Below are 72,089 nucleotides of genomic sequence, written 5' to 3' on the forward strand. Positions count from 1 at the left end.
AAAGGTGAAAAACTAACCAAATATTTAGAGATAGTCAAAGAATTGGCACTCTCCTTTGTTTCCTTCAGTTTGACACAGGTACCAAGGGAGGAAAATACAGAAGCTGATGCATTGGCCAATCTAGGATCATCTTTGAAGATCCCAGAGGATATAAGTATCCCCATCATCCATATCCTGGCTCCTGCTATTGAAACTCAGGTGGCCATGGAAATAGAAGAGGATACTGCAATGATCCCTAGTGAGGATACTCAATCTTATTCAGGATCATGGATCTCACCAATCATGAGATACTTACAACACGGGGAGATTCCTATGGGAGAAAAACCTAGGGCTTTCAGGATTAAGGTATCTCAATTCACAATCTTAAATAATGTGCTATATAAGCGATCTCTTGCAGGACCATATTTAAGATGTATCGAGGATCCTGAAGTTCAAGAAGTGTTAAAAGACTTCCATGAAGGAGATTGTGGAAACCACACTGGGGGCAGGGCATTGTTCTCAAGGATCTTAAGGACAGGATACTACTGGCCAACTATGAAAAGGGATGCTGTGGAGTATGCTAAGAAGTGTGATCCTTGTCAAAGACACAGCAATATCCTTCATCAGCCGGCTGAATTTCTACATCCTATACCATCCTCTTGGCCATTCATGAGATGGGGGATGGATATAGTTGGCAAGCTCCCTAAGGCACCTGGTGGAAAAGTATTCATGCTTGCTATGACTGACTACTTCTCCAAGTGGATAGAGGCTGAAGCTTTTGCCCAAGTCAGAGAAAGGAAGTTATATCCTTTATTAAGAGAAACATTATAACTAGATTTGGCATTCCTTCTGAAATTGTATGTGATAATGGTTCCCAATTTATTGGGAGCAGGACTACTAACTTTTGTGACAGTTGGGGGATTAAGATGATAACATCAACACCAGTCCACCCACAAGCCAATGGTCAAGCAGAATCATCCAACAAGATCATCATCAACAATCTGAAGAAGAAACTTGGATCCAAGAAGGGGAAATGGGCAGAGAAATTGCCTTATGTGCTTTGGGCTGATAGGACAACTCCCAAGAATGCTACTGGTCAAACACCCTTCTCTTTGGTGTTTGGGGCAGAATCAGTGATCCCAACAGAAATGGTGGTTCCAACTGCTAGAACAAGTACCCGTGATCCTGAGGAGAATGATGCAAACCTAGCTCAAGACTTGGATACTATTGAAGAAATCAGGGATCTGGCTAGGATAAGGATGGCTAGCTGCCAACAAAGAATGGCTGGTGCTTACAACAAAAATGTCAGGATAAGGAAATTCCAAGTTGGGGATATGGTATTGAGAAAAGCATTCCAAAATACCATCAATCCTGCTGATGGGAAATTGGCACCAAAATGGGAAGGCCCTTACTTGATTGAAGCCGAAGCAGGAAAGGGGGTATATAGATTGCTAACCATGGAAGGAAATTTGTTACCAAGAGCCTGGAATGCTGTTCACTTAAAGAAATATTTCATGTGAAGCAGGATCCTTCTGGCATGAGTGATCCTTACATTGGAAGTATCCTTCAAGGATCCCTGAAGGATCAATGATCCTTACTCTGGTAATGTCCTAAGCTCGAACTCTTATTTACATATCTTCTTATTTAAGGATAAGGATCATGTATCCTTCATCCTTCTCTCACGAGATTTTGAGTTCTGATAAGTCCAGGTAACCTTAGCATAATGTCAACAATCTTCAGAAGCAACTCAGATCCTTGGGCTTGTCCCCAGTTATCCTTGGGCTTGTCCCCAGTTTTCGCCTGTAGCGCACGATGATCCTGGTATAGTTCACGTCTTTGGGACCAGTACTCGCTTTAGGGGCTGATAACCTCATCGTACTGGCTATACCTAGGATCCTACATATAATGGTAGACGTACCATACATCCGTTCCTAAGGTTTCTAACGTTTTCACGTTAGCTAAGGTTTTGGCATTTTCATGTCACTAAGTTTGGATAGTCGCCAGTGAGGGCCATACTCCAGTTTACATACGATCCTTGGGCTTGTCCCCAGTTATCCTTCGGGCTTGTCCCCAGTGATCCTTTGGGCTTGTCCCCAGTTATCCTTCGGGCTTGTCCCCAGTGATCCTTTGGGCTTGTCCCCAGTTATCCTTTGGGCTTGTCCCCAGTTACTAACTTATCTTTTATATTGGCTTAGTCCCAAGTTACGTTCTACTTTTCAGGTTTTCAAAGTTAAACAATTAAGGATCTTTAATCCTTATTATCCATTAAAGTTTCACTTATGGTTATCCTGATTAAAGGTTAGGATCCTAACTTGGATCCTCGGGTATGATCCTCAACTATTTTCAATTTCATTCATTAATTGTTTGAATAACCCTTAGACTTTGACAACTGAACCTATGATCCTTAAAATAAACTACTTTGAAAATTTTCGATTATAGGATATTTGATCCAGGATCATATCCTAAATTTCTTAAACATAATTTGCTTAACCTTTCTCACTCAGGCAAATATATATCAAAACAATTGGAAATTAAAAGGATAACAACACAAGATAAGCCAAAAAGATTAGAGTTATTTTATTAACAAAGGTTTAAAACCCTTCATAAGTTGTCAAAATTGCCAACCCACGTTTCTACCAGCAAAACGTGGCCCGTCCACATGGGTTGGCAAAGGGTGTCCATTGTTTGTGCGGTCATAGCATGCAGGAAATTAAAAGGCGGCAGGATCACAATGGCTTCATCCCCCAAACAGAGGATCCCTCCACCATGTGTAATCCTACCTATTGTCTGAAGGATCCTGGATCCTCAACCCTAAACCTATTGTTCGAAGTTACAGACCATAATTGTTTAAAAAACATCAACAAACACAAAAAAAAAATTGGGCTCCGGCTATGTCTAGAAGTTTCCTTCATCGCCCAATCCTGCAGCTCAAGCCTTCGCTGCACCATCACCACCAGCTCCACTTGCCTCTCCACCCTGATCCTTGCCAACATCACCACCCTCAAGCATCGGGACCTCCTCAGCCTCTTCATCATCCTCCAACTCTGCCAGCCTCGCCTTCCAGCCCTCAACGTCCCATGTGCTCTTGTCGAAGGCAGGATCCTGAGCCTCCGCAGCCATCTGCAGCTGGATCTTATACATGGTTATCGCAGCAGAGACCTTGGCATCCTGGGTGATCTCATGCCTCTCATAATCAAAATTGATCAGCATCCTGGCAGCTTTATCCTTGGTGGCCCGGAGCTCCTTCTCAAGATCAGCTATCTTAAGATCCTTCAGCACACCCATCTGTTGGAGGTCAGCAATTTGGCGGTCTTGATCCTCGACGTGGCCAACATAAGTCTCTATCTCAGCAAATTTCTGCAAGGAAAACAAGGCATAACGTCAGAAACAAGTGATCCTCAAAACTGTCAGGATAACAAACAGGGGCAGTGATCCTTACCTCGTTGAAGTAGTCCAGAAACTGTTGGCGGAGCAGGGGCAGACCTTGTAGATCCTCAGGGGCCTTTCTCTTCTTTCCTTTACCCCTAATAGGTGCTTTAGGGGCTGAAGCAGTTGGGCTAGCAGCAGGAGTCTTCTTCCTTGCAGACTTGACATTAGCAAGATCATCAATACCGAACTTTGAAGCAGACTTAGAGGATTTTCCAGCACCTACACAACCAAAATAAGATAAGTATTCTAATTAAACTTGAAAATCCTACATAGAATTACTTTTTAAATGAGGATACTTACTTGACATTGTGACAGAGGCAGAGGATACTTCTTGAGAATCCTGGGTAGCAACCTGGAAAGTTCTTGTCTCCGGATCAAGCTTCTTAAAGGCCAAAAGTCTCTCTTTTGCAGCAGGTGTCAACTTCAGATGAGAGATGGAGATAGCTGCACAAAAAATAACAGAACATCAGTAATCCTTATGCTAAAAGATAGGTCCTATGGTGATCCTTCCAGGATCCTCTATCCTACCATGAGTAGCCCACTCCTTGGGCAAATCCTTCCCATCAGGGATGGTATCTCTCCTAACAAAAAAGAACCGTCGCTTCCAGTTCGTGTCGTTCTTGGTCACTTTGAAGACAGGATAATCCTCTCCAGCTTTATGCTTAAATAAGTATCGGTGGGATCCGAAAGTGGTAAGATCATACATCTCAGCCAACTCCGCCATGCCAAGGTCAATACCCTCTTGCCCAATGATCCTTTCAAGGGTGTATAACACCCTCCAGATCATCGGCATAGCCTGGATATAGCTGATGCCGGTAAGGGAGAAGAAAGATTGGGTGAATTGGGGAAAAGGATACGAATATCCTATCAAGAAAGGAGTGACCGGGAAAGCTACCCAAGTCTCAGAAATATAATCGCTCAGAGCGGTAGGGTCAAAAGATTTAAAGAGGGTGTTCGCCGGAAAACAATGACGGATTTTGTCAATGTAAGGATCAGTAAAACAACACCTCTTAGTGGGAGAATCCTTGATGATCCCTTGACTCTTCAAGGGACTGTTCTTCTTAGGATCCTTGTGTGGGGAGTTCCGGAGCAACATTTTTTCAAGACGATGGAAAGAAAAAGAAAAAAGAGCAAGCAAGATAGAAGGAGAAGGGGAATACCTGTTCAATCCTCTGATCGCGGTTATAAAGGGAAGAGTTCTCGAATTTAAATGCAAACGATCCTATCCCTATTTCTATTTATAATGATGATTTGTGCAGGGCTGTCATCTCCATGACGTCAGATCGCAACGGATAGTTCATTCTTAACGGCTATATATCCGTTGAGTTAGTTAGAGATAAGATTCAGCAAAATATAACTCGTTTATATTACATAAATACTCCTTATATTTTGGGGGCAATTGTTAGGGCTGGATTTTTATGACCTATGATCCTTACATGTGATCCTAACAAGTGATCCTTACTTCTTTGTCAGATAGTGATCCTCAGAGGAGCTCCAGGATCAGGATCACAGATCATCCTAAGGATCCTCACACTAACGATTGTTCTCTTTGGATTAAATGTTGTTTTGCAGGAATTACTAGTTGGACTTGGTCTTAGCAACTTAAACAAAGAATCTATCACGCTAATTTTGCACATGCATAATCAAAGATGGACGTCATGAAGAATATGGAAACTCAGCACAATTCAAGGGCGATTATTTAGGCTAAATTTACTTCTATTTCTAAAGGGGTAACGAGCTAGTAGTTAGGTGATTTGCCTAAAAGAGAACCACACACACTTGTATAAAAGGCACTCTTGAACATTCGGAAGACACGACACATTTCTCACACGCTTTAGCATACGATACTATAGTGATCCTTGTACTTAGTTCTTTACCATCCAAAGTTGTAACCATTATTTGTGATATTGAAGTTTGGTGATCGGTAGTTTCCATCACCCGAGGTTTTTTATGCCGGAGATCATTGATCAAGGGCTTTTTCCTCGTATAAATCCTTGTGTCACTTGTGCATTTTACATTTGAGTGATCCTTCACTTTGTTCATCATACCAAGCATCATTCCCCGTTTACATAAAGTTTGGTTGCATTATCTTTAAGTGATTTTTGACCAAAACACCTATCCCCACCAACAGTGGAAAATCTTCATCTATAATTTCAACTGTCTTTTTAGCTTTATTTTTCTTTGAACGACTGCGTTGCACTGCTGGCTTTTGAGCGTCCTCGTCCTTCTTTTGGCTTTTGCCTTTTGCTTCGGACCGGGTATCTTTACGTCTCGCAACCTCCTCCTTCTTTTTTTGTTGTGCTTTAGAGGTTGGGCGCCCCCGAGTATCTTGTTGTACCTCAGGCGGTTGAGGGTCAGTCATACTTGGATTCACCACCTCCTTTATCTTCGACAACGTACTTTTTAACACTATCGGTGGTTGCGCCTTCAGTTGTTGCATGACTCTGTCCATTTCCTCCCGAAGATTATTATCGTCTTCCTTAAGTTCTTCAGCATTGAAATCTAGTTTTGTCCAGAATTTGTCTACGGCGGCAAGAGGAATTTTGCAATCTGTATTTTAAAAACAATAGTTAGAAATGAGGGCGGGGGGTGGGTATTCATATGAAGTAGAATAAGCGGTTGAAGCCTGTTTTTATTACTTGTATTTTCCCACCACTCCATCCGACAAGCACATGGCAACCCACAACTCGTAAAAAGCACATGACCACAAGTCCCCCCTGCTGCGAGCAACGTACATATCTTTTTCTTCTCCACAAGCAACAAATCTAGTGCTTTCAGGGAAACATTACCACGTAGGTTATCAAAGAATGATATCATGTGGTCCCCCATTTTCAAGGACCGGCTATCCTGAAAAGTGAGGTTTATTTGTATGCGTTGTGACTCTACAACTTTGTCAACAAGCCACACAAGTCTATGGAGCGAGCTGTTTGGCCCCTTAAGGTATCTCTTAAACTTAGCATGTTGGCTTTCAACTCTGTTGGTTGTATGTTGACCAAAGTTAGGGCTTGTGTTAGTCCAGGCTGTAACAAACTTTTCTTTATAGGGTAGTAGCCAGACAGTATACAAATAGTCCAAAACTCCTGAAAAAAAAAACAGAATATAACGATTTGTAATATTTGTATTGTAACACCCCAACCAAAGGCCGAAACAAAATTTTTCTGATAAATTAACTATTTTTAAATAATTAATTAAACAAATACAACTATGTAATTATTGGATTAAATTGGTTAAAAATCGAATTTTGGGAAAAATATCAATTTTATATTTTCGAACATCATTCTGATGTTAAAATAATTATATAAAAATTTTCAGGTTTTATAAAATTAGTTTACTATTTTTATTGAATTTAATAAGATTAAAACTAACTTAATTCATAATAATTAGATAAAACCGGAAATAATTATAGTTTATATTTTTAGTAAAACAGGTTTGATGTATATGAGTTTATAAAAATGTTAGTTTTTATAAAAGCGATAAAAAACGTACAAAATAAAATAAAAGGTGTGTGCCCGGTTGGATTTTAAGAAGTGTATAAAATAACTAATGTTAGGGTATATATCAGCTCCTGGACAGGAGGATAAACTGGTAAAGAAGGGGTGCTTTTACACGAGTAGTCCGGGTTCGATCCTTGCTAAGGGGCGGGTTATACAAGAACCCCCCCCCCTTTTGTTATTCTAATTAACGTTGTTAACTAAGTTAACTTCTTTTTTAAAGTATAAAACAACTAATGTTAGGGTATATATCAGCTCCTGGACAGGAGGATAAACTGGTAAAGAAGGGGTGCTTTTACACGAGTGGTCCGGGTTCGATCCTTGCTAAGGGGCGGGTTATACAAGAAACCCCCTTTTTTTGTTATTCTAACTAACATAGTTAACTAAGTTAATTTTTTTAAAGGATTTCTTATTCAACATTTAACTTGGTTAATATTTTAGAGTTAAAATAAGTTTCAAACAAGGCAATTTCAACCCTTATACTATAGATTTCAATAATTACATTTTATGCCCAAATACTTTGTAGTTTTAAATAATGTCAAAATAACCCCTAGACTATAACTTTCAATAAATGACAGTTTAGTCCCTGGACTTGGTTTTAACCATTTTTGTTATTCTAATTAACATAGTTAACTAAGTTAATTTTTTTTAAGGATTTCTTATTCAACATTTAACTTGGTTAAGATTTTAGAGTTAAAATAAGTTTCAAACAAGGCTATTTCAACCCTTTTACTTTAGATTTCAATAATTACATTTTATGCCCAATACTTTGTACTTTTAAATAATGTCAAAATAACCCCGAGACTATAACTTTCAATAAATGACAGTTTAGTCCTTGGACTTGGTTTTAACCATTTTTTAAGCAAGTTTCAAACAATGACAAACAAGTCCCTCAACTTATAGTTTCATAAAATGTCAAAATAGGCCCCTATAGTTTGTAATATAATACGTACCTGATCTATGGTCGTCAGTCAGTCGCGTAAATAGCCGCCCAAAGTTATAATTGTATAGCATCTCAGTGGGAGAATTACACAATCGAGACCAAGAAAGCTTGAATATTTTCCATTCTTCAGCCGTTGCAAATTTTGCCTTGGTGTGTTTTAGAATATTTTGTGAGATGTGCCACCGACATAGCAATTTGGATGCTTTTGGGAATAGTTTATCGCAAGCATTCATCAAAGCTTTATCACAATCTGTTACTATCACGCGCGGTTCCATACCCTCTTCCAACAATCCTTTGAGGTTCTGTAGGACCCACAAGAAGTTATCCTGTTTTTCTTTAGAGATAAAAGCATGAGCGACACAAAACGATTTGTATGTCGATGTCACACCCACAATTTGAACAAACGGAAGTCTATACTCATTAGTTTTGTAAGTGGTATCAATCATCAACACATGTGGGAAAGCACGCCACATATCGTACGAGTACCGATGAACAAAAAAAACCTCCTCGGCCGCATTTGTTTCGGGATTCACCCGGGTGTGGTAAACATACCTTCCTTCATGCAACATTTGCTCCAATATCTGCATTGGAGTCCGATCACCGTACATTTTGACTTTAATCTTTTTTATCACGTTTTGTATGTCTCGTAGAATGCACACGCTCTGTGGGTTTTGTTTTCTTATGGTTAAATGTATGTTCGTAGGCTCCATGTTTTGAATATAAAGTCTCTCTACCAATAATTCTTCGTCTGGGGTCAACCTTCTTGCAAACGCGTGACCCTCGAGAAATACCGCAGGCTCATGGTTATGATCCTTTTGCTTCACCACTAAGCTCCAATTGCCACTACTTGCGTCTAGTTTCCCTATCATTTTAAAAGGACACCCAATCTTCTTGCTACCAGAACGCCGAACTGTTGCTTTACTTTTGCATGTGCCTCCACGGTCGCATTGCAACCATATCTTCACTGTCCTTGCTGACGAATCTTCACCTTTTGTTACCGTTCGTTGGGTCACAATGACGTAACCTTTCGCAATTTCTGTTTTGTAAGCCCAATTCTTTAACTCGTGAAGTGTCACAAATACCTGAAACAATGGTAATTTAAAACTATGTTTAAAACTATATTTGTTTAAAATCTAATAAACCTTATACAGAACGAATAACACGTAAACAAAATCAACTTTTTCTAAATTCTAATAGGCACCCTTCTAATAAACCTATACATAACGAATAACACGTATACAAAATCAAAATTGTCTAAAATTTAATAAACATTATACATAACGAATAACACGTAAGTGACGGTAATGTTATACCTTTCCTTGTTTTTTCGGGTCATTAGCATCATCGTCCTTTTCACCACCATCGTCCCCGCCACCACCACCACCATCGTCCCAGCCACCACCATCGTCCCAACCACCACCATCTTCCTCGTCTTGATCACTTTCCTCGAAGTGTGTAACACCTTTCTCGATTTCGTTCTCGTCTTCCTCGATGTCAAAAGCACCTTCCTCGGACTTTTTCAGCTTGCGTTGTTTTTCCTGATGGGAATGGTAAGTCCCGTATGCATGTTTTTCCTGTTGCGGATAGCTTTGAGCCACGTAAGATGGTCCCGCCTCCTCTACGACCTGAAACAACTTAATGGTTATACTAAAATAACCAAAACGACAATATGAATTTTTTACCTGGTTCAAATCAGGCACCACGGACCGCACACTCCCTTCCTGATGCGAATGGTAAGTTCCGGCGTGTTGCGGACGCACGGAAACCACCTCCTCCTCACCTCGATCAACGCCGGGTAACCAAACGCTTTCGGAGACATATGACTCATTCGAAATTTCACCAAAAAAAATCCAAAGTCCCAATTTGACATCGTGATTCGAATCTAATTTAACAAGACTGTTTATTTGAAAATTTTTATCATTTTCATCACTTTTTTGGGATTTTTGAACATTTGTATTACATAAATCCCGTAAGCTTGGGGTAAAAGGAAAAAATTCGAAACAATACGCAGCGTATAGGGCCATGAGCGCGTATATGCGGATCACCTTTTCAGCCTTTTCAGTCTGAACTCAGCTGTCTTGTCAGCAATATACCTTAAATTCAGAGATTATAGTACCAATGAGCAGTGTATAATGCAATGAGAGGCGTATAAGGTTTAATGCTCCAACTACCACTTTTCTAATACAGCGCTCATAGGGCAATGAGGGTCGTATAACTTTACTTTTTCTGACATAATTAATGCACTCAAACCCTATACAACCCTCATTGCCTTATACGGGGCTGCTGGGGGGGTGTCATTACTTTTGGGGGATGTACCAATACCCTCACCCTTCTTTATTTCTGTTACCCTGGGGGGTGGGGGGGTGTCATTACTTTTGGGGGATGTACCAATACCCTCACCCTTCTTTATTTCTGTTACCCTGCACTAGCTTGATTTTATACAACATGCTTGTGATTCTTCTTGTTTCATACTTCAATTGTTTAATTCATGCTTTGTTAAGTTGTGTTGCTGGTTGTTTAAGGTGTAATTTCACTTATCTTCTGATGTTGTCATTTACATTTAGAAAAAGTGTAATGTAAGATGGTTTTAGTATGCTTTGCAACCAGTGCCTAATTAACAATAAAGTGAAAGTATGCTTTTACTATTACTATTTTCCCTAATTTTTATGGATGTTAAATGAGGATTTACTAAACATCTTTTGCATCATGTCTTCGTGAAGTGGCAATAATTAATGCACCAGAACCGCTTTGTACGAATGAAATTACGAAGCTATTTCTTTTTAACAAAAGATTCAATTGGTTATGAGTATTGTTCTTGTATGTAATTGTGGTGTATTTTTGTTGGGTTTCTAGCTTCTTGCTAGATACCATTGTTATATGAATAAGATCAATTCATCGTTAAAAACCAAAACAACTCATCGTGACAAAAACTTGCTGATACATCACTAAATTTAATTTTCTTTGTACGAATAATGTTTATGTTTAGAATGCAAAGAAAGAAATGTTATGTCATAATAACATTAAAATGTCCTTCTACTAGACGGGTGTAATACTAATTTAATTTGTTTTTGTGTAGGTTATGATTTACGTAGATTAACATGTTTAAAATAGTTTACTATTCACACAATATCTTTTTGCATCTATGTAGGTTTATGATTTATAAGAGTAGGTTTTTTAATGTTAATAGTCTAAGCGTGGCTTCATAAATTATGTATAGTCACAATTTTATTAACTGTACGTCTATGTTTGTAGTTTTTGTACAAATTCAGAAACTATCTGTTAGTTTGACTTATTACGAAGGATTTGAAAATACAACTTTTTTAATCATTGTAGTTTGAATGAATATTCGCCTATTTTAGAACATTATGATTTTTGCATAGGTTACAACATAACGTAAAAGTGAAGATACAATAGAAAGTTTATTTGGCTAAGAAGGCTACACTACGCTAAAAAAGGCTTACGGCCACACAAAAAAAGAGTGACCATACGCCTTTTGTCACACTTTTTTTTTTTCAACTCAAGTGTGACCAAAGGTCCAGTCATCATAGGTATCATACGGCCACATTCACGTTTAGTGGCCGTAGCAACTTTAAAGTGTGGCTAAAGGGTACCACTATCTCTTGCTGGAAATCAGACATTATGTACAATAAGTGTGGCTAAAGGGTAACAACAGCCACATGAATTTATTGTAAATGTGGTTGTTTCTATTATAAAGTCACTTAAAAGTTTGTTTTAGCCACATCAATTAAAAAAAAATGTGGCAAAAAGAGTTGTTGTAATTAAGCATTCCATTTATTAAGTAAGACTAAATGTTTGGAACGGCCACATAAACTCACTGTAAGTGTGACCGTTTTATTATTTAGTCACATATGTTTACTATAACTGTGGCTAAAAAATATTTCTAGACACTAAAAACAACTTTGTAATTTTATATGTGACTATTGTCTAACCTTTAGTCACACATAAAATTTTGTAATTTTAAGTGTGACTATTGTTTAACCTTTGGTCACACATTTTTTTTTTCACATGACATATGTTATTATTCCGTCAAACAAAAGTAATAAAGTGATGATAGCGTGGCTAATGTTTATGTAAAGCTACATGAAGTTTTGTGGTTTTAAGTGTGGCAATGGCTAATATTTGGTCACTTATAATTTACTTTCTCATGACATTTGCTATCATTTCGTCACATAAAGTAAGGATAATGTGGCTAATGATTATGTAAAGCCACATAAAACTTTATGATTTTATGTGTGGCTATCATCTAACCTTTGGCCACACAAATTCATTTTGTGCATTATAGATGCTATCATTCTGTCACAATAAAAAATCAAAATAAGAATGGTGTGGCTAAAAGTTATGTAAAGCCACATGAATTTTTTTTTCTTTCTAAATGTGGCTATTGTGTAATCTTTAGTCACACATAATATTTTTTACCCATGGCGTTTGCTAATATTTCGTCACACCAAAATAAACACAATGGCGATGGTGTGACTAATGATCAAGTAAAGCCACATGAAATTTTGTAATTTTAAATGTGACTATTGTCTAACCTTTGGTCACACATAATCTTTTTTACCCATGACAATTGCTAACATTTCGTCACGGCAAAATAAACAAAGTGACGATGATGTGACTAGTAATTATATAAAGCCACATGAAAATTTGTAATTTTACTATGTGGCTATTGTTTAATCTTTGGTCACACATAATTTGTTTTTACATAACGTTTACTATGATTTTGTGACACTAAAAGATAAAATGACAATGGTGTGGCTAATGTTTATGTAAAGCCACATGAACTTTTGTGCTTTTAAGTGTGGCTTATGGCTAACCTTTAGCCACACATGTATATCCAAATAATAAAAAACAATAATAAACATGAGAAAACCTAAAACCAAATAATATTAAAATTAATAAACCAAAATATGTGCACGATAATACCAAAAACTAAACTTCTAATAAAAAACTATCTACAAATGTTGCAAAAGGAAATGATTGTAAACATAAAATAAGTACTAGTTTAAAGTGTTTTTCTTGTTCTTCTTGCTCCCTGTTTTTTGATGTCATCTAGCGTTGTAAAACACATCTTTTGCTTTTTAGCGACTTGAGTTGTAGTGTTTTGTGTTTGAATGCTTGATAGATTTGGTATCTGAAACAAAAAACATGAAAACAAATATCAATAGCTAGAGTAATTAATCATATATTAATAAAGAACAAACCTTTTGGCTAGTTTTGACAAGGTATTTTGGCCAAGCAACAAAAGTATTTAGTGCATCCCCAACTGTTTTGACCTCACATGATTCTACCGGTAGAAATGCTGCTTCTTTTACAACTTTATCAATAGAAACTCTATAGCAATTATCTTGTAGTGAAACTCCATGAATGCTTTGTTTTCCCGTTGACAAATGAATTGTACCATAAGCCACACAGTTGTTCATATTTATAGTATATAGAGTACACTTGATCTACAAAAAAAAAAAATATTTTATATTAACATCTTAAGGTTAAAATCAATATAAATATGTATCTCGTAACACATACCTCTAGAACATTTGTTGAATGTGTATTATGTATATTTTCTTGTGATTCCAACTGCGATGATGTCCCAAGAAGTGAAGTCTCTTGCGTAGACAAAACACCTTTTTTTCTAGTTTTCACATTTTCCTAAAAATATTGAATTAATTAAGTTATAGAAAATCAACAATCACACATAAAAACTATAAAAAATACGAAATTGTCAAACACTTACCGTTATCATTTCTTTTTGCACCATTTTAGAAGTGTTAGCATGAGAAGTGACTTCTGTTTGCACTACTTTACTTGATATGTTAGATGTGGTAACATTAGTATTGTCCTTTGATCCAGTACTATTGTTCATAGATTTTACCTACAATTCAAATAAATGTGTTATGAAATATCAATAATTACATGGAAAATTATAAAAAAAAATAATGAAATTATCATACTTACCGTTGGTGCCATTTCTTTTTGCACTATTTTAGATGCGGTAGCATTGGCCTTATGCTTTGATCTGTCATGTTTATCCAAAGAATTTACCTACAAAATGTAACAAGGAAGCAATACAGATAATACGATTCGATAAAACAGGGAAAATTTCTAAAATTGTAATGCACATGGTAAATTTATATAAATAGGTTGCTATTTATGGTAGCTAACAATGGTTAACATTTGAAAACTATTAAGGTATTAATTTGCTAATAAAATAAGTCACTTACTTGTGTTTGTGACATTTTGTCTGCAGATAATGAACATATTTGTAATGTTTGTCCTTGTGCAGCCAGATGAGCTAAAACTTGATTAAGTGTGTTATTTGTTTCTGCCATCTGCATCGAAAGGGTCTTAATTTGTTCATCTTTTTTCCCACGCTCAAGTCTCTCGTTATGTAGTTGAAACTCCAGTTGTGCAATTCGTTCTTTTGATGATCCTTTTGTTCGAGGACTCTGCCAATATCTACTAGAAGTCACTCCATAACCAACACCTTTTAAATACCCACCTTTTTCTTTGCCAAATACTAATGTGAGTGCATCCGTGCCCGGATCAAGGTTCACGGATCCATCTTTAATTTGCGTTTCAGTGTCAATCTGTAGAAATTGTTAACAAATAAACATGTATTATAGTAATTAAAAATAAACCAAAAAAGTTTAAAGTTGAACTTACTATTTTATCAGCTATGTCTTTTACATCAACATTCTTGTATTCTCCATTTTTGTTTTCCCTTGCTTTCCTCCACATTAAAGCACGAGAGGGGATCTCATCAACTGAAAGTTCGTTATTTTGTACCTTGTAATATATACAACAAAAATAACGGACACACACATCAGACATACAAACAAAAAATCATTATAAGCACAAAAAAAAAACAAACTTTAATTGAAGAAATGAAGTTACCAGTTTTTCTCTTAGATAAGCATACCCTCCTCGTCCCAAGTGATGATCATAAACGTATTTTGATCGTGCTGTTTTTCTCTTATTTGACACATCCTTACAACAAATTTGTAATTATTTCATTAGAGTTTAAAATTATATTTAAAATAAAATAATGATGAACATTAGAATAAAAGATTAAAACCTTAAACTCGTCTGATTGTGTATATGTTACAAACTTGTCCCAGTCTGTTTGCTCCACCATTGAACGATACCTCTTAGGAATTCGTGCAAGTTTCTTTGGTTTACCTAAGTTAGGTACTATGTATCCCGCATATACTTTTCTTCTAAAATTTCGAAGCAGGTCACCAAGCCGAGTCATTACAAAACGCCTACGACATGCATCAATGTCATAAAAACGCTGCAATATATAATACAAGTTGTATGTTAGTCACAAGAAAATGTAAAAATACATTTATAATTAAGAGAAAAGAATTAACCGTTATTTCCTCCCACAGTTTATCCTTTACTTCTGTTGGCACTGTTTTCCATGCTAAAAACCTAAATCCGACATGTTCTCTTACTAGGTCTCCCAAAAAACTTGAAAATTCTGATCTGTATTCCCCAGAAAACTTCTGCAATTCATCAAATGTAACTTTGTGTTTTTTTCCACCCGAGTTTGTAAATGCTGTTCGCATTTTTGGTAACCTGGTCAACCCCCTCTTTGGTGTTTTTGTTTTGTGTGCTGTCAAATCCATATCCGAGAAATCGCTTTCAGATTCACCTGTCAAATCCCTATCCGAGAAATCGCTTTCTTCTTCAACTTCCATGATGCTAGAAATGAGTTTGACAAAAGTTGTTATTATATACAATAAAGAGAATGAATAAATTTTCCAGAAATGAGAACTGGAACCGGACCATTTAAAACTGGTTTGGAACCGGGTTAAATGATTCTTGTTAGAACGGGTTCTCAACTAAATCTCAAATTAACTAATTTACACCCCTTTGATTAGAACTAGCTACCATGCGGAAAAATCAAAGAAAATGGCATACTAGAACAAAACAGTAGAACTCCTTTGAGCCATGAAATAACTTGGGCACAAAACTAAGATGTTGCTAGAAATAAGTACAACCATTACCAGAAAATAAAACTTAATCGCCAGCAAATGGGATTGTGCATAGAAGCTACGGTTTGATGTCAAAACTAATGCAAGCAATTTTGAATTTATTATCAAAGACCACTAGAACTACATTTTACATGGGGGGTAATGTTCTATGAAACATAAAAAAATAAGTATTGTGTGTCCAAATGACATGATAATGAAATAACATAAATGTTTTCTATACATCTAGGGGTGTGCAAAAAACCGAATTAACCGACCCATAACCGAAATAACCGAAAAAACCGAACCGAATGGAAAACCGACAGTTTTTAATTTTTTGAAAACCGATAATCATGGGTCGGTTATGGTTTTGTACGTTTCTATAACCGCCATAACCGAACCGACCCACTAGTTAGTAAAGTCATGGTTAACCGACCCATATACATAACCGATCCAATCTTATATGTTGGAGCCTGAAAGAATACCAAAGGACCACATTGAATTAAACCAATAAAATAATTTGGTTCTCGTTTACATATTGTTTCTGATTTTGTTTACGTTTATGTATAATTTCTGACTTTGTTCTCGTTTACGTATTGTCTTCCATCGTATCGATTACGTATTGTTTCTGATTTTATTCTCGTTTGCACCTTTAACTGATTTTGTTCTCGTTTGTTTATCGGCTGCATAATAAACTGATGTTTGTGGTGTTATTTCCTGATAATAAACTGCTGTTTGTTTATCGACTGCATAATTAACTGATAAAGTAAAAGGAGTACATATTTCCTGGTTTCTTTTTCCATATTAAGGTTTGTGGATTTGTACTTTAATTCATCATCTTTGGTCACGTATAATCCTCTATTTTTATATAAATAAATCATGATAAAATCGACATTTATTCAAAATAATTAAATTCCATCACTTTATTCTATATAGGGGTGCAAACGAGCCGAGCCGAGCCCGAGCTCGACCAGGCTCGAGCTCGAGCTCGTTTAACATATGAAAGCTCGAGCTCGAGCTCGGCTCGATTCGAGCTTTATTTCTGAAGCTCGAGCTCGGCTCGTTTAATTCCCATCAGCGATTTCCACTGAAAGTATATCAGAAACCGTAAAGTGGATTTCACATGGAGCACACAGCAACGTATTAAAATACGATGTATATGAAATCAATGGATATACATTTCGTACAAAAGCTCGTGACGGTGGAGTTTACCAAAACAGTGGGGTTGGTGTAGAGGCAACTGACATGCACATTTCTAAAGAAGTAGTAACCTACAGAAAAAACTTCTATTATGGGGTATTACGAGAGATCTGGGTACTAGATTATCATATTAAAAGAATTCCTCTTTTCTTGTGCGACTGGGTTGAAAATAGAAACGGGGTCAAACAAGATAGTCTTGGTTACACGTTGGTTGAACTTAACAGATTAGGCCACAAGGATGATCCGTTCATTTTGGCCTCACAAGCACGACAGGTGTTTTATGTTAAAGACCAGCTGGATAAAAAAATGTCTATTGTCTTTATGACACCTCCCAAAAACTATAGAGATTCGTATGACGACGTTGATGAGGAATTTAGTACTGTAATTTTTCCTCACAATGATAATATATTGCCACGTGTAGATCCACTTGACATGGGTAATGAATCCCGCGATGATTATTACAGAACCGACTGTAACGGTATAGTTTTACGTAATGCCGATTGAAGCATGTCATTGTTATCATTACATTAGTCATTTTCTTTGTTTCTTATTTAGTGAATAATATGTAAAAATGCTGAATTTTAATGTTTTGAATGATAATATTAGAACCTTTGCCTACAGTTGTCTGAATGGTCAGAACAGGTTTCGGGTCGGATCGGGTCAGGTTAGTTAAAATAAAGTTTTTTTAAAGAGAATGTACATCAAGGGGCAATTTTGTCGGGTTAAAATGGTTCCGGGTTGGTTCGGGTTGAGACTAACCTGGTTGCTAAATGCCTCTTGTTAAAATCAGTTTCCCTAGGTCCCACTATAAAGTTTGTATCCGGAAATTTCAGGTACAAACTCCAGCAGCTGAACATAACTTCAGTTTAACCATAAAACATATATGTAGTCATGTTACATAATACAGACCAGATCTAGTTGGTTTTTAAACAATCACTCGATACTGAAGTGAACTTTTTATCGAAAGGATTCAACCTTTATGTCATCGACCAAGATCGCTACTGAAGTGAACTTTTTATCGAAAATACTCTCGTTTCTGTTTCGCCAAAGCTTCCGACAAGTTAGCAAAAAAACTGCATAAATTATCTTCTCCTTTTTGCCTCCATTCCCAGGCTGCGACAATGAGCTAGGATGTGGGTCACTTAGTCAAATTTGGACTTTAATTTAAGCGGGCCAACTAATGAGCGAGCTGACCTTGCTCGGGCTCGGCTCATTACTGTCAAATTTTGTAATATCCAGCTGTCAAACTTACATCACAGATCATAGAAAAGATTAACAACTGGTGCAAAAAACAAACATAGTAAAAGTTTTCTGCTTCAGCATATTCTCAAGCTGTGATATCTAGCTGCCGCAGAGATGATAGCCATTTCTCCACCTTCATCAGTGCTTGGTACCAGTACCCTGATACCAATCTTTGGTACAGACTGCAAAAAAAAAGTGAATCAAGATTATTACACATCTGTCCTCAAATCTGGTATCTAAAGAATTGCACATCAGTGCTAGGTACCGGCCGGAATTGTTTCTTTGACGCATTATCAAAACCACCCAACCCATCGTAACTTTTACTAGCATGACACATGAAATAGTCATTTTGACCCGTTATCAAAACCACCCGACCCGTTTAGTAATTTTTAATGTAATTCTTCAAGCTCGAGCTCGGCTCGGGCTCGACTCGTTTAGTAATTTTTAATTTATTTATATTAATAATAATAATAATTATTATTATAATATATATAATTTAGTTATCTTTTATATTTATATAAATGGTAATTATTATTATATAAATATATGTTTAATATAATAATAAAAAATATATATAAATAGAAAGCTCGATTAGGCTCGCGAGCCGGCTCGAGCTCGATAAGCGAAGCTCGGGCTCGGGCTCGTTTACTAAACGAACTTGTTTTTAGGCTCGGGCTCGAGCTCGAGCTCGTTTAAGCTCGGCTCGTTCGAGTTTTTTTTCGAGCCGAGCTCGAGTAGCTCACGAGTAGCTCGGCTCGTTTGCACCCCTAAATTGGCCGCTTAATCGTTTGCCGGCTGCGAACATGCTGCAGATCGGCTGCGATCATGCTGCAGTCAGGCTGCAAATACTCTGCATACCTATAAAAAGAATGCATATAATACTGTTTTGGTGACTCGTGATCTGACATTCAAATTTTGGTGCATTGAAGTTAGTTTTCACCTGCATTACCATGTGGTCAAATAAGGTCAAATTAGCAATACCATATTTGACCTAAGAAAGTCAAATCTCATCTTTTTTCTGCAGCCTAATATGTTGGTAGTGGATGTTCAAGACACTTGTTTCACCTCAGCTAAGTAACTTATATACAACCTATAAACAATCGAGAATGTAGAGTTGTCGATTTTAACCCATTTTGTTTTTGTTTTATTCCAAATGCTTTCAAATGGGTCCAACGGGTCAAAACATTTTGCGGTTTTGGTAAATGGTTTCGTTTAAATATTTAGGTCATTATTATGATAAAAACATTGTTGCCAAACAGTACAGTACGAACATATTGTTAAATACATAAACAAAAAGAATGAGAACAGACGCAAACCTATATAGATGATCCCCAGGTATAAATATTAGTTATTTATGTGCCTTAAAAACTCACTGTTTTTATCAACTCTAAGGACCAGTTTGATGCCCATGTAAAGAGCTCCCATCAGCTGGACTGCCGGGATCTTTACAGGAAAACTAAAACTGAATGGTGTAACTAACGCCACCTGCAATTAAAAATTTAACATGCATGAAGAAAATAAATATTAATAGAGTTAATAAATAATAAACTGAAAGTAATAATAATGAGTGAAGGGTGTCTTACGGGGCCATAAGGCCATCCGAATCCATGACTTTGGTTCCCAAGCTGATCCCCGCGTACTCTAAACCACCTTGCCATGAAACGCACCTATCTGAGATTTAAAAGAAATTTCTGTGTACTTTGTATAGGCCAAGTTACATGAAAGGAACGGTCTACCGAGTCGCAAAACATTTATGAAATCACTTGATCCTGATCAATTGCGCTTAAACATTTATTAATACGACACCGGTTAAAGCCAATTTGGGTTAACCTAAGGCGTAAAACGACACCGGTTAAAGCCAATTTGGATGACTCGTGATCTGACATTCAAATTTTGTAGTACTCGTCACAATTTCAAAACATATGTCACTATCTGTAACGAAGATTATACATTTAAACTAATAATATTTGTGCAGAGTTAATGTTTGTGGCATTGTTTTCCCTTTGAATGCTTATCTCTTGACTGTCTTAAAAGAAAAACTGACTCGACCCGACCCGAAACCCGTTCCGACCCGAAACCCGTTCCGACCCGAAACCCATTCCGACCCGGACCCCTGGGGTGCAAACGAGCCGAGACGAGCCCGAGCTCGACCAGGCTCGAGCTCGAGCTCGTTTAACATATGAAAGCTCGAGCTCGAGCTCGGCTCGATTCGAGCTCTATTTCTGAAGCTCGAGCTCGGGTCGAATGTAATTCTTCAAGCTCGAGCTCGGCTCGGGCTCGACTCGTTTAGTAATTTTTAATTAATTTATATTAATAATAATTATTATTATTATTATATATATAATTTAGTTATTTTTTATATTTATATAAATGGTAATTATTATTATATAAATATATGTTTAATATATTAATAAAAAATATATATAAATAGAAAGCTCGATTAGGCTCGCGAGCCGGCTCGAGCTCGATAAGCGAAGCTCGGGCTCGGGCTCGGGCTCGTTTACTAAACGAGCTTGTTTTTAGGCTCGGGCTCGAGCTCGAGCTCGTTTAAGCTCGGCTCGTTCGAGTTTTTTTTCGAGCCGAGCTCGAGTAGCTCGGCTCGTTTGCACCCCTAATGGCAATAAAACGAACCGGGAGAATTCTTCCTAGAGAACAACCCTTTATTGGAATTGACCCGTTTTGACCCGAACCCGTTTTGAGAAGTAGATTTAACAGGCTTTTTGAGAACAACTTCTCTTTCACTAACAGAAGAACTCGCAGAAGTAGCGATTGCCTTCGGTTTTTATGATAACTGTAGATTTTTCCAAAAGAAAATGATGATCAAAATCATGCTACAGATATATCACAAGAACACCAAGTTTAAAAAGCCTATAAAACTGAAAGTCACCATTAACAGAACATAATTCAACCATATAAACTTCAAAAACAACATAAAAACCTAACCTTGATTAAAACTGGAAACATGGTAGCAAACAAAAACAAAATCCTAATCTTGAAATTCTAATAAAAAATCCAGTATCTCACTAATCCTTCAATAAGGTCTAGTTTCATGAAATTCTCTTATAAACTTAGCATTATTCTTAATCATTAAACCAAAAGCACTAAACAAACACACTTAATTTCACTAACACTTCATGTAAACACTCTACAAACATGGCAACAGAATACAATTAACTAATTAAGTATCAAATTATACCTCGGAGCCACTAATCTGATGCTGAACAACCGAAATAGACCGCCTATTCCTCAATCACTATCCGAAACAACCCTTGTTGCACTACCAACATCATCACCGTAATTTCTCTTAGACACAGACCTCCCACGCCTCTTAGAACAAATTCACACTATCACCACCACCAGAAACAACAACCGAATTACCACCATTCAGACACCTCGAAACGGAACTCGGATAAATGGCTTAATATGTTATATTGATTTAAGCTTCCTTTTCTCCGATTGGCATATGCTCATTTAGACCTTGTTATATCGCATCGAATAAATGGCTTATTATATTGAATTTTGGGTGAAACTGGGATTTGGGGATTAGGGTTTTTGATGAAAGAGAGACTAGGTAGCTTTGTTGAAACACAGAACATGGTTGGGGAAGGAGAAATGGAGGGGGTAAAGAAGTGAAAAGGTTGGTCACGTAAACTAAATAAATTAAAGTGTGACTATAGAATAAGTATAGCCATATTTTTTTACGGTCACAGTTGATAATGTTTAGCCACTTAAAAAAACTTATAAGTGACTAAATAATCAATACTCTTTAAGTGGTTTATATAAATCATCATTTAGCCATATCATTAAAAACCTATTATGACGGTTAGTAATATTTGGCCACACTTTTCTATCGTGGCTAGTGATTGTCATATTTTTTTATAAAAAGTGTGACTAAAGGTTTTAAAAAAAATGTGTTTCCGTCACATTAATTAAAAAATTAAACAAATACCGTGACAATAGGTTATATTTGGCCACATTTTTTAAGCTGTGGCTAGACATGCTAGTAACTGTCACACATTTTCTTAAAAATGTGGCTAAAGGTTTCGAACCGGTATACAATTGTCACGTTAATAATAAATTGTGTGGCTAGAAGTATTTTAAAATATTATAAATGACCTTTAGTCACACATTTTCTCATATGTGTGGCAGGGCGGTTTTGGAAAAAATGTGGCTAAAGCCCAGTTTTGACGTAGTGCTAGGAAGTGATCTTGACCATCCATTTAGTTAATCAAGGGCTAAGATTAAATGATGGAAATTGAAGGGAAGAAAAGAGGCGCGTGAGTTTGTTTAGGGGCATTCTAGTCAATCCAAGACAATAGTTTCTCTCCTCCAATTCCCCCCTATTTTTTAAACGTTAATAACTCTTTCATACGACATTATTTTTTTATAAAAATTGCACCAAAAAAACTAGCGTTTTTTTATATTTAAAACGAGTATACTATTGCTATATTTTCGAAAAAAAAATTTGAAACCCCAGTTGCGTAAAACGCAATGAAAAAAAAAACCTAAAAAATGACATTTTTCTAAAACGCAATGCACAAAAAACACAAATAAATGTCTTATTTGTAAAACGCAATGGCCAGAAAACACAAAAAAATGTGTTATTTCTAAAACGCAATAGCCTAAAAACTCAAAAGAAAGTGTAGTTTGTAAAACGCAATGGACTGAAAACACATAAATATGTGCTTTACCTAAAACGCAATGCACCAAAAACACAAACACATGTCTTATTTCTAAAACGCAATGGCCAGAAAACACTTAAAATGTATGTTTTCGATTAAATTGCTTTAATAAAAATGCATGAGAAAAATTAATTTTCTATAAATTTGTCTCTAGAAAACTGCAATCGTAGACAGTTTTATGCCATTGCGTTTTAGAACGGCATTCCTGGTTCAGACAATTCACAGACAACTATTGTCCTGGTTCAATGCGTTTTAGAGAGAACAGTTTCTTTGGTGTTTTTATGTCATTGTGTTTTAAAACTAAAACATTTTTATGCGTTTTCTGGTCATTGCGTTTTAGAAAACACATTTTTGAAGTGTTTTTAGTCATTGCGTTTTAGGTAAAACACATTTTTAGGTGTTTTCAGTCCATTGCGTTTTACAGAGAACAATTTCTTTTGTTTTTTAGGCCATTGCGTTTTAGAAATAAGACATTTTTAAGTGTTTTCTGGCCATTGCGTTTTATAAATAAGACATTTCTTTGTGTTTTTTGTGCATTGCGTTTTAGGTAAAACACATTTTTATGTGTTTTCACTGCATTGCGTTTTAGAAAACAGACATTTTAAGTGTTTTCTGGCCATTGCGTTTTAGAAATAAGACTGTGTTTGTGTTTTTGGTGCATTGCGTTTTAGGTAAAACACATTTTTACGTGTTTTCGGCCACGGGCTGCCGCCCCCGGACCCCCCCCCCCCCCCCCAGGATCGTAAAACGCAATGACTAAATCAAAAACCCAGATCTTAAAAATGAAGTTAAAGAATTTCTTACATGGATCGAAGCCGATTTCTTCATCGATTGACGAAATTTGAATGATAGAAACACTTATCAGCGATTGAATCGAACGGATCGAGTGATTATCTTCAGAATCACGGGAAAAAACGAGATTTTGAATGAAATTAAACTGGGTTTTCTTCAAAAAAAAAAAGCTGAAGAACACGTTGATCGGGTGTTTGAATCATTGATTGATGACGAAAATCGCACTATACTGTAGTGATTATTGAGATAGTAAGTGAAGAAAAGGTTGGAGATGGTGGGTTTTGAAAATGGTAGGTTTTGAAGTAACTGGAGAGAAGAAGGAATAAGAAAGGATGAGATTGACTAAAATACCCTTTCTCTTTATTTTAAGATTTGCCACATGTCATAATCCTATTGCTTCCTATCATTCCTAACCAAAATAAACTTCTTATTTGAACTTTTCTGAACAGCATAATTATACCTATATAATTATCATTCTACCAACGCAATATCTTACCACATAATATACTTTTACCTACACACTTACATCACACAACATTCCGTACGATTATGCGCACAAGTATATATTATACTTCTACCTACAGACCTACTCACATTCTTATACGTGCATAATTATATTTCTACCTACACAAAACAATACCCTTACTCAACATTCGAATATCCTAACATGAGAATACGAAGTCATGAGGTTAAGGGCAAAGCCCCCAATCTACTATGTGGGTGACACACTAACACCTAGATCATGTAGGATTTTCCCTCCACATCAAAAAAAGGCATGGGATGGTTTTGGGGCATGAAGGGACTTGGAAAAAAAACAAGTTTTAATGAAAATAAGGGGTAACACCCATGAGGATTGGGATTTCTACCTTAAAAGGGGTAATGTTCAAAATGAATATAAGACAAGGCGTTGTTACGACGTGGAGGGGCTCCCACCTCTTCTTTATCCGTCACCACACCATATAGTCATAATAATTACATACAATACAAATTAAATGTACAACACTAGTTTATGAGTTTATCAATCAAATTACTAAGATTTTGCACTTTATAATATTATAAAAACCTATAATATTTAGGTTTTGTAAAAATTGATGTTATAAAAAACAAATATTATTGCAGATGGTGATTCCTGAAAATTTATTATATCATTTTAAATAAATTGCATAGGGCTCTCAATTTAACAAGTAAATTGGATTTCAGAGTTTAGAAAGGGTAATTAAATTATACTTTTCGTCCTTTATTTTTATGCCAAATTACAATTGATGCCCTTTATCTTTTGAAATTACAAGAATTATCTTTTATGTTTTAAAAATTTTGCACCATATATCCTTTGATCCTAACCTAGTTAATTTTTTCAAACATGGTAGTTTAGTCTTTTTACCAATCTATTTAAACATAGTTTAATAAATAAAACAAAAACAAGAAAATTAAACACTTTATATACATATAAGGATAGGGTAAAACTGCGATAGCCTGGGAAAAACCTTACACCAACTTAGCGACTCAACTTATACTTACTCAATTTTTGGGACGAAAATTCTTTAAACTTGAGGATAATGTGACATCCCGGAAAAATCAGGTATCCTTCCTGGTTCAGTTCTCGTAACATTTTTATAACTTAGTTTATTTTATATATAAAATTTAGTTAGCATGTGTCACGAATATCTAGTAGCGTGTGTGACATCCCGGAAAAATCAGGTATCCTTCCTGGTTCAGTTCTCGTAACATTTTTATAACTTAGTTTATTTTATATATAAAATTTAGTTAGCATGTGTCACGAATATGTAGTGGCGTGTTATTTATTTATAGTTTATAATAATAATACCCGATCGAACTCGAAACGAAACGAAACCCGAACATATGGGCTTGGCCCAACCCGTACGTACCCCGCCCCTTCACTCTTCGGCCCAACCTCACATCGCTCGTGAAGCCCAATCCCGAACCCAAAACCTTTGTGTGACCAATGCGTCATTAGCCCAAGACACTACCCCTTCCCTTACCTTTTTATTAGTTGCGGCCCAAGATAAATCCAGCCCACATCCCACTTGTTTGCGCAACCCAAACCCCAACCCAACATCCTAGTCTCGGCCCACCTCCAAACTGCCACACCCATTACTATCTATTATACGTATTATGCATGTGTTGTTGGGTCTAAAACGTGTAGTCTAATGTTATCAACAAATCAAGTCAACAAAGTCAACGCCAACAAGTCAAAGTCATCGCGCAAGTCGACTAGAGAAGATCGAAGAAAGATATGGCGTGTGAACGTTCGAGATATGATAGTTTTATTGCTTTAGATATTTAAATATATTTTGTTTTAAACAAAATATATTTATTGTCTTATTTAATTAGTCTTCATGTTTATTACTACTTTTGGTAAGTTTTAATCTCTATTGATGTTTGGTATGGGGTAATGGAATGGATGAAGGAATGGAATGGACGAGGGAATGCAATGGATCATTACCATTTCATGTCTTGTTTGGCTACCATGTGTGAATGGAATGAATTATTATTGTGTATTATTCGGTAGGCAAGAAAAACGGAGTAATAAAATCAGCAGTGAGTGGTGGTGGTGGTCGGTGGTAGTGATTGTGGGTGGTTATAGGTGGCGGTAGTGGGTGTCGGCGGCGGCGATGGGTGGTGGTGGTGGCGGCAAGTGGCGGTGCGGCGGTGACGACGAGTGGTGGTGGCGGCAAGGTGGCCGTTGGTGGTGGGTGGCAGCAGAGGTGGTGGTTGGTGGTGGCGGCGGTGGTGGTGTCGATGATGGTGGTGGGCGGCGACGGCGAGTGGCGTTGGCAGTTGGTCGCAACTGTGGGTGATAACGGTGGCGATTGGGTGGCAGCGGTGGTTGTCGAGGTGAGGTGGTGGCGGGTGGCGGCGATGACGTCGGTGGTGGGTTGTGGTGTTGTTAATGAATGGTGCAGAGGAGATGGAATGGAAAAAAAACATGGGGGTGGAAGGAATGATTTTGAGGGAATGGAATGCCTTTTGGAATGGGTGATTCCATTCTATTAACCAACCAAACACCTTTTTCTCCGTTCCCTCGTAATCATCCATTTCATTCCACCTCTCATTCCGGCATAACAAACACTACCTTAGAGAGAGATTTGGGGGCTAACTTGTATTCATCTTTTGCAAATAATTTAAAGGGTTTTATTGCTATATTTTGAGTGTGTTCATCTTGATTTATTATACAAAATCAGATTTTGGCTCGATTTGATCTTATCATTTGGTATCAGAGCCTCGGTGGCTCGTTTCAGTTTTCGGTTTGGTCGGAGCTTCACCGGAAAACTGCCGGAAACGTAAAAAGGATTGAAATCTGTGTGTTTTGATGTTATTTCAGATCTGGTGATGTTTTTGTTCAACAACCTCTTTAATGATAGCAGATCTGTGCGTTAGAGGATGTTTCATACTCTGTTCATTGGTTGTAGAGAGAACCAATGAATTTATGGGTGGCCGGTGGCGGTTGGTTGCGGGTGGTGTTGTGCGGCAGAGCAACACCGTCACCTAGAAAACGCGATGACGTCACTTCACCTCTCTCCTCCGACAATCTTCCTCTCTGCGAAGACGACGACCGAGCGATATTATTGAGCTTGAGCTCGAAACAACCGAGTTGTTATTATTTTGATACAGTATCTGTTGCGAGAAATTCACATCTTCTTGCTTCATAAATTCAGGGCTTAGGTCATCAGTGGATATGAATTTCGACATGTCAGTGCTTGAAATCCAGGAGGTAAAAAAAAGTGTCAAGATCTTCATCTGTATACACACCACTGTCAATCAGATTCGAGAAGTAGGAACTGGGTGCTGATCTGTATCGGGTCAAACTAGAGTTCATGTTTTCTTGCTGCTGCTGCTGCTGATTATTATTGTGATGGTATAAGGTGGTTTATGGCAGATTACGGCGTTGGTGCAAGGTAGCGCAAGGTGGTTTATGGTGGACGGTGATGGTAGAAGATGTTCAGTTCATCGCAGTATTAATTCAGATCGCCAACGAGGTTGAAGATGATCGGAATTTGATTTCCGATGAGAATGATGACGGCTGGTAACATAGTATGGTGGCTAGGGTTCGTTTGTCAGCTCATGTTGCGTGGGCCTGTTTCATTGTGGGCTTCATGTTTAATTGAAATCAGTTGCTCACGCTTGGATTATTGTTCTCAGCAAGATAAAACATCATTTTTTATTATGGCCCACATGATGATTTACAAATGATTTGTTTGCCATTACAAAACATCAGCTTAAGGGTGGACGGTATGATGTTCGGTGAGTCCATCGTGAGTGGGTGTCACCGATCAGTGACCATACCACCATGATAGAGTGCATCGGTGAGTGGGTGTTCGGTGAGGGAAATCAGGATATAGTCACCGATGTGATTGAGTGCATTGGTTGATGAAATTTGACCGTTTTATAGCCGTTATAACTAGCCGTTTTATTTAAAAAAAATACAACTTTTCCTTATAAAAACAATACCATTCAACATCATTTTTCACCATTTTCTTCTCCATCTAACTCTATTTTTAAAAAAAATTCACTTCTTCGATTTTTCCAATGGATGATATACCACCGCTATTCCTTCCAATTGATATTAGTGAAGACGATGATTCTTCCTCGAGGGATAGTAGTTTAATTTTTTTCCAAAATCTTATTAACGAAGCTGCTCAACTGGAAGACACGGGCACTTCTAGAAAAAGGAAATTTGTCCGTCGAGATCGAGTGAAATGTCACGAAAACCTTATGAGAGATTATTTTGTCGAGGAGCCCGTATTCAACGAAGAGATTTTTCGTCAAAGGTTTCCTATGTCCAAAAGGTTGTTTTTAAAATTTTTGAGTGACGTGCAAGCGAATAACTCGTGGTTTCAAGACGTCGTGGATGCGAGTAATAGGAAGAGTTTTACACCGATGCAAAAAGTTACTTCAGCGATTAAGCAACTAGCAACCGGTAACGCTCCAGACGAGTTCGACAAGTATTTAAATATGTCCGAAAGGACTTCCCGATAAAGTCTCGAAAATTTTTGCGAAACGGTATGTAATTTATACGCTTCCGAGCCCGTTTTCGAAGACACTGCTTATAACGAGCTCATTGATGAAGATATGCATTATAGACTAAAATATGATCTTGTGGAGCATCTTGGAGAACACGATTTACCCCACCTTTTGGCGGATTCTGACGTCGAATAGTTAAATTAGTTTTTGTTTTAAATTTATTTTTTTATTTTAATGTCATGTTATTTATTTTAATTTTATGTAACTAGGGTTAAGACCCGCCTGCGTTGCGGCGCGGGTACATCGTAAACATTGAATGGATTAGTCCAAATGTTATATGATGCATTAACCATATGAAAAACACACATTTTGACGTATCTAGTTGAACTCAATGTAACCTGTATAAGCATTATGATTGGATCAAACGTAAAGTAAATCAAATTCATATGCAATAATCATAACGTATTATATGTGACCCAACTTATCTGACAAAATGTATATTATATTATTAAATATGCTATTGTATATCTTGAATTGTTTACTCTACACAAACCCAAACATTCTCATCATCACCAAGTGCCAACACCAAACTCTCCCCGTGACAACCTATCGTTTTGGTACACCCACCCACACCTGTTTGAATGGTGCAACTTTATCAGACTAAAAATGAACATATCTTCCCAGAGTGGATCTTACATTTTGGAAATCCGACTTTTTTCTTTTCTTATATACCAAATGCATGCCCAACAGTTATGTTTCATTCTCTGTTTTAAAAACTGTCCATGAACTCATCTCTCTCTTTTTTACTTTGGTATGTCATCTCTTCTTCTAAATCTCTTAAAAATCAGTCAATAATTTTTTTAACAAATATAAGCCACATCGTATATTTCTTATTTTTTTCTTTTTTAAAACATCACCACCTCATGAACTCATCTATCTCTTTTTTACTTTCGAATGTATCCAGCATTTTACATGTCCACATAACATAAGATACACTCAAAAGTCCAAGGCTTCATTTTTAGTTGTTTCTTTTTCTTTTTTCTTGCAAATGGCAACATATTTACATGAAGTCATGAACCTATAGCATTAAACCTAACCAAATCAGATGTAAAACATCATCATCATCGGGACAAAACAAAGAGAACAAAGAGGGTTAGACAGTTCCCCATCACCAAGAACATCTCCTTCTCTAATCTCTATAATCAGCCCATAATTTTATAACAAACTCCTTTTTTTATTTTATAGCCACACCGTCTATTTCTTTCTCTTTGTTTTGTAAACCACCACGATCACAACCACCATTGAACCGTCAACTACTCGTAACTATCATTGACGAAGAAAAAACATTAAAAATTAACCGACTAACACATCATCATCGTCGGGACAAAACAAAGAGGCTCACACAGTGTTGGTGCATGTTTTGTGACAACAACTTAATAGTTTGATTATTCAGTCTTTGGATATTTTGTATTGGGGTTAGCATTATTGGTTAGGGAGTTAATTAGTGTTATGGGCTTGGAGAACGGCCTGGCCCAGACCAAAGCCCATGTGCAAAGCTTGTCCTATATAAACAAGGCTTAGCATTAGGGTTTAGGTTAGAAATTTAGAGGAATTAAGAGAGAGTTAGAGAAATCTACAGAGATTGGCTGAGAATTTCTTATAGGTCTTGAATTGATTGTAAACTTTGTGTTGGATAATCAATAGAAGACCGGATTGAAAGTGCATCGTGTTCTTGATTCTATTTCTACTCGTTTTCTGTGAAATCTGATCTAGGGGATTCCGCACTCTAGGTTAGATCGACGATTCTGTTAAGATCCGCACGGGTTAGGGGACTCACATTTGGTATCAAAGCCTTAGGCTCAAATCTGCTTGGTTCAGAATCGTTTTTGCAGAAATCTGGGTTTTCGGACGTGTTTTTGAAGGCTGTTCTTGAGTTCTGCAGCTGATTTCAGATAAAAAACTTGGTTTTCGAATCATTTCGGACCAGAAAACAAGCATTTCGGACCTAGAAACAAGGATTTCGGATAAAATTCAAGCATTTCGGATCATCACGGATCAAAAGGCTTGCATTTCGGATCAGAAATCAGCCATTTCGGATTAACAGCATCAAATTTCGGATAAACAACAATAATTTCGGACCATTTTGGATAAAAATATTGTATTTCGGATTCAGACAGTTGCATTTCGAACCTGATTAGTTGCATTTTGGATCAATCATAAGGATTACGGATCATTTCGGTTGAAGGGGTGTTCATTTCGGACCTGATTAGCTTACGTAAGAAAAATTTCACTGTTTCACGTTTAGAAAATTATCCGTAACTCATCTCAGTAAACCGTTTGCACCGTTAGAATCCTTGGATTTTTAGGACAAAAAAAAATCTGGAAAATCCCGAAATAGGTTTTTGACATTATATATCATTGGAATCGTAATTTCGAGATGAATCTAACGGTATAATTTGGTAAAAACAGTTTTCGGAAAATTTTTATACTGTTTTAACAGTTCGCTTACGGTAAAAGCTCGACAAGGACCAGTAGAGAAATTAGATTTGGATTTTGACACTGGTTACCAAAATCTGTTCAAACATTTACGTTGCATGATGGCTAAGATGGATAAGATCAGTGAGCCTGTTAAACATTGGCCAAAGCTGATAAACGTTAACCAATTTGCTGTCTGGAAAGAGGAGTTTGAGGTATTTGTGAAAAGTGAGGATACTAGAATGTGGAGCTGTATGCTAGATGGATATGTTGCTCCTACACGTCGTGTAGAAGGAAGAGTTAAAGTTATTTCTTATGACAAGATGGATGAATCTGAGAAACAGTTGGTAGATGCTGAGAAGAAAGCTTTAGCAGCAATAAAGATGTCCTTGCCTGAGAGCGTTAAACATATCTTCAAGACGTATAGGACTTCTAGAGAGCTGTGGGATGCCTTGGAAAAACGTTATCAGATTCCATCAAAACTGAATACTTGTGATCAAGCATTGGTGGCTGAGCTTGCAGCTGTGAAGATAGGAGAAGTAGCTGCTGAGGTAGAAGAGAAGAAGAAAGCTGATGAAGAGAATGCTGAGAAAAAGGAAGCTGATAAGGAAACTGCTGAAAAGGAGGCTGCAGAAGTTTCAGAATGCATGAATGGTGTGAATGAACTTGCAACAGACGTGAAGGTAACATCAGAACCTGTAAGTCATACATGTCATAATTGCACTAAACTACAAGGTAAAGTTAACAGACTATCGGAGCAAAACAAAATTCTGTTAGCTGATTTGGAAAACCGAAAAGAGTTAAATGTTCTTTTGATTAAGAGAGAGTCAAATTGTTTAGATAAACTCAATTCAAATGAACAAGAAATTAGCAGTTTAACAAGCAAAGTCAATGAACTGTTGCAGATCATTGATTTAGCTCGTGAAACTGTGAAAGAAAAGACTGACGAGCTTTCTGAAAAGTGCACAGAATTGGCTGATGCACAAGCCAAAATTGTAGAACTTCAGGGGAAGTTAGACAAATTTGGAAATTCTTTGTTAGTTAGGACTCATATTAAAAAAGGTTTGAAAAGGAGTAATGATAAAACAGGGATGGGGTTTACTAAAGCTTCATCTTCAGAAGATCAAGACTACTCTTTTCTACCAACTGAAGATGAGCTGACTGATTTTGTAACCACTGCACAAGTAGTAGTGGATCCGATAGCTGTGGACTTGCCAAATAGTCCAGTTTCTTTGAAAGAATCTGTTGGGTCTAACAGTACACCTCGTAAAGTGGATGAGGATACTGAAGACAAAAAGACCAACACATTTAAAAAGGGATCAAACAAAAAGAAAACTTATAAAAAAAGATCATGTTTTAGATGTCACAATAAAGGGCACGTGGCGAGTTGTTGTCTGATGTGTGTAAAATGCAACATATAAATTACATCAAATAAAGCATAAAACTAACCCTTTTTGAGTACTAATGTTGGAAAAAGAGTGTTTTTGTCTTCCTTTTGTATTTTCAGGATGAAATGAGCTCAAATTCACAAAAGAAGCAAAAAGACAGCTAATTCTAACATAAATACAAGAAAAGGAACAAAAGTGGATTGCCCGAACCCTCCACGGCATCCTCCCAAACAAAGAAGAGAAAACAGAAGACTGAACACGCCCCGTGCTCAGCCAGCACGGGGCCGTGCCCAAGAAGCAGCAGAAAAGACAAACCTATAGAAGCTTCTATCGCCCACCACGGGGCCGTGTCCAGTGAGCACGGGGGTGTGGCGAAAGTACAGCAGGCGCATTAATTGTAATTGCGAATTACAATTAATGAAGAGAGAGAGTGTCAGACGGGCACGGGGGCGTGTCCAGCGGACACGGGGCCGTGCCCAGCCTTCTGTTCAGCCTATAAATAGGAGTGCTTGGTTTCATTTCAACTCATCCCTTGGCACACCACCTCTCTCACACTTCATCCACCACCCACCACCACCATAACACCATCATCCACCACCATCATCCATTGTCCATCGTAGAGTGTGTGAGTCGTCTCGGGATCCAAGATTGATCGTAAGAGTTCTTGACAATCAAGGCCATGTTTGCCTAAGTCTCTTACATCACTTGGTGAAGACAAGTGTTTAGTATAATACTTTTTATTTTTAATCTTTTGCACTTTTTATTTGGTTTTGTATTAATGACTTTAATAACTAGTTGCTTATGTTGAAGGTGATCTTTCCTTATCGTTTGTCCGTGGTGTCTTGGCATTATTTTACTGTCTATATAAAATAAAAGATTTTCACCATTCATATCTCCACGGTCTATATGGAGGTATGTTGGCTACCTGGTCGGGGGTTAAGGGAACAGTTTGGTAAGGGTCTTGCCCTTGTTCAGCATTTAGAGGTCCTGCAAGGGACCTGGGTCAATTTTAGTAGGATCTCCTTCAATACCCATAGGTATTGGATGGCGGGGATCCAAACTCTTTGACCCCCTCATAAGTTAACTACTATTAATACTATAACCCGGCTATTTAGGACTGTATCCCTGCTGACTCAGAATACTTAGCCGAGGGTAACGTCACCGCCAAAAGCGGGGCCTACCACAATTTGCATTAATAACTTAATTCATTATCTTCCAATAATCCAACCCTTTAGGATTGTATCCTTGCTGACTCAAACTACTGGGTTGAGGGTAACGTCGCCTTCAAAAGAGGGGCCTACTACAATAACTAAGATAATCTCTTAGATAAGTGCAAAAGTGCGAAAATAATCAAAGGTTATACTAATACACGAGTCGGATCCAAGTGATTCATCTTGTCTATCTGTTTTTATTTTATTTTTATTTTTCAGCATTTAGTTAGTTTTTATTTTCTTAGTTTAAAAATCTTTTCTAGCTTTTTGATTTGATTAGACGTTGAGGATAAACCGGTACTAAAAGCTCTTGTGTCCTTGGACGACCTCGGTATCTTACCAACACTATACTACGTCCACGATGGGTGCACTTGCCCATATGTGTGTTTAGTGTTAGTGAATATCGTGTTTTATAAATTTAAAACTTGGCTAAAAGTGTAAAAAGGGCTTAAATATACATCTAAATTATATAACACCTCACACACATCAAGTTTTTGGCGCCGTTGCCGGGGACACAAGGATTTTAAGAAAGTTAGGAATCAACGGCCTAGTCATATTTTTTATTTTTCATTTTAATTTTTTAGGATTTTCTTAGTTTTTCAGCTTCTGCAGAGCTCAGCACGGGCCGTGCCTGCTGAACACGCCCCCTTGCTCAATCATTGGAATTGGCAATCCTGTTTTAAGTCAGACAGTAAGCTGAACACGGGGTCGTGTTCACTCAACACACCCCCGTGCCCAAGATTCTCTTACGGAAAACAGAACCGTTAGATCCCGGCGGTTGGTAATTTCTGACATAAACATGAGTGATAGTAATTATTTTTACTTTCGGCACTCTTATGGTACGTGGTGTCAATTATGTGGAGGCGAACATGAAGAATTAAAATGTTACTTTCTAAATTATAGGCCCCACTATATAGACCCACCAATTCCTTATAACCTTAAGAGGGGCGAAAGTAAAAATAAGCACTATCTCTCCCTCGAATGCGCCCAGCCAGATATTCTAGGGGAAATGCTCCTTGACGAGTTATTTCAACTAGAAGAGCTAATTCTAAATTGGTCAAAAGAACTTAGGAAGGATTTTATTGATCCACCCCAAGACAATGACCATGAAGAAATGTTGGAACCGCATTCCGACAACCTCGTTGCTTCCGAAAATACCTTCGTACCTAGAAAAGACTTGGACGATAGTCGTCCCTGTGCCGATTGTGCCGTGAAGGACTCTCCATCGACTTCGTTCGGTGCATACATAGACCTGAGCGATTCGGCATACACCTTCTTTAACGAGAGCCCGGGAAAGGGTTGGACTTGTCCACCTAGAATGAAAATAGAAATTACCCTCACCGACAACCTCTTGCGTTCTCGCCTTAGTCTAGGACAATTAAGGTATCTTAGGCACTTTGGGGTTGTTCCAACCAATCAAGAGCCGCCCGATACAGGTAAGTTCCTTAAAAAAAACTAGACAACTTCATAAAATAGTCCCTCGACACGGGGTCGTGTCCAGCCAACACGCCCCCGTGTTCACCAAAAGATTCCCTTCTGATCAGTACGTCAGAATACGGACAAACTGTGTCAGAAACTCCACCTGCACACGGGGCCGTGTCCAACGAACACGGGGCCGTATCCAGGATGCTATCGTTTTCTATAAATGCAGCCAAGAATTCTGCACATTTGGACCAACTTGGGACAGAGATTTGAAGGAATCTTCTCTCAAACTATCATAGGTAAGTCTAAAAGAAGGTTCCAACAACCCATCTTGTCCTTTCCTCTTCTAGCCATTTCCTTCTTCTCCATCTTTCTCCAAGAACTACCATTAAAAAGTTTGAATTCTTCAAACTTTGTGGTAGGACTTAATGAGTTTTGTTCAAGGAATCTTGGTAAAAATATGTTATGTAACATTGTTTTAAGTTATTAATGTTTAAAAAGACCCCACGAGTTCAGAAAATAACTTAAAATCTCAAGTTTCCTTGCTTCAAAATTCTGCAGAAAGATGAACACGGGGCCGTGCTCAATGAGCACGGGGTCGTGTCCAGATACTGTTTCACCAAATAAACTATTTTTAGTTTATTTTTCGTAGAATGTCGAGCGAAAACAGCGAAACATCATCCGTGCATTCATCAAACAGCCGAAGAGGAAGGAGGCCCTCCGTTGAAGCTACGCTTGTGCACTATGTGATAGCATTAAGGGAGGCTCTCGACGAAATGACGTCAGTAGAGGAGGTCCTAATCGACCGTATTAACGATCCTACGGTGGGACTCGAAAGCAGCTTCCAAGAAATTAACCTCTTGCACCAGAGGTTAAATATTCTTGTAGCACCCCCGATGGAACCAGTCCCTCCACAACAGGATTGGAACTTGGCACTCGGGATTAACAACCCTACCGGGTGGGAAGACTTTCCGGTGGAACCTCCCATGGAGCACCAACAAGAGATCCCGGTGGAAATCGAAACTCCTCAAACTAATGCCAATGAGACTTCTTTTCTCCTTCCAAGGGAGGTGGAGGAGTGGCTCGCCGACATGTGAGGAAAGCCACACCGGGAAGAAGGAGTTTTAAAAGCCTTGTCTAAACCAAGATTAGTAGCTTCTTGGAAATTTTGCTATCTAAAATAAAGTATAGGCTAGAACTCCATGGTTTAATATTTCCTTGTTTTCATATTTCGTTTTATGTAATGTCTCTCTATGGTTGCAATGAAATGATGGTTTTTAAAGTTTGATGGTTCATAATAAATAAAACACACTCATGGTGGTAAAGGATGACAAAGGGAACGAGAAATATGGCCCCATGCACAAGAACAAGGCAACCCGACACAAAAGTCTCCATTACAGAAGGCTCAACACGGGCCGTGTCCAACCAACACGGCCCCGTGCTGAACCCCCTGCAGAAAAATGCCCAGTTCAGGTAACTGGACACGGGCCGTGTTCACCAGACACGCCCCCGTGTCCAGGCTTCTGTCTCATTTCTTTAATTTTTGTTACTGGCATCTGAACCCGGGGCCGTGTCCGGTCCCCACGGGGCCGTGTCTAGACTACCAGTAACATAAATCTTTGCTTTTTTTTAACACCACATTACACATCCAATCAACCTAAAAATTTATTTTTGGGACACATTGAGGACAATGTGTAATTTAAGTGTGGGGGGGGGGGGAAGCTAACACTTCGAAATTTTGCAAGTCCTAACAACAAGCCTTACACAAAACTCTATTGGAACCGCTAAACACCCCAAATTTTTTCAAAAATTTTCATTTTTTTACTTGTCAAAAGTTTAAGTTAGGAATCCTAAGATTAATAAGGTTATATTTTTACAAATTTTACAACCGAGAGCGTCGTGATAACAAGAACCAACATAAGAAAATTATGAAACGGCATAACAAGCTTAGTTAAAATTTGATTATATATGCTCGATCACATAAAAACCCATTCCCACAAAAGTGAGTTTTGAGCCTTTATTGAGCATACAAATTCACATCTTTAGACTAAATGCTCATTTTTCGTTTCTTGTGTGAAATAGCCGCTTGGTTCTTACAACTTTAGAACTTGCCACGACGATTCATTCCCGGTCCTTACCAACTTAAACCCAAGTAAGTAAATGATGGAGGCATTAGGACTAACCATTTTTCTTTCTACACCATTATTTTTCATTTTTTTTACCATCTACCCAAAACCCCCCTAGTTAACCCCTTTGAGCCTAAACCTTTCATTTCTTTACCCTAAAACCCTTTTTACCCACCAAAATCCCTTTTTATTTTCACCCTTTATTTTAGTAACAAGCTCGGTTTTTCGTAAGCTCATTTTTTTGTGATAAAAAAAAATTTGAATGATGAAGTTAAAAACAAACAAAGCTATGAAAACAAAAGCTTGTTTGGAGAAATACTTCAAAATAAAAAGTCACTAAAAACAAAGTGTTTTACGAAAACCGACGCTTTTTACGCTTTTCGCCCTTTTTTCTAACCACTAACCCAACCACCCACCTTTAGCCCAAGCCTAACCCTTCACCCAAAAAGTCCTCTTGATATTTACAAAGGTATATAGTTAAAAAGAAGGAGGATTGATTGCTTGGCAAGCTTATGGTAGGAATAAGTTCCATGCCGCTCTCGAGTGATTCACTAAAAAAATACACCTTCGGCCGAGTGTTGAGTGATTTCTCCTGTGAGGTATGTGAACTTGTATATAAATGAAATTTTAAAAAAGGCATGCTAAGCCTAAATAAGTAATTTCTCTTATGAAACGTTCTAAATAAATCATAACGAATAGGATTGTAAATAAATAAAAATAAAACCCAAAAAGATCTTGGATTCCCGACACTCTATGACAAGCCAAAAACTTCTCTTCTACCCATTCCATTTGGGAGTGTAAGCCTCATATTTAAAGAGTTTTGCTTGAGGACAAGCAAAAGTTCAAGTATGAGGGTATTTGATGTGTATAAAATGCAACATATAAATTACATCAAATAAGGCATAAAACTAACCCTTTTTGAGTACTAATGTTGGAAAAAGAGTGTTTTTGTCTTCCTTTTGTATTTTCAGGATGAAATGAGCTCAAATTCACAAAAGAAGCAAAAAGACAGCTAATTCTAACATAAATACAAGAAAAGGAACAAAAGTGGATTGCCTGAACCCTCAACGGCATCCTCCCAAACAGAGAAGAGAAAACAGAAGACTGAACACGCCCCGTGCTCAGCCAGCACGGGGCCATGCCCAAGAAGCAGCAGAAAAGACAAACCTATAGAAGCTTCTATCGCCCACCACGGGGCCGTGTCCAGTGAGCACGGGGGCATGGCGAAAGTACAGCAGGCGCATTAATTGTAATTTCGAATTACAATTAATGAAGAGAGAGAGTGTCAGACGGGCACGGGGGCGTGTCCAGCGGACACGGGGCCGTGCCCAGCCTTCTGTTCAGCCTATAAATAGGAGTGCTTGGTTTCATTTCAACTCATCCCTTGGCACACCACCTCTCTCACACTTCATCCACCACCCACCACCACCATAACACCATCATCCACCACCATCATCCATTGTCCATCGTAGAGTGTGTGAGTCGTCTCGGGATCCAAGATTGATCGTAAGAGTTCTTGACAATCAAGGCCATGTTTGCCTAAGTCTCTTACATCACTTGGTGAAGACAAGTGTTTAGTATAATACTTTTTATTTTTAATCTTTTGCACTTTTTATTTGGTTTTGTATTAATGACTTTAATAACTAGTTGCTTATGTTGAAGGTGATCTTTCCTTATCGTTTGTCCGTGGTGTCTTGGCATTATTTTACTGTCTATATAAAATAAAAGATTTTCACCATTCATATCTCCACGGTCTATATGGAGGTATATTGGCTACCTGGTCGGGGGTTAAGGGAACGGTTTGGTAAGGCTCTTGCCCTTGTTCAGCGTTTAGAGGTCCTGCAAGGGACCTGGGTCAATTTTAGTAGGATCTCCTTCAATACCCATAGGTATTGGATGGCGGGGATCCAAACTCTTTGACCCCCTCATAAGTTAACTACTATTAATACTATAACCCGGCTATTTAGGACTGTATCCCTGCTGACTCAGACTACTTAGCCGAGGGTAACGTCACCGCCAAAAGCGGGGCCTACCACAATTTGCATTAATAACTTAATTCATTATCTTCCAACAATCCAACCCTTTAGGATTGTATCCTTGCTGACTCAAACTACTGGGTTGAGGGTAACGTCGCCTTCAAAAGAGGGGCCTACTACAATAACTAAGATAATCTCTTAAATAAGTGCAAAAATGCGAAAATAATCAAAGGTTATACTAATACACGAGTCGGATCCAAGTGATTCATCTTGTCTATCTGTTTTTATTTTATTTTTATTTTTCAGCATTTAGTTAGTTTTTATTTTCTTAGTTTAAAAATCTTTTCTAACTTTTTGATTTGATTAGACGTTGAGGATAAACCGGTACTAAAAGCTCTTGTGTCCTTGGACGACCTCGGTATCTTACCAACACTATACTACGTCCACGATGGGTGCACTTGCCCATATGTGTGTTTAGTGTTAGTGAATATCGTGTTTTATAAATTTAAAACTTGGCTAAAAGTGTAAAAAGGGCTTAAATATACATCTAAATTATATAACACCTCACACACATCATTGTCCTTTGAAGGAAGGTAAACAAAAGGTTGATGAGGTTAAAATTGGAAATCAGGTTGGGTCAAGCAATAGTCAAAAAACAAGTTTTCAAACAAAGAAACCTGAATTTAAATCAAAACTTTCAACTTTGAAAAGATTTGATAGACCAAGAAGTATTTCTCCACAGTTTAGTCATTATAGTGGTAAATCAAATCGGTTTCAAAGTCGAAATTTTCAACAAAGAAACGAACATAGGGGTTTCAGTAGCTCGAATGTTCAACAACATCCAATTTTTTTCCAAAATTCATGGTATAATAATGGGAGAAGAAGGTATCAAGGTAATAATTTTCAAAGGTCAGAAAATCCGAGAGTTTATTGGAACTCTCGCAATCAAAGACCTAGTAGAAATTATCAGTCTTGTTCAACAACGGGTAAAACATCCAAGACACTAGTCAGGTGTGATGGATATTAGTTAGAAGCATCTTATATGGATTTACATGGTCAACCCAAAACCGGTAAGGTCTGGGTTCTCAAGACTAACTGAGTTGTTGAGTGAATGCAGGATGACCAAGAAGGACTATTGATGTGTTCAATAGTGGTTATTCCTGTAAAGCAACTGAGGTGAATAGTAGGTTAACATAGGCAACGAACTATTTACTTCTGTGATTGTTTTGATTATTCTAAACTTTAATATTGAAAAACTTATTGTCAGGTTAAAGTGGGAGTCTGTTTGTGTTTAAATTTGTGTTTTTGAAACTTACTCCATGAAAACAAAAATTTAGGGGGAGAAATTCCTCTAAGCCAAAAAGAGTTTAGATAGTGCGTAAGTTTAGGGGGAGTAAGTTATAAAATTTTAAAAATACAAAAACGTAAAAAAAAATAGAAAATCAAAAATGAGTTTTCACTATGTGCAAAAGAAGAAATGATAGTACATCAGCAAGTTAGACTCTCACACTTAAACTGAATTAAATTGCTTAAGTGTGATAGCAGCTTCATCACATGATATCATATGATGTACCAGTAGGAAAAAGTATGAAATAATCAACTTACCAGTGTGATATAAACCTAAATACACTGAGTATGAGTGGGGAACACATCAGTGGTGTATGGTTTAATGACCTTAAATCTTGCGTTGATAGATTGCCAAAATCTGAAGTTTTGGGTCTTTATACTGTTATTTCATCTGGGGATATCAGGGTTGTCCTTCTGCTGCATCCAGATACATGCTGACCTAGGCACAACCAGGATATCTTAAAAGAGCTAAAAATGCCAAAACCCTGAAAATGAAGAAGCTCTCCTAGAGAGTTATTCAAAATGTGCAAAATGCATAAATCGTACCAAAAATGGTATTTGTCTTAGCCCTCGTTAGATATTTTGGTCTCTTTGCTGTACGGAAGTACTGACCTGATCACCAATTATCTAAACGTTGAAAAACAAAACAGATGAATTCAGTATACTCACCTACTACGATGAATCTTTGTGCATACCTTGATCGCGGGGATATATCCTGAAGTGGGACACACTAGTATATCAGATATAATATTACCTTAACGTATCATACGGTAATGGTACTTGAAATGTTCATGCATTTTGTTTAAGTGGACAAACATACTGGTAATTGTCTTGAACTGCTTTTCACGGAAAATTACATAAAGAATTATCAAATAGTGTGAAAACAGTTTGATTTTGTTGATATGATCTTCTTGCACATGATTCTCACAAAAAAGAAGTATTGTAAATATTTTTGGGATTAGTTGAGTTAGTTTAGTTTGTGTTGAGAAATATCAAAAATACCAAAAATATTTCCTTTTAAAAGATCTCTCATTTTGAACTGACAGGTAGTTGTTTTTGCATGATAAGATAAAATATTGGTTTATCTTTAAAATGTGAAAAAGGATAATGGTTCTTCGAGATACTTGCTTGTGTTGCTAAACAGATTGATGCAGTTATCAAAATGAAGTGCAGAATACAAGTAAAGTGCAGATTGAGAGTGAAGTGCAGATGTGTGAAGATGCATGGTAGGATCCTTCTACTACTTTGCAGAGAGAGATATGGAAGAATTTGGAGCTTACTTGCTTAATCAAAGATTGCTAGCTCACTGATCTACATTGAATGAAAGTCCTGGAGATTGGAAGCATCAGCTAAGGGGGAGTTTGTTGATGTCAGAAACTGTGTAGCTGACGCAATCCAAAGACCAAAAGACTGCAAGATGTTTGAAGACAAAGTTACACTATGAAGCTATTGTCAAGGGGGAGTTTGTTGGTGCATGTTTTGTGACAACAGCTTAATAGTTTGATTATTCAGTCTTTGGATATTTTGTATTGGGGTTAGCATTATTGATTAAGGAGTTAATTAGTGTTATGGGCTTGGAGAATGGCCTGGCCTAGACCAAAGCCCATGTGCAAAGCTTGTCCTATATAAACAAGGCTTAGCATTAGGGTTTAGGTTAGAAATTTAGAGGAATTAAGAGAGAGTTAGAGAAATCTACAGAGATTGGCTGAGAGATTTCTTGTAGGTCTTGAATTGATTGTAAACTTCATGTTGGATAATCAATAGAAGACCGGATTGAAAGTGCATCGTGTTCTTGATTCTATTTCTACTCGTTTTCTGTGAAATCTGATCTAGGGGATTCCGCACTCTAGGTTAGATCGACGATTCTGTTACGATCCGCACGGGTTAGGGGACTTACACACAGTTCTTAATCACCAAGAAACTACGGCTCAGTGCTGTCATGGCTGCAACCTTAGTTGTCATGCCAAGAGACAGACCACCATCATTGACGGCTAAAAACATCAAACCGACACCCCTACCGGCTATGGATATGCAAAAACAACACCGGTGGTGGTGACAAAAAAGCTGCCGGAAAACTCACCGACAAATACACAGATAAAGAAATGGGTTTCAAAGCCACACAACTATGGAACAACCATCACATGCACATAACACACGACAACAACACCAACGATGGTACCTACAAAGCCACCGTCAAATCCAACTACAAACACACCGAGAAAGTAACCGTCGCGTTAAAACATATGGTAATAAGATTGGCATCTAAAGCCAACACGATGCGACCACCAGCGGTCACATATTTTTGAACATGGTGAGACGGTGGAAATATTTAGAGAGAGAAAGTAGAGAGTAGATAGAAGGAGAGTGCAGATCTTTTTTTTTTGAACGGCAGGAGAGTGCAGATCTTGGATAGAGATAAGAAGAGTAGGTTTTAAACCTAAAGTGGGTAGGACACATGTCATAAATGAAACCAAAAAAGTAAAAACTGTCCACTATTTCACAAAACCAACCCACCAATTCAACCAATACCGCTGTACAAGCTAAAATGCACATCGTATAACTCGCAATGCAACATTATGTTGCTAAATTATAGTATTTAATGTGTTTTTTTTAATTAAAAGTACCTTTATTTACATTAAAATATTTTTTATTTATTTATGAATAATTTCTAGAAAATAAAAAATATATAACTCAAACACCTTAGAGTGATTAATCATACCTAGTGATTGAGTGCAAAATGGGGAATGGAATGAGGAGTTGACATGACATAATATTATTGGGTAGAAAATCACTCAATCACCCTAGAGTGATTAACCATACCTCACCTAAGACCACTCGTAGTGGTGAACAAAAATAATGCCCCCACCATGGGGCATTATCCGACACATGGCATCCTAGTCAGCGTTGGGCATTATAGCAAAAGTGGCGTAGTGGGGCATTATTCCAATAATACCCCTTCCAATTATTAAAAAAAAAGGAAACAAATGGTGATTGGCTGGTCAAAGGGTAGTTCAAAATGATTGGTGGGTCAACCATTCCACAAAACAAAATGAGCGTTTTAAAAAAAAAAACGCCAACAACAAATTTGAAAAAAAAAAACGCCCGGAAACGCCTAGTGTAATGGGGTCCGGGGCGTTTTCCGGCGTTTTTTTTTTAATTTTTTTTAAAAAAACGCCCCACTACGGGTGGTATAAGAGATATTATTTTTTTTAACAATCCATGCATATTTAGATGGGCCCCATGATGATTGAAGAATGATTTTCAGCTTTTCACGTTAGTCATGACAAGGTAGTCACATGGATTAATTTGTGGTTTGTTAGTTATACAGTGGGTATTTAATTTCATGGGCCCACTAATAGTAGAGATTTTAGATTAGTATCATGGTGTGGGTGACGCTTGTTACCCTTCTTTGGCGTGGGCTTTCTTGTTGTTATTTATGCGTCATCGGATCTTACATCATTTAATTGGTCCGGGTGTTAAAGTTTCTATTTGGGCCAAGCACTTTTAAATTTGAGTGGAATTTTTTAAAGTTGAACGGGCGGGGTTATGAATTACTAGACAATTAGTGGGCCGGGAGTACGAGATTATTTTTATGGGCCTTATTATACATTTGTTTTGGGCCGCGAACAAGACTGGGTCGGTGACTTTATGATATATTTTTGGGCCGTCATTTTTTATGGTATTTGGCGACTTTCGCGGTGGATCAAGAGCTCAACGCAATCTAACAGAATTGAAGATCCTCACAATGAAGCTAATTATTTAATTTTTATCATTGAAGTTTGAACCTTATCACATGCCTATTACAGTTTTATCTTTAATAAGATACGGAGCTTTGATTGACAAGATATAGGAGGGTCTACAGTTGCGGGGGAAAACGACAATAAAGATTTTGGGTATTTAGCCGATTTGTGAAGATTCGAAGACGACGTCAGATTTATTTTTGAAGATCATTTAAAGAATTGATAGCATCATTCTCGGAGGAATATTGTTGGGTCAAAATGGAGAATGATGTTATCAATTACGCCGACGTTATTTAGCATATTTGTTGTATTGTAATAGGATGACGTTTTTAATTATTTTAGTCGGGCGCTTTAGCGAGTTTAGTAGGTTTTCCAAGCAAGAGGCGGCTTGCTTGGAGGACAAGGCTTAGGGGCTATATATAGATTACTACACCTCACTTGGAGGGTGTGCATTTTGGGAGCCACCACCCCGGGGGAGCTCACCCGGGGTGGATGATTATCTTGTAATCTTTTTATCCAAATCAATCAAAATGTCTTTGTTCAATCTTGTGTTTATTCATCATATTGTTTGTTTATGGTTCTCGAATCACCCGTCTCATCATCATTTACCGAACCGAGACTGAAATCGAATTGTTTTGGACCTATCATGTGCACCCCATAACAAAAACCCTAACCACCAAAGATTCAAACCGGCGACACTATGTTCTCGTTCCTCCTTCTCTGCCGATGCAAAAACGAGCCCAAGAACCCCTCTTCTAGTCCGATTCAAGGCGAAATCCTACCTCACTCGCTACTAGGTATTATTATCTTAAGTTTTGTGGAGTCTTTTTATGCATCCATGAGTTGTATATATGATTGTAATGGTTATGTTCATATTAAAACAATGATTTTGATGATGTATGAGGTGTGATGATAGTGGAAGAATCTTGTGGGGTTCACAATTTCGAGTCCTATGTCTGAGTTGAACGGTTGACTATGTATACGATATATGCATACATGATTAGAGTCACTAGAGACCGTATGCTTGTAAATAGTCTAACGTATTGTGAATAAGTTTTGTGACAAATCTGATTAACAACGTATATGGTCTAAAATAAATAGGTTCATTAGGTTGTATGATCGTTAAATACGCTAATTGAATCATTAGAACTCGCGTTTGGGCAATTATAGTTAAAAACAGTAAGCTGTTTGATGTTTACAGCCGATTTTAGTCGGCTGTAAATGGGTCAAAACATAATGAAAATGTGATTTTCTAAAGTCTAAAGTGAACCCCTTTGAAATACGAATTAAACCACGCTGGTTTTATAATTTTTGGACCTCGTTTGGTCAGTCAAAGGAATTAAATCGTTTCAGTGATCAAAGCTGCAATTTTCTGCAGAATTTGTGTGTTGTTTTTTACGTCATATCTTGGTGAATATGTGGAGTTAGGTTATGAAATTTATATAGTAGATAGCCTTATGTGTCTTTACGAATCTCCAGGTGGAATTGGGTCAATTGGGTAATCGAGGATTTTTAAATGATGTTTTTCATAAACTGCAGTAAGAAAGTGACGAAGCTGGTCACTGCATAGTAAATGATTTTTCTAAATTTTTTGGTAAAGAGTTAGGCCTTGAAAGTTATACACAAGGCCTAGCACATGGGGGGGGGGGGGGTACGTCACATAAAATGATCATAATTTTTGCAACCCTGTAAGTATGTTAAATAAGCTTCCTAAAACAGCCTAATTTCAATGAATTTATTATGCATGAATTATAAACGTATAAGAGCCGAACTTGCTATTTTTAGTATCTGTGCTAGTTTGGTGATTGTATAAATATCATATATCATGTCGTAGGATAGGTTGTGGACACGTGTATGAAACCACATGATAGAAGTACTATGTGACTACTTGTTCACGTGCTAATTGCTAGATACATGTAGGACTTACATGAATTGCATAAACAACCACTAATAATCCATGGTAACTATAATTGGGCGTGGTTGACCATCTTAATTCGCATACACCCATACCTTACTGAGCAAAACGAAAGTGAGTACACGGTCCTTATATTTAAATATTTTGAAACATAGGGAAAGGTAACACGAGCACATTACGGTAGTGTAATGCTTAACCGTTATAAGATTATAACGCTTTCATTTAATAACATGTTGTTATATTGTTATGGTCACAAAGTAGCATTATCATATAAAGCTTGTAAACCTCGGATCGTTAGTATTAGGATTAATAGCGGGGGAATTTTGAGAAGTACTACTGGGCCCGATAAACCCCACCCGAGCTAGTCACGCTAGCTAGACTGGTAATTGTCATCGGGTGTAGAATTAACCTAACGTACCGCCATGGTCAGTGATAGACCTGGCAAACAAAGGCAACAACAATCAGCTTCGATTTCGAACTCTTTCGTGACGTAACACGTGTTAGCTACCTAGAAATATGACCATAATCTATTAAATATTAATATTTACTGTTCTGGTTGAATATTGGAAACTTGTGTAGACGAATCATGTTATAACTGTAATTGTATATGTGAACTCACTCATCGCAAATAATTGACACTTGTTTCTTATATGTTTTCCCCAGGTCGCTAAGGTACTTGCCCACAGTTATGTGCACTGCATGGTGTCAAAAACATTTTCATTTCGTAATGTTGCGTTATTACATTTATATTCCGTTGGTTTGGGCATTTGTTTTGACGCATGTTTTTACATTGCATTTAGAGTAAATTACTATTTTGGCCCCTGTGTTTTAACCAGTTTAGCCTTTTCAGTACAAAAAAGAATCTTTTAACATATTAGTCACTGAGATTGCATTTTATAACGGTTTGGGCCCTTGACACTAACCATGTTACTTTTTTCTAGTTAAACCTAAGGGTATCATGGTCCTTTTATAGCTTAGGGGCTGTTTATGTAACTTATAAAGTTCTTTAATATTTTTATTTGTGTAATGACTTAATTTCTTTATTTCACGATTATTATTTAACAACATACGTTTTAAATATACAAATAAATACATATTTCTTTAAGAATTTGTTTTTTTATAAATGTCGTTTTAAAAAAAATGTTTTTAACCTTTTAAAACCGTTTATTGTTTCTAAAATCGTTCCTTTTTCAAATGTTAGTTTTTAAAATCATTCTTTTTTAAGTCCTCGTTTTTGTTAAATTGAATAGTTTCTTTTTACCATTCTTTTTAAAACCATATGTTTTTTAAAAAATTCACTTTTAAAGTCATTCATATTTAAAACCGTATATTTTTAAAGCGTTTCTTTTAGAAATGTTTTTGTAAAGTGTTACTTTTATTTTTTAATCATTATTTGAATCACTTATCTTTTTTAAAATCCTCCATTTTTGGGTTGTTCGTTTGTTCGAAATTCGTTCATTTTTTAAACCTTTTTTATACTAAAACCATTCACTTTTTAAACCCTATGTTTTTAACATAATAAAATTATTCTGCTTTTTAAAACCTTATATGTTTAACAAAACAAATGGTATTAAAAATTATGTTAAAAACATAAGGTTTTAAAAAGCGAATGATTTTAGTATACAAAATGTTTAAAAAATAAACAAATTTCGAACAAACAAAAAGCCCCAAAATGGAGGATTTTAAAAGGTATAAACGATTCAAATAATGCTTTAAAAATAAAAGTAACGCTTTACAAGAATGCTTCTAAAAGAAACGATTTAAAAATAAACAATTTTAAAAATGAACGAATTTAAAAAAAGTTTAAATAACATATGATTTTAAAAAGAATGGTAAAAATGAACTGTTTAATTTATATAAAAAATGGGGACTTAAAAATATCGATTTTAAAAACAAACAATTTAAAAATGAACGATTTTAAAAACGACACACGGTTTTAAAAAGCTTAAAAACATTTTTTGTAAAGCGACATTTATAAAAAAACAAATTGTTAAAGAAATATGTATATATTTGTATATTTAAAACATATTTTTTAATAAGAATCGTTAAATAAAAAAATAAAAAATTAAGTAATTACACAAATAAAAATATTAAAAGAACTTTATAACTTACATAAACAGTCCCTAAGCTATAAAAGGACCATAATATACTTATTAGGCTTAACTATAAAAATTAACATAGTTAGTATTAGGGGGCAAAACCGTTATAAAATGCAATCCCAGGGTCGGATATGTCAAAAAGATTCTTTTTTAGACTGAAAGTGTTAAACTGGTTAAACCACATGGGCCAAAATAGTAATTTACTCTTACATTTATTATGCGTCTGCATTACTTTTGAACTGTTGGTTGTTTGGTAAAACTATTTTCCTCATATAAAGGTCATCCGATATGACTAGTGTCTTAGATCCTGGTTTGTCACGCGTCTCGCGGTAAAACCCTACAAGTGGATTTTGAGGGTGTGACAAAAATGAAAACTCATACAAATTGTGAAAACTTAAAGATCTTAGCATTAGGAAGGTTTTTTCAAAAAAAAAAAAAAAAGAATTACCAAAAATCCTAAAAATCAACTTTTCCAAAAAAACACTCGTAAATGCTGTAAAAAGTTGATGTAAGCATCTGTAAGGGGACGAAAAACCACTCAAATTTTTTTAAGACCGTCTTTGTAACATTTTAATCTAGCGGTGGTAAAAAATGGGGGCAAAACTCACACGGAAAGTGTCACAACCCCCGACCCTACCCTGGACTGAAGCCGTGCACAGACCAAGTGGTTCTAGTGTTTATTAAAATTATCGCAGCGGAAATTTCATCAGAACCGGGTGTTAGGAAAAATACCAGAGTTTTCAAACACCATAGTTTTCATTTCATAAATTTTGTGGGTTAAAACCCATATTTACATAAAAGATTTTCACGTGGATAAACCCTTCATTACAAAACACGCTTTATTTATGTGACATAGCCACTTATTTAAGCTTGAGTGCCTTGTAACACTTTTTCCTTCCCTTCATCGTAATTCACACTCACTTAAAACGCGTTTAAAAACATTTGATCAACGGAAAATACTAGTGAGTTCATTCATTTGTTATAAAATGACATATTCTTATAATTACAACATTAAGGGTTTTTAAATTGATTTGGGTTTTTCCTGCCATGGTAATATTGTTATTTTGATTCTGATTTGGTTTTTAATGGGTTTTCTTGAATTTGTTTATACTTGTATTGACAACCATATCAGGGAATTTTATGGTAACCAAATTAATAGTAGTACAACTTTGTATTAACACTTTCAGATTGTTGGTTAATTAGGTGGTTGTAAAGTTGTTGATGTCGGTTTGCTTTTAATAATTAAATTTGTTAGTAGAAATAGATTAAAAAGTAATTCTTGTTTTACTTCGGCTGAGTGAACAGATCTGGATAAAGGCGGTAGTACGGTTTGGCGGATCTGGATGAACATATTTATTATAATTTTGCATACAATTTAGAGAGGGATGGAGGGGGGTTAAAGAGCAAAACATATATTTTTGTTTAAAAGTTTATGTTACTTACACAAATAAATTAACTCTCATAGCACCCATAATTCCATAAATCAACTTCAACTCTTCAACCCCTAAATAGGTCCTTTAAAGGAAACAAGATGCAAGATTTTCATAATCTGCTCTTCAACAACAAGAGCAACATAGTTTTTCGCTATATTATCACGAACACCGTCTTTGGCAGAGATTGTTAGGTTGTATTTTGTTGCATACCCTTGAAGCGTCTCACCTTTAATCAATTTTTGAAACAGCAGTTTGGTCTTGTCCCTAATGTTGTGCTCTCCCACTGCAAACACGCCAATTTCCACCACTTTTATGTCAGTCAAATTCTTCACGGGCCTCCAACTACCTACATGTGTCTTGTCGCCAAATGTAGGGAAGACGTCACAGTAAGTGTAACCCAAACAAAAGACGAGTATTGCAAGGAAAAGAGTTTGATAAATTGAACTCATATTGTGTGTGAGAAACATTTTGGAATGAGAAAGAGATACGAACATAGGAAACTATTTTTTTGGGTAGGGAGTCGTAGGAATTTATAATAGTATATTAGTATGTTCACATGAAATATAATGTGTATAACATGTGATTTTTTTTCTTTTTTGTATTGTTTTTAGAGCTCACTTTTTTACTTTAATAAGTTTGTAGTAAATACAACTTTATATTTTTTTATTTAAATATATACGTATATGATTGTAAATAAAAGTATATTATTTTTAATATTAATGCACTTCATGTGGGGAAGCCGGGTCAAATGAAAATTGTTATCTGGAATTGTGAAAGTGGATTAAATCTTTGATGAAGGCAACTCAATGCTAAGAAAAGTAACACAAAATTAGTTATGACTAAAAATGAGCAAGAAAGATTCATGGTATATCCTTCATATTTAAACTTGGGCATAAGAAATTAATTTAAAATTATTGATGTAATAGAATAAAAGCAAACTTTTTCATTAAAAAAAAATAATGGTACCCTCACAATGAAAAAAAAAAAAAAAAACAAAATACCAAAATAATTTTTGAACCTTGACCATTTTGCGGTCCTAGGCCCTTGCATATTTGGTGTAGTAGTCATGATGTTTGCTTATTTAAAATTTTATTATTCATGGCATATTTTAGCAGAAATTAGTAAAAATATAAATAAATAAAAAAAGTAATCTTGAGTACAATATATGATACACTTTGATACAATAAGATACGATATTAATGATATGTTATGATGATATAATATAATACAATAGGATACACTCAAGTATAATATAATACGATACAATACAATATGATATGATATAGTATGATATGATCTGACAGACACACAAACACGTGTGGCGCACGTTAGCATAGTCATTTATCTCTATTTTTTTATTTTTTTTGTCTCTATATTAAAGAAATTTTAGAATTAACGATTATTTTGTATTGTATCTCTCTCTATTTATATATAGAGAGACACACAGGCACGCGATATTCAACCATCAATGTTGCATATTCTATTTCTTCTTGACATCTTACACTTCCTAATTAAAAAATACGAGTTTTAGAACCCCGCGCGTTGCGGCGAAACTGTCAACCAAACGAAAAATAGACGTAAAAATGTTGAACCGAACCAATAGGTAAGACATTAGCAAGGAAAAGAATAACTAAGTCGAAAATATAACAATATCAAAGTAAGTTTAATCCGAGAACATTGGATAAAACCTAAGATATTAATAATAATAAAAATAAATAGATAGTTATTCATTTGAACGGCTTAAAATGATTGAATCATACAAAGAGTAGAATAATGCTCATTTCATAAAAAATCTTAATATTTATTTTGATAGATAATTTAATTAGTTTGTTCTTTGTTGGATAACACATATGTTAAAATAATATTTGGAAAAGGTGATCATGCTTTGGAGTACAGATAAAAAGAAAACCTTGAGGGTAAAAAGGTATAACAGTTGAGGGGTTTCTTTTGTCAAAAAACGCATTTCAGTGGGTTTCTTTGACAACCTTTAATTCTTTAATACCACCAAAGAAAACCAGGTGCTCCATTTTTTTTCTAACAGCAAAGCTAGCTTCATCCAAAATCAAAAGCCCCTCAACCCAGCAAAAGCAACAGGAAAAAAAAACCCAAAGCACACCAACCCAGCAAAAGCAAAGGGAAAATAAAGAAACCAAGTTTACACCACTCTATTGAATATGAACGCACAATCTGCGATAGACATCTTTGAACTATTGGAGAGCCAAAGGGGCTTCAACCGCCCTTCTCTCTAAATAGACCGGTAGATGGCGTTTGGCGGTGAAACCGCCTAATGACATGGTTTCTGGAGCTGCAAGTACCCGCACCCAAGGGTTGTTGCTGTTGTTGGGGTGCATAGCCATCATTGACGCCCGGAAATTGTACATGCTTTGCCGGAAATTGAATCTTTGTCACTACCGACACTAAGCAACCTGTTGAACGCGCATTCTTCCGCCGCAAGTATCTCCACCACCGCCGTCGCGGATCCGGTGTAAATTGAACCACCATCGTCGTTTAAACGGGCGAGAAGCTAACGTCGTACAAAATAAAAAGAAAGAGAAGAAACGGGATGTCTTGGGGACTAATGACTGGACATGCACCAATAAAAACTAAGGTTATTGAGTGATGAAAATATGCACCAATAAAAACCCAGTAAAATTGAACAGTAAATTCTGTGAGGGAAGCAACTTTTATAAATTAATAGAGGGAAAATTAGTACCATTCATAACCTTGTTTATTTTTTATTCAATTCATAAGGAATTGTTGTTCATACATGTTAATCATAATTTATGGTTTTTGTTACATATGAACTTAAAAAAATAACCACTTTGTCTTAATGAAAATGAATTGTAATATTAAACCGCACTTATCTAAGTAGTAACCAAATTTATTTAAGTAGGAACAAAATGTATACCGTCTAATAAAAAATAGGAAATCTATATGGGGGTTACAATAAGTTTTTATTGTGCGAGAATAAAAAAGTGATATAAGAAACCTTTTTTTAGAAAAATTAAAATTTGCAGGGGTTACAATAAGTTTTAAAGAAAGGGTTAGTGGCGCATTTTGTTTCCGTCTGCCTTATATTGCAATGTAAAAAAAGAAAGAAAGAACATATATATTACAACCTTAGTTTTACGAAACCAGAAAAACTTGTAATTATTTTGTTATTCAATTTCAAATAACAGAAAAACAATGGATTAAAACATTTTATCCCCACTACTGATAATTGCAATGTTTCCTTGTATAGGCTTGCTTAACACCTAAACAGGTCCTTTAAAGGATACAAGCACGAAAGAGTTCTGATACGGCCTATCAATAACAAGCGTTACATAGTTCCTTAGTGTGTCATCACCATCTTTGGCTGCAATGGTCAGGTTGTAGTTTGTTCCTCCATCTGATTTGGTCTCACCATGTACCACACTGTCAAAGACAAGCGAACTCTTGGCCTGCGAGTTGTGTGTTGTCACTGCAAAGTTTCCAACACTTACCACTTTTGGGTCTCTTGGGTCCTTGATGGGGGTCCAACCATCATCAAGTGTTTTGCCACGTGATGCAAAGGAGATATCGAATAAAAAGGAAACCGATAAGGAGATGAATATCGTAAATAGAAGAATATGATAACTCGAACCCATTATATGTGTAGCAAAATTGTGTGAAAAAGAAATGGGCATAGTAGTTGTGGGATTTGTATATGATATTTATAGTACTAAGTTAACATTAGATACAATGGTGTAATAATTGTAAAGATATATTTGAGATATGACACATATATAAGATCACATGAATTAAGATGTTCTTATAGATCATATGTATGATGGTTAAGAGATAAAAAGAAGAAATACGTAAGGGCTCGATGAGTTGTTCTTAAACAACAATATTATCGATATTCAAAATCTAATAATTAATTATTTTTCTTTAAATATGATTTCAATATGTAGTAGTAAATTAAATTTGGAGGTTTTTATACCTCTAAGTACGGTCTGACCATGTAACGCCCAATTTTCAGAAATTAATAATAATAATAATAATAATAATAATTATTATTATTATTATTATTATTATTATTATTATTATTATTAGAGGATCCTGTAAAAAGTGATCAAAGTGTGAGAAGTGTGAGAAGTGTATTATAACACTATATATAATACTATATAACACCATATAAACACCGTATAACAATATGTAACACCATATAATACCATATAACACTATGTAACACTATATAACATTATATAACAAATATAACACTATAGTTTGTCTGATAGCATGTCTATGATAGATGTATAGTGTTATATTTGTTATATAATGTTATATAGTGTTACATAGTGTTATATGGTATTATATGGTGTTACATATTGTTATACGGTGTTTATATGGTGTTATATAGTATTATATATAGTGTTATAATACACTTCTCACACTTTAGGCCCTTTTTACACTATCCTTACCCTATTATTATTATTATTATTATTATTATTATTATTATTATTATTATTATTATTATTATTATTATTTGATTGTAATCTATCCTATCTAATAAATGAGGATTTTGGGATGCCATATGACACCCTTAACATAGTAGGATTTTGGAGGGAAGTTTTTCTACAATTTACTAATTTAACGATTTATTAAAAAGATAATTATAACTACCTAATTTAGTAAACAAAAATATTTCGAAATTTTTGTTCAGTTTTATATCCCTAAATTAACCTTCATATTTTACTCCTCTGGAAATGAGCAATCAATTTAATCCATGTTGACCATCCCCAAAAATCGAAATCATTTTTTGAATTTCCATCAGAAGATTTTTGCATCTTAGTGTCGGTTGTTTAGTACTTTTGATGAGGTTCACAAAGTTTTAGTTTTAATATTCAAAATCATCATATTCATTTTAGATCATCTAAAAAGTTATGTTGTAAATAACGTGCAAGATAAATTTGAGTATATATAGATATATAAAAAAGCAAGTTCTATTCGATCATTAATCCTATGAAAAATGCGGGCCAACTAAAAAAGACGACAAAATACCACTAAGTTTGAAACTTTTCATATTTAAAGCCGTAAAATGAGAATAACATTTTATTTGTTTTGCTTTTGTCCATTCTTTGTATAGGTTTTTATTATATCGGTACTTCATTCATAAACGAATTTAGTTATTGGTGTTAGGGTTTAGGATAACTTTATATGTGATGGACACCACACCTACAATGAAGGAGATGACGAATGTAAAAAAAATGTTTTAAATAATAACTTTTCTTTCCCATGTCTTTTAAAGGGGATCTCATCTTTAAATATTGGTGTAAAAAGGTAACATTTACCACTACAATATAAGATTTTGTTTGAATTATGTTTAGGTTTGCCTTTCCAATTGGACATTCAACTTCATTAAAGAATATTGTGTACTCATTATCTATCTTTATTCATGTTTGTTGATGTATACATTTTTTGTATGTTTCCAAGGGGGAAATAGATTGGTGTCCGAATGCAAGGATTTGAGATATTCTCAAGAATGGTTAGGATACGGTTCAAAGAAAATGGATGTCTGATCAGATATTCTTGGTTTAATTTTATGTGCAATTGAAACCAGCTCATAATCTACTAACGTGTCCTTTATACAACTCGTGTAATACATGGTTTCAGAATTGTTATCGTAATTTTTGTTTTTTCGTTACTTAAAGTAATATGTAATATCTTTTATATATTGTTTATTTATATACTTTTGACTTATATATTTTTCATTTTTCAACCCGTGTACTAAATAGGTTACTAACCTAGTAATATAATTTTTTAGATATTAAATATTAAAATTATAGATTTTCATAACAATTTCATATGGTTCAGAGAATAGAGAATTTGAATTAAAGAAAAAGAATTGTGAATATATCATTAAGAATTACCAAAAAGTTTGGAAAGTACTAATAGTAACGGTTAGAATTAGCCATTAGAATCTTTATATAAGTGATATAGTTTTTGTTTTGATACAAAATTTTCAAGTAATTCAGTGATTAAATTTAGTTTGTGAGATAGTGTACTAGTCTGTGATTTCGAAATATGTAAATGAAAATGTTTGTTATAAATAGGTGAATTGAAATATGAAGTATGAATATCAAAATACGGTTCACAATGTTGAAATATTGCTCAGGATATCGGTGTATTACTCAAGATATTAATGTATTGCCAAGTGTCATTTCGGAGTGGGGGTAGAAAAGTTCATGGGATATATGATCACCTCCACTCTTATTCACCCTTAAGCTAATGAGCAGGCAGAACCTTCGAATAAAATTGTAGTGAATAATTTAAAGAGAAGGTTGGATGCTAAGAAGGGGAAGTAGGCAGATGAACTTTCATTCGTTTTGTAGGCTGATAGAACTACAACAAAGATAGATACTGGTCAAAAACCATTTTCTTTGGTCTTTTGAACAGAAGTTATGATCCCAACTGAGGTAGTTATCCCAACAGCTAGGTCAAGCTTGAAGAAATAAAACAAATTCCGAAGCCCTATCTAAAGATCTTGAATCAATGGATAAGTTTAGGGATACTGCCAAGGTAAGAATAGCAGCATATCAACAAAGGATTGCAAAATGCTATAAAGAATATTAGAATCAGAAAATTCCAAATGGGAGACCTAGTCTAAAGAAATACACTTCAAAATACCAACCCTAGTGATGGTAAGTTAGCAACAAAGGAAGGCCCATACTTGATAGACTCGGAAGCTAGCAAAGGAGCATATTGAATGGCTACATTAGAAGGTGATATCTTGCCAAGGTCATGGAATTCTATTCACTTAAAAGCCTACTTCATGTCAGTTAGAAAATTCATTCCTAACTCAGTCTAGTACAACTAATATCCATATTCATATTCTTATATGTGTTTCATTTTATTTATTTATCCATCCTACTTTGAATGTTGTTACTAACGTAAGCATCGGATGGGTATTACCCTAGCTAACACCCACCTTCACCTAGGTTTGAGTATTTTGCAAGAAATACTTGAAGATACAGACTAAAGATTTGAGGATTGGCCTCCTCTCTAAGTTTAAGGTATTCAAAATCCCTTATAAGGTTTAAAGGTATTCGCATTTCTTAAGAGTTAAGTTTAAACACTCCGATCGGACGCATGATATCCACGTATAGTTCAAGATAGTGGGACCAACCTATGTAGCGTTGGCTGATAATTTCGCTATTGGAATCTATATGTTGGACCTACCAATTAATAACAAGGGTATAACAATAACATGTTATACTACAGGCTTGACCCACGAAATATCTTAAAAAAAGGGCAAGGCCCACGATTGGCATAACCCAGTATTTTAATCAAATTGGCATAGCCCAATTAATTCTGGCATGGCCTATGTATTTTTTCTAAGTTTGGAATGTCCCAAGTATTATCTTTTTTCAGGATAAATTCTATTGAAATTGGAACAATATACATTCTAAGGAAATATCTTTGAAGTTTCTAAGTTAAATATTCTGAAGAATATACTAGACATTAGTACTTCTCAAAATAAGTCACAGGATACATTTCAGAAAATTTTGAGTTTTCTCAAAGTATGAGAATTGTCAACTAAAATTTGGTATGATCTCTTGAGTTCTATCTTATTTTCTTTGACACTTGGCTTCTTTAAAATTGTGGTGGAATGTTAAAGTCTTTTTTTATCAAGGAACATCTTTCTAAATTTTTAAGTTTGTTAAAAGAATACTTTTCATAAGGGAACTTTTTTTATATTCTGCTAAGAACATCTGAGCTACTTTCACAAGACAAACATGCATATAATAAGCAAGAGTTTATTGAATAGTCTATTGCCATAATAAGCAAAAGGTGATGCTTCAGATTTCATCCAAAAATGGGATCCATCCAATAGAAGTATCACAAGGTCACCATAGTTATGAATGATCGGAGGCTTCATCCTGGAACCCAAGATCTCTCCACCTTCAATCATTTAATGTCTTAAAACAGGAAATAAAATTGTTTGAAACAACCACCACAAACAAGCAAAAAATAAAATTGTTCAACCAGCAAGTACCACAACAAACTATCATTAAAAAATAGGGCTCAAACCTTGTCTTTGTCTCCCTCATTGCCCTATGCAACCTTCTCATCTACCACCTTTGGCTCCACATCCTTGCCCTTCTCAGCATCCTCTTTAGCCACCTCTAGTTTCTTCCATGTGTCACTGCTTTGACCTTCGAGCCCTCTCAAGCCTCACCTTCCAACCCTCAATGTCTAAAGAGCTTTTATCGAAGATCTGGTCCAGGGCTTGAAGGGCTATCTTGATTTTGGTTTGGCAACGCAACGATGGCGCTAGACCTCTTTATCTCCTCCAGATGTTTCTTCGTCTCGAGCTTCTTTTCGGCCTCAAAGTTCTCCAGCTCGTTTTCCACAGCCCAGTAGACTCCTTAGCCAACGCCTTTATATACTCATCCTTGGTACCAGATGTAACATCTCGTATTTTCAATCTTTCTATTTTTGGCAAATCTGCTTGTACTTTCTATTTTTGTAAGTTGTACCTTTGTCGTATTGGATTCTATTCCCAAATTGTACTCGAGACTTGAAATCATAATGGAAATGCATGATTTTATTCATATTTGTGCTTATATGCTATGTTATGTTATTACACGTTGAAACTATGTTAAGCTCGTAAAAACAGTGAAATTACATCTTAATCTCAGCTCTTAACTTCATCGTTGCCAAGAGATTACCCTAAACTGTACGAAAATTTGGAATTTATACGTCAAATCGGTGAAAATATCAAAATTTGGGTTAAAAATAATTTTTATATTATTTTATTAATATTTTAAATAAGTAAATTAATAATTAAAATTAAATAAATAAGTATTTAAAACTAAACTGTAACATCTCGTATTTTCAATCTTTCTATTTTTGGCAAATCTGCTTGTACTTTCTATTTTTGTAAGTTGTACCTTTGTCGTATTGGATTCTATTCCCAAATTGTACTCGAGACTTGAAATCATAATGGAAATGCATGATTTTATTCATATTTGTGCTTATATGCTATGTTATGTTATTACACGTTGAAACTATGTTAAGCTCGTAAAAACAGTGAAATTACATCTTAATCTCAGCTCTTAACTTCATCGTTGCCAAGAGATTACCCTAAACTGTACGAAAATTTGGAATTTATACGTCAAATCGGTGAAAATATCAAAATTTGGGTTAAAAATAATTTTTATATTATTTTATTAATATTTTAAATAAGTAAATTAATAATTAAAATTAAATAAATAAGTATTTAAAACTAAGTTTTTTTTTTGATTTTTGATGATTTTGGTTAGTTAGACTAACCTGGTTAGCTAAATCCTGGTTAAATTAGCTAACCAGGTTATGTATATTAAAGGGCAGCACTAACTGAGTCAGAAAACTCAGTTAGTGACTAACCCAGTTAGTTAGTCTAACAGTTAGCAAAAAAATTGGTTTTATGCGCGAGACGGGATTCGAACCGGAGATCTTATGCTTAGCAAACAACAACTTAACCACTCGGCCGGGCATGCCACATCCATTTGAATATGGAAACATTATTCATTTAACCGCTAATTAAGTTGAATCAAATTCAAACTTAAACAACCGCCAAACATCCCACGCGTTTTCTTCCTTCTGTCCGGTCAACTTACCATATTTCCGATCCCGTGATTTCCGGCAATCAATCAAACCCGGTTACCTTAAACCACCTTGCCTTTCCTTTTAAACCAACCCGACACCACCCTATATAACCCGGCTCCATCCTTCACTTCGAAACCGTACCACATCTCATTCATTACTCGATTCACCTCCGTCCACTCCGTCGCCGGGATCCTCCGACCAACGCCTCGCCACCGTCCGCCACCCTCGCCGCCGTGCCGGTAACCATTCTCCGATCCCGTTTCACTTTCTTTTTATGTATGTACTGTTTCTTTTCTTTCCATTCTTATATTTTCTTATTATATGAAACATGTATGTTACTGTTATGGCATATTATTATTACTATAGTGTTATTATTATACTATTATTAATATTATTATTACTATTATTATTAATATTATTATTCATATAATTCATAAAAACAGATTTATATAATTGTTAACATTATCAAAACAGATTTACTTATAAAAAAAACAGAATTATTTATATTATATAAAACAGTTTTATTTATATAGTTATAATTAATAAAACAGATTTATTTTTATATTTTAAATCTGAAATAAATTATTAAAACAGAATCTATATTAAATCAGAATTTATATTAAATATATTTAAACAGAATTTGTATTATTTATTTCAGAATTTATTATTTCAAAATAATATTCAGAATTTATATCTTATATTTTAATCAGATTTATTATTTTCTTATATATATATATATATATATATATATATATATATATATATATATATATATATATATATATATATATATCATAATTACTATTTATTTAATCCAACAATTTAGTAATAACATTTATATCATTTTGATAAAATCAGTAATATTATAATCAGTATTAATTGTGAATTACTTATTTATAAATAAATTGTCATTTATTTTTATTAAATGCAAAATATATAAAATAAGGCATATTGTTATTAGATATTTTAGAAATGTTATATAATTTTGCCTTGTTATTTAAACAATCCCCAAATTCCCAAATATTAATCAAATCCTCAAAATTTAATAGGGTAATTCTCTTGTGCACGCTCTCTTTGGGAACATCTTTGAATATTATTTTATTCCAAGAAATACGCAACGCGCTCTAAGGTGAGTATACATGACCCATTTTCCATTTTCACACTTTTGGGTGCAATATGTATTCTATATCAAACACGTTATTCACTTCAAACAATTTTATGCACACTCTATCCTTACTCTATGTGATACATTTTAATCATGTTAGACATGTTATGCTAATGTAAACACCTAATGACTATGTGTTCATTAACTTCGTACAAGCCTCCCCTAACAATGGTAGCGCTATAGGTTGAGAAACGCCCCTCCTGTTCTATGAGCAGGTATTGTTAGGTTAATCTATGTTAAAACCACCCATACTCTTTTGGGTAGGCACGTTAATTGCGTTAAACTTTGGTTTGGACACATAGAGTAACATCGTTTCGAGTATATACTGTCAATATGATATTGATTTCACATTTGGATATGAGCAACATTTTAAACACGTACTATGCTATGTATGAAAACTTGTATACTCGCCAACATGCTTTTGTTGACTTTATTTTAATACATATTGCAGGTTGATTGATCAAGATACAAGAAAACAAGCTAGGATGGCTTAGAAACTCATTCTAGAAATAAACTATTGTTTGAATTTATATTTGGATGATTGAAACTTTGTATTACCCTTTAGTTTTAATAAAATGATTTAATTTATATTGTCACATTTAGTGTTATGTTGTTTTGAGCAATTTGTTCGTCTCATCCCGATGTTTCCGCCATCGGTTGGGGTGTGACAGATTGGTATCAGAGCCATAACTATAGGGAATTAGGTAGGATTGCCTTACTTGTCCCTAGTCTATAGTAGGAGTACTCTGATACCAGATTGGTATCAGAGCCATAACTATAGGGAATTAGGAATGCCTTGCCTAGTCTATAGTTTAGGAGCTTTTTCACTATGTGTTGCTTAAGACAACTTCAATTCTATCTCACTTGCTTCTTTCTATTCTTTTGGACTTCTAAAATACATGCCTTTCCTAAGGCTAACACAATACACGTTTGGAAGATACTCTTACAACACAAACGAAATGACTTATCAAGATAGGGGTGATTCCCACACTTGGTGATGATTTTCACTCAGCTATACTTTGATTTTTGCACGAAATCTACCCTCAAGTTAGGAGTGATATCCAAACCTTGTTGGGAGTTTTCCATTTCATATTCTAGTGGACCCTTATCTCAGGATAAGCACCAACCACATTAGGGTACGATGTTAACAAGTTAGAGGTGAAACTCGCATCTTGTTTAACTAGTCCCACTCCTCGATTTTCGCTCTCGCCAAAGTCTCGATTTCCCAATCGATTAAGGACGTGTAGTAACTGGAAGGGTTAGGTACCGGTAGTCGGGACGTCCTGTCTAGGTTTGGCATTCGTATAAATCCATTTAGGACCCGTTGCCTACCTGGGGACCATCGATGAGAGTACTAATACCTATTAGGCCAAAGCACGTTTTCTTAATTCGAGAAGGTCTTCGATTCACTTTGGAAGTGTCATATGTTACGTTCCGTGACAATCCATGTTTTATGATAAATCTCTTTTATGCTATCTCAATTTCTATGTGATTTTACTTTGAACGTCTCATTCATTTCTAGCTAGGAGACACATTTCGCACTATTGTCGTAACCTAAAATAAATAATGATACCCTCTCGTGAACAAATTAAATTTATTATGCTTTCATTATACATATTGCACTATGTGAAAATCTATGACATTTCATTCATTTTATTCTATGTGAACAAAAATGTGAAAGACAATGTGCTATGTGATGCATTCATGAAACCAATTTTCCTAAATAAAAAAACCTTATGATCAAAGTCTCATTTTATAAACCTTTAGATATAATCTTTTCAAAAGTTTCCTCTTAGATTTCGAGGACGAAATCTCCTAAAGTAGGGGAGACTGTAACATCTCGTATTTTCAATCTTTCTATTTTTGGCAAATCTGCTTGTACTTTCTATTTTTGTAAGTTGTACCTTTGTCGTATTGGATTCTATTCCCAAATTGTACTCGAGACTTGAAATCATAATGGAAATGCATGATTTTATTCATATTTGTGCTTATATGCTATGTTATGTTATTACACGTTGAAACTATGTTAAGCTCGTAAAAACAGTGAAATTACATCTTAATCTCAGCTCTTAACTTCATCGTTGCCAAGAGATTACCCTAAACTGTACGAAAATTTGGAATTTATACGTCAAATCGGTGAAAATATCAAAATTTGGGTTAAAAATAATTTTTATATTATTTTATTAATATTTTAAATAAGTAAATTAATAATTAAAATTAAATAAATAAGTATTTAAAACTAAGTTTTTTTTTTTTTGATTTTTGATGATTTTGGTTAGTTAGACTAACCTGGTTAGCTAAATCCTGGTTAAATCAGCTAACCAGGTTATGTATATTAAAGGGCAGCACTAACTGAGTCAGAAAACTCAGTTAGTGACTAACCCAGTTAGTTAGTCTAACAGTTAGCAAAAAAATTGGTTTTATGCGCGAGACGGGATTCGAACCGGAGATCTTATGCTTAGCAAACAACAACTTAACCACTCGGCCGGGCATGCCACATCCATTTGAATATGGAAACATTATTCATTTAACCGCTAATTAAGTTGAATCAAATTCAAACTTAAACAACCGCCAAACATCCCACGCGTTTTCTTCCTTCTGTCCGGTCAACTTACCATATTTCCGATCCCGTGATTTCCGGCAATCAATCAAACCCGGTTACCTTAAACCACCTTGCCTTTCCTTTTAAACCAACCCGACACCACCCTATATAACCCGGCTCCATCCTTCACTTCGAAACCGTACCACATCTCATTCATTACTCGATTCACCTCCGTCCACTCCGTCGCCGGGATCCTCCGACCAACGCCTCGCCACCGTCCGCCACCCTCGCCGCCGTGCCGGTAACCATTCTCCGATCCCGTTTCACTTTCTTTTTATGTATGTACTGTTTCTTTTCTTTCGATTCTTATATTTTCTTATTATATGAAACATGTATGTTACTGTTATGGCATATTATTATTACTATAGTGTTATTATTATACTATTATTAATATTATTATTACTATTATTATTAATATTATTATTCATATAATTCATAAAAACAGATTTATATAATTGTTAACATTATTAAAACAGATTTACTTATAAAAAAAAACAGAATTATTTATATTATATAAAACAGTTTTATTTATATAGTTATAATTAATAAAACAGATTTATTTTTATATTTTAAATCTGAAATAAATTATTAAAACAGAATCTATATTAAATCAGAATTTATATTAAATATATTTAAACAGAATTTGTATTATTTATTTCAGAATTTATTATTTCAAAATAATATTCAGAATTTATATCTTATATTTTAATCAGATTTATTATTTTCTTATATATATATATATATATATATCATAATTACTATTTATTTAATCCAACAATTTAGTAATAACATTTATATCATTTTGATAAAATCAGTAATATTATAATCAGTATTAATTGTGAATTACTTATTTATAAATAAATTGTCATTTATTTTTATTAAATGCAAAATATATAAAATAAGGCATATTGTTATTAGATATTTTAGAAATGTTATATAATTTTGCCTTGTTATTTAAACAATCCCCAAATTCCCAAACATTAATCAAATCCTCAAAATTTAATAGGGTAATTCTCTTGTGCACGCTCTCTTTGGGAACATCTTTGAATCTTATTTTATTCCAAGAAATACGCAACGCGCTCTAAGGTGAGTATACATGACCCATTTTCCATTTTCACACTTTTGGGTGCAATATGTATTCTATATCAAACACGTTATTCACTTCAAACAATTTTATGCACACTCTATCCTTACTCTATGTGATACATTTTAATCATGTTAGACATGTTATGCTAATGTAAACACCTAATGACTATGTGTTCATTAACTTCGTACAAGCCTCCCCTAACAATGGTAGCGCTATAGGTTGAGAAACGCCCCTCCTGTTCTATGAGCAGGTATTGTTAGGTTAATCTATGTTAAAACCACCCATACTCTTTTGGGTAGGCACGTTAATTGCGTTAAACTTTGGTTTGGACACATAGAGTAACATCGTTTCGAGTATATACTGTCAATATGATATTCTATTTCACATTTGGATATGAGCAACATTTTAAACACGTACTATGCTATGTATGAAAACTTGTATACTCGCCAACATGCTTTTGTTGACTTTATTTTAATACATATTGCAGGTTGATTGATCAAGATACAAGAAAACAAGCTAGGATGGCTTAGAAACTCATTCTAGAAATAAACTATTGTTTGAATTTATATTTGGATGATTGAAACTTTGTATTACCCTTTAGTTTTAATAAAATGATTTAATTTATATTGTCACATTTAGTGTTATGTTGTTTTGAGCAATTTGTTCGTCTCATCCCGATGTTTCCGCCATCGGTTGGGGTGTGACACCAGAAAGCTTTTGAAGATTAACGTTTTTTTCCTTCGCTTTCTGGGCTTCCTTTAAAGAGTCTTCGGCAATCTTCAATAGTAGTTTCTAAGCCTATGAGAACAAATATATAGAACAAGAATATAAAGATAAATATGGGGGAGAATATCAACAGAAATATTTGGAACTTCTAAAGAATATTCTTAAAGACGCTTAGCCAGGAGACTAGAGTTATTGACTTGGCGTGAATCTCTTAGAGCCCAAGACCATCATAAGGGCTAGCCTCTTCAGGTTCAGGATTCTTTCTCTTTCTAGAAGGAGGGGCTCTAGCCTTGGAAACTGGGGCTGGACGTGAAGACTTTTTAACAGTGGCATGAGTTTCTTTCCTCTCAATCATGCTATAAATATTATCTAGGGAAAATATAGAAGCTGATTTGGCAGGTGCTGTAACAGGTTAAAAAATCAATACTTATGCTATACTATCCAATGTTCTAATATGCATGACAACACGAAAAGGAACTTGCTAGATAGAAGTTTGGCTAACTGAAACAGATGAGACGACTCCGGGCTGGAATGTTCGTTTTTCTTCTTGTTTTTCCAAGATAGTTCTGATCCTGTCTGTAGATTTAGTGCTGGGAGGAGCCAGCTCTAAGAATTTTGCTACAAATATAAGTCAGGATATTAGTATAAAGGTTTATGTGAATATCTCATATTCCTAGAAACCTAAGCCCTACCAGTGGTAAGCCAAGTTAAAGGAAGATCTTTCCCTCTAGGGATAAAGGTTTGCTTCACAAAGAAAAAAAAATTCTTTTTCAATGAATCCTCATTCTTACTCGCCTTGAGAACCAAACACTTTGACCGTGATATAACTTGGAAACAAACCGGCTAGAACCATGGGTTCTCATCTTATAAACTGTGGCTAGGTCAGAAGCTTGAACTTTGGCACCATGGTTTTCGACAAGCTTACCCAAGACTATAAAATCCTCAACATCTTTGGTATGATTTGAGCGTAGCTCAGACCAGTGAGTGTAAAAAACTCAGAAACCAAAGAAGGGAATGGGTATTTAAAACCAATGGTGAATGGAAAAGCTAAGAAACAAACCCAGGTAGGAGACACAAAATTCGACTTCATACTGCGATCATAGGGGCGAAAATAGCAGATTTTGGAAAAACATTTGAAGATTGAAGCTGAGCGATTTCTAGATCAGAAAATGTGTAAATTTCGAGTTTAGGTTCTTTTAAAAAAATTGAGCTATGAAATTTTAGATCTTGTTTCCGAAATTCGATGATGATGAACGAGTTCTCTTGCCGGCCATAATGATTGGTAGCACAAACAGAGAAAAAGAGGAAAAGCAAAAGGAGAAATTTGAAAGAGAAGATAGAAGGTTACCTTAGATCTTCGAAAAAGATGATGTTGGGATTGAACCCTACAAAGGAACAGTTGATTAAAGCCAAAACCGGATCAGAGCAGTGGATCCAGAATAAGCAGATGTTTGTATTCAAATCTCTCCCCTTGATAATGGCTCTAACATCTGATGGATTTAACTACTGCCCTCCTAACTACCGCTGACCCGAAGAACTGATAAAGACCAAAGTACTGATGCTCAAACAACTGCCTTATCTCAAGTGCTGCTGAAGACTAAAGCACTGCTGGAGCCTAAGCAGTGGAATGAAGAATCAGTGGTTTGGTTTATCTCTTTGTAATATATTGTAATCAGTTGTTTGCTATCAGTGGTTGTAATAGGTCAGTAGTTAGAGTTTGTTAGGAGGTTAGATGTCACTATCATTGGTGACGTCAGCAAAGATGCCACAGTGGTTTGCTCATGCCTATAAATAGAACAGTACCCTGTACTGTTCTATTAGCTCTTTCATCACTTGTCATTTTGTACGAACAAATTGTTGTCAGCTCAGGCTTAGGGGGAGTTTGTGATACATTCATGCAATTGTAATTGAAGTTTGAAATAAATTCAATCATTCGGTTCAATGCTAAACTTGTGTGTTGAAAGCATTTCTCCTGTTTGATTGTGTGCAAAGTTTGTTTCCATTTATATTACGCTGCAATTGTTCTTGTTCATTTTCATTATTATCAAACGAAAACACAATTATAAGAAACTCAGATCCTAACAATTGGTATCAGAGCAAGGACAGTCAAATTTGATCTAACAATCAATTTGACGTAAAAGTTCAGCTCACAATCGTTGATACTTATAATTGTTCGTCTAGTTGAAAAACAGAGTAAGGTTTAATCATGAAAAAAGCTGATTAATCAGTACCTGTAAAACAACCAGGATGATGTCACAATCACAAGATGTTAACAATAACATCGGTTCACTTTTCAAACCACCCATGTTGAAATGAAATGAGTACAACATCTGGGAGAGAAGGATGGGTCACATCCTTGCTCAACAAAACACCGGATGTTGGAGATCGGTTGTCTTTGGACCACATGTTCCAATTGTGCCGAGTGCTGAGGATCCAAAGAAGTTCGAACCTAAGAAAGTTGAGAACTATACTGATCTGGATTTTCAGAAAATTGAACTGGATGCCAAGGCATTTAGCATCGTTGCATCTACTTTGCCCAGTGAAATTTATGCTGGACTGTTACACTGTAACAGTGCCAAGGAATTATGGGATGCACTTAAGGAACAATTTTGGGGAACTAAAGAAGTGCTTGAAAACAACAGGGAAATTTTGAACCAACAGTATGAAACATTTTGTCACATTAAGGGTGAATCATTAACACAACAGTTTGAGCTATTTAGCTGTCTCATGAGTGAACTAAAACTTGTTAATGTTGAATTTACAAAATCAGCACAAAATAGCAGGTTCCTTAGGTCACTCCCTGAAAAATGGGATACAATTACTTTTGTAACTAGAAACTCTGTTGAATTCAAAGATCTGACACTAACCCAGCTTAATGGTAGACTCCTGACCTATGAAAGGGAGTTAAACCAGAAAAAGAAGTTGCAAGAGTCTGCCAAAGTTGTAGATGACTACTCATTTGGCAACACAGCTCTTTTGGGTCAGGAAGAGTCTGGCAGTAGTAAGGATCATAGTTATGATCATTTTATTGACATAACTGCTGGTGGTAACTTCAACTCTGATCCTCACTCATCCAATTATGCTTTTACAGCAAATGGAGAAAGCCAGAACTCTGACAATCTGTTCTTTGAACTCAATGACCTTCAGCACTTTGATCCAGTTGATTTAGAGGAAATGAACATTTTGCACCAACTTGCTTTACTGAGTGTTAGAACCAGCAAGTTTTACAAAAGGACAGGGAGAAAATTCCCAGGGTTGCATGGGAATTTAAAAGTAAGGTTGGATAAGTCTAAAATCAAATGCTACAAGTGCAACAGGTTAGGTCACTTTACTAGGGAATGTAGGAGTCAAACAAATGGACCTATTATCACTCACCCTAGTCCAAAACCACAAAATAACCAAAGCACTGTGCAGTATTCCCATTATACCCCTGCTGTCCATGTAAACACTGCTCATTATGCAAACCCTGTTCCTGTACATTATGTTCAAACCACTGTCCCACAAATTCAGTATGTCCAAGCTCCTGTCCCTCAGGTTCAAGTGCAACCAGTTGCACCACAACAAGCTGCACCACCAGCAGTGGTTCAACCAGATCAGCAAAGCTTTTTCACCTAAGGCTTTGTTGACTGGAGCAGCTTACCTGATGAGCTAGGTGATGAAAATTTTGCACTCTATGCTACCAAAGATGCTTCTAATGATGAATTTTGTTTTATGGCATTAGAGTCAATACCAGAAGGGCTGGAAACTGAAGAAGGACAGTCAAGTGCTGAAACAGTGGATGAAATTGTTGAAGCAGTGCTTACTGTTGTTGCTGGTGAAATACTGTTGGAAGAAAGTTCAGAACTCATGTTGGAACCACTGTCTGACCCCTGGTCTGAAGAAGAAGAGAAGAAACATGGTGAAAAGGAAGAGAAGGTGACTGATGAGGAAGAGCATGTTTGTGATTGTGCCATGATGGCTGCAGCTAAGGTATCATCTCAGGTTCTCCAAAATCTGTGTTCAGACAAATGCATCATAGCATTTGCTAACATTAAAGAGGTGAATGAAAACCTTAGGGATAGCGTTTTAAATAATGAAGTTCAATTTGAAAAGTCTTTAAAAGAACTGAAAATCAAATTGGCTGAAAAAGATAATGAAATCTGCAGTCTCAAACAAGAGCAAAGCATAACCAAGGACCAACTCCAAACTATGATAGGAAAATATCAAGCCTGCAAAAGGAGTTGGAATCCACCAAAATCACTTGTGAAAAATGGGTGGAATCCTGCAAAGGTTATGAAATTATGCTTGAAAAACAGCTTGAAAGCAATGTAAAATTTGGCATAGGGTTTAGAAAAAATGACCAAGTTGAAAACACTACTGTAAATCAAGCTGGTTCTGTTGAAATCATACCAACCAACAAGAATGGCCAAGAAGTTAAAATAACTGACAAACTTGGTAACAAAATCACTTTGGAAAGATCTGTGGGGTCCTCAACTTTTGAGGAGATTGAGAAATACCAATTTAAACCCACATGGTCTGATGAGTATGACATTCTTGAAAATTTCAAACCAATGGACTTCTAAACCATTGATGGTGTAAAAGCTCCTAAGGCTAAGGTCATTCCTCTTAAGGACATCCCAACAGTGGTTCAAAACTCTGTTGCAAAGGAGTCTAAAAAGAGGAAGAAAAGAGAAAAGCTTAAAAACTTGTTTTGTGATTTTTTTGAAAAGAAAAATCACCTGACCAATGATTGTTTTCACTTAAAAGCTTATGATCTTAACAAAACAAGTACCACTATGCCTTCACAGAGCTGCACCATCTGTGGTAAAAACAACCATTCTACTCAGCAGTGTGTGTATTTGAAATCTTTTAAGGTCAAAAAGGAAGAGTACATGTCTAAAACACCAATGAGTTCATCAAATTCATCTTTCAAGTTCACCAAGAATCAACCACTGTTTGTGCCAGTTTAAACAGCTGTTACAAAACAGCTGAACCAAACCTCTGTTTAAAGAGATGTTCAGGTGACTGATGCACCCCCTACTAACGAATACCGAAGAGGTAAAGGTCAACCACCATACCAAATGATCCCACATGTTTATGAGGTTTACAAAAAACCTTCTAAACCAAGAGTGAACAGGCATCCTTTTGGTTATCAGCAGATGATAGGGCAAGACCCTCAACAGTGGTTAGAGAAAAACATTCCCAAAAATGTTCAAACCCCTGAGCTAACCACTGTCCATCCACCTGAACTTAACTCAGACACTGTTGAGACCCCATCCAAAGCCTTATTGGCTTTGGAGACCCTAATGAACTAACCTTTTTTACTTCATGTGCAGGGAGCTTCTGCATGCTTAGATAGTCTTTGGTATGTAGATAGTGGAGGCTCCAGGCACATGACAGGATGTAGAGCCCTACTCAAAGATTTCAAAACTCATGGAGGGGGTGATATATCCTTTGGTTATAATAGTAAAGGGAAGGTTCTGGAGTCTGGTACAGTTCAATATGGTAATGTTAAATTTGAAAATATCAATCTAATGGACAATCTAAAATTCAACTTTCTGAGTGTCTCACAAATGAGTGATAAGGGCTATGGCTCATTCTTCACAAAGGATTGTTGTAGGATTGTTGGACCAGAAATGGTTAAAAAGATTGAAGAAATAATAAAAAATGGAAAAACCCAACTTGTTGCTCAAAGGAGTGGCAATGTCTATGTGGTTGATATGTCAAAAGAGAGCCTTCAGGACTGATGTCTGTCTGTTCTCAGCTGCCTCTAACAAAGAGATAGATTTATGGCACACAAATCTCAAGACAATCACTGCTTTAAAAAAACAAGGGTTAGTAAGAGGTTTACCTCAAAAACTGTTCACCTGTCCTAAGCATTGTGTCTCCTGCTTAAAAGGAAAACAACATAAAAGCTCATTTAAGTCCATTGAAGAGTCCAAAACAACCAAGTGTTTGCAAATGCTGCACATGGATCTGTTTGGCCCAGTTAAAGTCATGAGTCTCAAAAAGAAAAAATATTGTTTGGTGATTGTAGATGACGACTTTTCTAGGTTTACATGGACTTATTTCTTACATTCCAAAGATGAGACTGCAGGCATTCTGCAAGACTTTTTTACACAGGTTGAAAAGCAATTTGACTTGCCAGTAAAAGTCTTCAGGAGTGACAATGGCACAGAGTTCAGAAATAGGGAGTTGGATGAGTTTTGTGAGTTAAAAGGAACTGTAAGGCAGTACAACATTCCAAGGACACCAGAACAAAATAGGGTTGTTGAAAGAAAGAACAGGACATTGATTGAGGCTGCCAGAACCATGCTTGCAGATTCAGGTTTGCCATTAACTTTCTGGGAAGAAGCAGTAAACACTGCTTGCTATGTCCAGAACAGAGTTTTAATCAATCCTAGGCATCAAAAGACTGCCTATGAACTGCTGTATAAAATCAAACCACTGATCTCATACTTTAAACTATTTGGCTGCCCATGCTTTATTTTGAATTTAAAAGACTCTATTTCAAAATTTGCAGCCAAAGTAGACAGTGGATATCATTTGGGATACTCAACCACTGCTAAGGCCTACAAAGTGTTTAACATGACGACCAAAATAGTGGAAGAGACTTTGAATATAAAGTTCAATGTACTTTCTTCAATGAAAATCCCCTGCAAATCCTGCAGAGTTGTTTGATCTTGATAAATTTACTTTTGAAAATGTTTCTGTCAAGACTAACAGTGCAGGTCCATCACAAAGTTCACCATCAGACTATGGATATGAAGTCATCAGTCCACAACAAAAGTCTTGTTGGTGCACGAATGTCTAAAGCCTGCGTCTTAGTCTTAGTTATTCAATGTATAGGGTCTAGATGTATTAATTATGTATTGTATAGGGGGTTGAAGTGTAAAAGTTAGATTTTCATGTTTAGATTTCGCTTATATGAACATGCGTCATAGGAGCGAAATCACTAGCTTGAGGTTTCGCTCCAAGTGACATGGTCATATGAGCGAAATCATCACCCCTATAAATACCCAAGTTGTTTTCTCATTTTGCACGTTTATGTCTC

General features: G+C 35.8%; 3 protein-coding genes and 1 long non-coding RNA gene across 14 annotated transcripts; all 4 read right to left on the reverse strand.

Annotated features, from left to right (window-relative positions):
- Positions 1-9,365: 9,365 nt before the first annotated feature.
- On the reverse strand, positions 9,366-9,706 carry LOC118489165. Its single transcript, XR_004886574.1, has 2 exons — positions 9,525-9,706; positions 9,366-9,467 (listed from the first exon to the last, which is right to left on the reverse strand). It is a non-coding gene; the product is annotated as an uncharacterized LOC118489165 (long non-coding RNA).
- Positions 9,707-12,734: 3,028 nt separating this feature from the next.
- On the reverse strand, positions 12,735-15,596 carry LOC110898573. The gene is made up of 10 exons (XM_035986835.1): positions 15,231-15,596; positions 14,936-15,151; positions 14,755-14,847; positions 14,524-14,646; positions 14,082-14,447; positions 13,816-13,902; positions 13,595-13,732; positions 13,387-13,509; positions 13,065-13,310; positions 12,735-12,994 (listed from the first exon to the last, which is right to left on the reverse strand). Exons 1-10 carry the CDS (start codon positions 15,558-15,560, stop codon positions 12,866-12,868), a joined length of 1,851 nt encoding a protein of 616 aa, XP_035842728.1. The 5' UTR covers positions 15,561-15,596; the 3' UTR covers positions 12,735-12,865.
- Positions 15,597-17,883: 2,287 nt separating this feature from the next.
- Positions 17,884-21,905, reverse strand: LOC118479292 (delta-1-pyrroline-5-carboxylate dehydrogenase 12A1, mitochondrial-like). 11 transcript variants are annotated; one of them, XR_004886578.1, is made up of 6 exons: positions 21,472-21,905; positions 20,933-21,066; positions 19,859-19,946; positions 19,592-19,760; positions 19,134-19,215; positions 17,884-18,457 (listed from the first exon to the last, which is right to left on the reverse strand). XR_004886578.1 is itself a non-coding variant. In XM_035986836.1 (3 exons), the coding sequence occupies exons 1-3, from the start codon at positions 19,931-19,933 to the stop codon at positions 18,414-18,416; spliced, it is 231 nt and encodes a 76-aa protein (XP_035842729.1). In that variant the 5' UTR covers positions 19,934-20,498; the 3' UTR covers positions 17,884-18,413. The 11 variants fall into 11 exon arrangements, 1 of the variants encoding a protein (XP_035842729.1); XR_004886577.1 differs by having other exon boundaries at positions 19,649-19,760; positions 21,472-21,903; XR_004886579.1 differs by lacking the exon at positions 19,134-19,215 and having other exon boundaries at positions 21,472-21,902.
- A 28,030-nt stretch (positions 21,906-49,935) lies between these two features.
- On the reverse strand, positions 49,936-50,313 carry LOC110923974 (cysteine proteinase inhibitor 5). Its single transcript, XM_022168024.1, has one exon. The coding sequence runs from the start codon at positions 50,311-50,313 to the stop codon at positions 49,936-49,938; it is 378 nt and encodes a 125-aa protein (XP_022023716.1).
- Between the last annotated feature and the right edge of the window lie 21,776 nt (positions 50,314-72,089).

Source organism: Helianthus annuus, chromosome 17 (assembly GCF_002127325.2).
Source record: "Helianthus annuus cultivar XRQ/B chromosome 17, HanXRQr2.0-SUNRISE, whole genome shotgun sequence".
NCBI lineage: Eukaryota > Viridiplantae > Streptophyta > Magnoliopsida > Asterales > Asteraceae > Helianthus > Helianthus annuus.

Coding starts and splice junctions, on each gene's coding strand:
- LOC110898573 (XM_035986835.1), bottom strand. CDS start 15,560: ATGGAAGTTGAAGAAGAAAGCGATTTCTCGGATAGGGATTTGACAGGT. Junction 15,152..15,230: donor AACTGTGGGAGGAAATAACG/GTTAATTCTTTT, acceptor TATATATTGCAG/CGTTTTTATGACATTGATGC. Junction 14,848..14,935: donor CACAATCAGACGAGTTTAAG/GTTTTAATCTTT, acceptor ATTTGTTGTAAG/GATGTGTCAAATAAGAGAAA.
- LOC118479292 (XM_035986836.1), bottom strand. CDS start 19,933: ATGGCAAGGTGGTTTAGAGTACGCGGGGATCAGCTTGGGAACCAAAGT. Junction 19,761..19,858: donor TCGGATGGCCTTATGGCCCC/GTAAGACACCCT, acceptor TTTTAATTGCAG/GTGGCGTTAGTTACACCATT. Junction 18,458..19,648: donor CCTTAGAGTTGATAAAAACA/GTGAGTTTTTAA, acceptor TTTTTTTTGCAG/TCTGTACCAAAGATTGGTAT.
- LOC110923974 (XM_022168024.1), bottom strand. CDS start 50,313: ATGAGTTCAATTTATCAAACTCTTTTCCTTGCAATACTCGTCTTTTGT.